This window comes from Rattus norvegicus, chromosome 2 (genome assembly GCF_036323735.1).
Source record: "Rattus norvegicus strain BN/NHsdMcwi chromosome 2, GRCr8, whole genome shotgun sequence".
NCBI lineage: Eukaryota > Metazoa > Chordata > Mammalia > Rodentia > Muridae > Rattus > Rattus norvegicus.
The window spans coordinates 180,156,997-180,229,085 of NC_086020.1; the positions used below are offsets into that span (position 1 = coordinate 180,156,997).

General features: G+C 40.0%; 1 protein-coding gene and 2 pseudogenes across 1 annotated transcript; 2 read left to right on the forward strand and 1 right to left on the reverse strand.

The window, feature by feature from the left end:
• The first annotated feature begins 17,934 nt into the window (after positions 1–17,934).
• On the forward strand, positions 17,935–29,011 carry Pglyrp3 (peptidoglycan recognition protein 3). Its single transcript, NM_001191961.2, has 8 exons — positions 17,935–18,138; positions 19,974–20,175; positions 22,286–22,404; positions 23,049–23,201; positions 24,431–24,629; positions 26,861–26,979; positions 27,640–27,840; positions 28,883–29,011. Exons 1-7 carry the CDS (start codon positions 18,090–18,092, stop codon positions 27,816–27,818), a joined length of 1,020 nt encoding a protein of 339 aa, NP_001178890.1. The 5' UTR covers positions 17,935–18,089; the 3' UTR covers positions 27,819–27,840; positions 28,883–29,011.
• An 8,050-nt stretch (positions 29,012–37,061) lies between these two features.
• Pcyt1a-ps3 (phosphate cytidylyltransferase 1A, choline, pseudogene 3) lies at positions 37,062–49,671 on the forward strand (annotated as a pseudogene).
• Positions 49,672–60,091: 10,420 nt separating this feature from the next.
• LOC134485792 (14-3-3 protein theta-like) lies at positions 60,092–70,253 on the reverse strand (annotated as a pseudogene).
• Positions 70,254–72,089: the final 1,836 nt, after the last annotated feature.

The window sequence follows — 72,089 nt, forward strand, 5'->3', positions numbered from 1 at the left end:
AATGCCATACCAGGCTACTATATCCAGCAAAAGTCTCCATTAACATAGATGGAGAAACTAAGATATTCCATGACAAAAACAAATTTACACAAGATCTTTCCACATATCTAGCCCTAAAAGGATAATAAATGGAAAACTCAAAAAAAAAAAAAAGGATGGGAAACTACAACCTAGGAAAAACAAGAAAGTAATCTTCCTGCAAGCAACCCAAAAGAAGAGTGCCACTTGAATATAATTCCATCTCTAACAACAAAAATAACAGGAAACAACAATCACAATACCTTAATATCTCTTAACATCGATGAAGTCAACTCCTCATCAAAAAGACATAGACTAACAGATGGGATATATAAAGAGGACCCAGCATTTTGCTGCATACAGGAAACACATTTCAGAGACAAAGACAGATACTACCTCAAAGTAAAAGGCCGGAAAACAATTTTCCAAGCAAATGGTCCCAAGAAACAAGCTGGAGCAGCCATTTAAATATCCAATAAGATCAACGTTCAACCTAAAGTTATCAATAAATATATGGAAGCACACTTCATATTCATCACAGGAAAAATTCACCAAGATTAATTCTCATGCCTGAATATCTATGCTCAAAATACAAGAGCACCTACATTCATAAAAGAAACCTTATTAAAGCTCAAAGCACACACTGCAACTCATACAATAATAGTGGGAGACTTTAGCACCCTACTCTCAGCAATGGCCAGATCACAGAAACATAAACTAAACAGAGACACAGAGAAATTAACAGAAGTTATGAACCAAATGATTTAACAGACATCTATAGAACATTTCATCCTAAAACAAAATAAAATACCTTCTATTCAGGACTTTACAGTACCTCCTCTAAAATCAACCATATAATCAGTCACAGAACAAACATCAACAGATACAGGAAGATTGAAAGAATCCCATGCATCCTATCAGATCACCACAAACTAAAGCTGGTCTTCAATAACAATGTAAACCACAGAAATCCCACATACACATGGAAGTTGAAAAAGCTCTACTAAATGACAACTTGATCAAGGAAGAAATAAAGAGAGAAATTAAAGACATTTTAGAATTCAATGTAAATGAAGGTACAATATACTCTAACTTATGGGACACAATGAAAACAGTGCTAAGAGGAAAACTCATATCTCTGGGTGCCTCCAGAAAGAAACTAATGATAGAATACACTAGAAGCTTGACAAGACAACTAAAAGCTCTAGAATGAAATGAAGCAAATACACCCAAGAAGAGTAGACAGCAGGAAATACTCAAAGTCAAGGCTGAAAAAAAGCATGGAGAAACAAAAAGAACTATACAAAGAATCAATGAAAGCAGGAGATGGTTCTTTGCGAAAATCAACAACATAAGTAAACCCTTAGCCAGACTAACCAGAGGTCAAAGAGGCAGTATACAAATAAACAAAATCAGAAATGAAAAGAGAGACATAACAACAGAATCTGAAGAAATTTGAAAATCATCAGGTCCTACTACAAAAGCATACATGGTTTTCTAGACAGATACCAGTTATTAAAGTTAAGTCAGAATGAGATAAACTATCTAAACAGTCCCATAACTCCTAAAGAAATAGAAGCAGTAATTAAAAGTCTCCCAAAAAATAAAAGCCCAAGAACAGTTGGGTTTAGTGAAGAATTCTATCATACCTTTATAGAAGACCTAATAACCATTCTGTATGAACTCTTCCACAAAATAGAAACAGAAGAATGACTACCCAATTCCTTCTGTGAAGACACAATTATGCTTATACCTGAACCACACAAAGACCCAACAAAAAAGGAGAACTTCAGACCAATTGCCCTTATGAATATAAATGAAAAAAATACTCAATAAAATTCTCGCAAAATGAATCCAAGAACATATCAAAAAGATCATCCATCATGATCAAGAAGGCTATATCCCAGGGATGCAGGGATGGTGCAATATATGAAAATCCATCAATGTAATGCAAACAAACTCAAAGAAAAATAACCATATGATCTCCTCATTAGTTGCTGAGAAAACATTTAACAAAATTCAACACCACTTCATGTTAAGTCTCGGAAAGATCAGGAATTCAAGACCCATACCTAAACATAGTAAAAGCAATATACAGCAAACCAGTAGCCAACGTTAAACTAAATGGAGAGAAAATTGAAGCAATCCCACTAAATTCTGGGACTAGACGATGCTGCCCACTCCCTCCCTAACTATTCAATACTGTACTCAAAGTCCTGGCCAGAGCACTCAGACAACAAAAGGAGGACAAACAGATTCAAATTGGAGAGGAAGAAGTCCAAATACCACTATTTGCAGATGAGATGATAATATACATAAGTGACCCCAAATGTTCACCACAGAACTCTAAGTCTGATAAATGACTTCAGCCAAGTGGCTGGATATAAAATTAACTCAAACAAATCAGGAGCCTTGCTCTCCTCAAAGGAAAAACAGGCTGAGAAAAAATTAGGGATATGACACCCTTCACAATAGTCACAGATAACATAAAATACCTCGATGTGACTCTAACCAAACAAGTAAATCTGTATGAGAAGAACTTCAAGCCTCTGAAGAAAGAAATTGAAGAATAGCTCAGAAAATGGAAAGATCACTCATGCTAATGGATCGGCCAGATTAACATATAGAAAAATGTGCATATTGCCAATAGCAATCTATAAATTCAATGCATCCCCATCAAAATTCCAACTCAAATCTTCATAGATTTAGAAAGAGCAAATTGCAAATTCATTTGGAATAACAATAAATAAATAAATAAATAAATAAATAAATAAATAAATAAATAAATACAGGATAGCAAAAACTATCCTTTTCAAAAAAATAAAAATAAAATAAAAAACTTCTGGGAGATTCACCATCCCTGACCTCAAGCTGTATTTAAAGAGCAATAGCGATAAAAAAAACAAAAACAGATCCCGGCCCGCAGCAGCTCTCTGCTCCCAGACCCCATGAGAGAGAGACCCAACTGCCTGGTCAGGTGGGCACTCCTGAGGCTGCAGAGCGGAAGAGACCACCAACACTGCTCACCCCTGCCCACATCCCTGGCCCAAGAGGAAACTGTATAAGGCCTCTGGGCTCCCGTGGGGGAGGGCCCAGGAGCCGCAGGACCCCTGCCTGAGACACCACCGGAACCTGAAGGAAACAGACCAGATAAACAGTTCTCTGCACCCAAATCCCGTGGGAGGGAGAGCTAAACCTTCAGAGAGGCAGACAAGCCTGGGAAACCAGAAGAGACTGCTCCCTGCACACACATCTCTGACGCCAGAGGAAAAAGCCAAAGACCATCTGGAACCCTGGTGCACTGAAGCTCCCGGAAGGGTGGCACAGGTCTTCCTGGTCGCTGCTCCTGCAGAGAGCCCGTGGGCAGCACCCCACGAGCGAACTTGAGCCTCAGGACCACAGGTAAGACCAAATTTTCTGCTGCAAGAAAGCTGCCTGGGGGGCTGGGGATTTGGCTCAGTGGTAGAGCGCTTACCTAGGAAGCGCAAGGCCCAGGGTTCGGTCCCCAGCTCTGAAAAAAAAAAAGAAAAAAAAAAAGAACCAAAAAAAAAAAAAAAAAAAAAGAAAGCTGCCTGGAGAACTCAAGACACAGGCCCACAGGAACAGCTGAAGACCTGTAGAGAGGAAAAACTACACGACCGAAAGCAGAACACTCAGTCCCCATAACTGACTGAAAGAGAGGAAAACAGGTCTACAGCACTCCTGACACACAGGCTTATAGGACAGTCTAGCCACTGTCAGAAATAGCAGAACAAAGTAACACTAGAGATAATCTGATGGCGAGAGGCAAGCACAGGAACCCAAGCAACAGAAACCAAGACTACATGGCACCATCGGAGCCCAATTCTCCCATCAAAACAAACATGGAATATCCAAACACACCAGAAAAGCAAGATCTAGTTTCAAAATCATTTTTGATCATGATGCTGGAGGACTTCAAGAAAGACATGAAGAACTCCCTTAGAGAACAAGTAGAAGCCTACAGAGAGGAATCGCAAAAATGCCTGAAAGAATTCCAGGAAAATATAAATAAACAAGTAGAAGCCCATAGAGAGGAGACACAAAAATCCCTGAAAGAATTCCAGGAAAACACAATCAAACAGTTGAAGGAATTAAAAATGGAAATAGAAGCAATCAAGAAAGAACACATGGAAACAACCCTGGATATAGAAAACCAAAAGAAGAGACAAGGAGCTGTAGATACAAGCTTCACCAACAGAATACAAGAGATGGAAGAGAGAATCTCAGGAGCAGAAGATTCCATAGAAATCATTGACTCAACTGTCAAAGATAATGTAAAGCGGAAAAAGTACTGGTCCAAAACATACAGGAAATCCAGGACTCAATGAGAAGATCAAACCTAAGGATAATAGGTATAGAAGAGAGTGAAGACTCCCAGCTCAAAGGACCAGTAAATATCTTCAACAAAATCATAGAAGAAAACTTCCCTAACCTAAAAAAAGAGATACCCATAGACATACAAGAAGCCTACAGAACTCCAAATAGATTGGACCAGAAAAGAAACACCTCCCGTCACATAATTGTCAAAACACCAAACGCACAAAATAAAGAAAGAATATTAAAAGCAGTAAGGGAAAAAGGTGAAGTAACATATAAAGGCAGACCTATCAGAATCACACCAGACTTCTCGCCAGAAACTATGAAGGCCAGAAGATCCTGGACTGATGTCATACAGACCCTAAGAGAACACAAATGCCAGCCCAGGTTACTGTATCCAGCAAAACTCTCAATTAATATTGATGGAGAAACCAAGATATTCCATGACAAAACCAAATTTACACAATATCTTTCTACAAATCCAGCACTACAAAGGATAATAAATGGTAAAGCCCAACATAAGGAGGCAAGCTATACCCTAGAAGAAGCAAGAAACTAATCGTCTTGGCAACAAAACAAAGAGAATGAAAGCACACAAACATAACCTCACATCCAAATATGAATATAACGGGAAGCAATAATCACTATTCCTTAATATCTCTCAATATCAATGGCCTCAACTCCCCAATAAAAAGACATAGATTAACAAACTGGATACGCAACGAGGACCCTGCATTCTGCTGCCTACAGGAAACACACCTCAGAGACAAAGACAGACACTACCTCAGAGTGAAAGGCTGGAAAACAACTTTCCAAGCAAATGGTCAGAAGAAGCAAGCTGGAGTAGCCATTCTAATATCAAATAAAATCAATTTCCAACTAAAAGTCATCAAAAAAGATAAAGAAGGACACTTCATATTCATCAAAGGAAAAATCCACCAAGATGAACTCTCAATCCTAAATATAAATGCCCCAAATACAAGGGCACCTACATACGTAAAAGAAACCTTACTAAAGCTCAAAACACACATTGCACCTCACACAATAATAGTGGGAGATTTCAACACCCCACTCTCATCAATGGACAGATCATGGAAACAGAAATTAAACAATGATGTCAACAGACTAAGAGAAGTCATGAGCCAAATGGACTTAACGGATATTTATAGAACATTCTATCCTAAAGCAAAAGGATATACCTTCTTCTCAGCTCCTCATGGTACTTTCTCCAAAATTGACCATATAATTGGTCAAAAAACGGGCCTCAACAGGTACAGAAAGATAGAAATAATCCCATGCGTGCTATCGGACCACCACGGCTTAAAACTGGTCTTCAATAACAATAAGGGAAGAATGCCCACATATACGTGGAAATTGAACAATGCTCTACTCAATGATAACCTGGTCAAGGAAGAAATAAAGAAAGAAATTAAAAACTTTTTAGAATTTAATGAAAATTAAGGTACAACATACCCAAACTTATGGGACACAATGAAAGCTGTGCTAAGAGGAAAACTCATAGCGCTGAGTGCCTGCAGAAAGAAACAGGAAAGAGCATATGTCAGCAGCTTGACAGCACACCTAAAAGCTCTAGAACAAAAAGAAGCAAATACACTAAGGAGGAGTAGAAGGCAGGAAATAATCAAACTCAGAGCTGAAATCAACCAAGTAGAAACAAAAAGAACCATAGAAAGAATCAACAGAACCAAAAGTTGGTTCTTTGAGAAAATCAACAAGATAGATAAACCCTTAGCCAGACTAACGAGAGGACACAGAGAGTGCGTCCAAATTAACAAAATCAGAAATGAAAAGGGAGACATAACTACAGATTCAGAGGAAATTCAAAAAATCATCAGATCTTACTATAAAAACCTATATTCAACAAAACTTGAAAATCTTCAGGAAATGGACAATTTCCTAGACAGATACCAGGTATCGAAGTTAAATCAGGAACAGATAAACCAGTTAAACAACCCCATAACTCCTAAGGAAATAGAAGCAGTCATTAAAGGTCTCCCAACCAAAAAGAGCCCAGGTCCAGTCGGGTTTAGTGCAGAATTCTATCAAACCTTCATAGAAGACCTCATACCAATATTATCCAAACTATTCCACAAAATTGAAACAGATGGAGCACTACCGAATTCCTTCTACGAAGCCACAATTACACTTATACCTAAACCACACAAAGACACAACAAAGAAAGAGAACTTCAGACCAATTTCCCTTATGAATATCGACGCAAAAATACTCAATAAAATTCTGGCAAACCGAATTCAAGAGCACATCAAAACAATCATCCACCATGATCAAGTAGGCTTCATCCCAGGCATGCAGGGATGGTTTAATAAACGGAAAACCATCAACGTGATCCATTATATAAACAAACTGAAAGAACAGAACCACATGATTATTTCATTAGATGCTGAGAAAGCATTTGACAAAATTCAACACGCCTTCATGATAAAAGTCCTGGAAAGAATAGGAATTCAAGGCCCATACCTAAACATAGTAAAAGCCATATACAGCAAACCAGTTGCTAACATTAAACTAAATGGAGAGAAACTTGAAGCAATCCCACTAAAATCATGGACTAGGCAAGGCTGCCCACTCTCTCCCTACTTATTCAATATAGTTCTTGAAGTTCTAGCCAGAGCAATCAGACAACAAAAGGAGATCAAGGGGATACAGATCGGAAAAGAAGAGGTCAAAATATCACTATTTGCAGATGACATGATAGTATATTTAAGTGATCCCAAAAGTTCCACCAGAGAACTACTAAAGCTGATAAACAACTTCAGCAAAGTGGCTGGGTATAAAATTAACTCAAATAAATCAGTTGCCTTCCTCTATACAAAAGAGAAACAAGCCGAGAAAGAAATTAGGGAAACGACACCCTTCATAATAGACCCAAATAATATAAAGTACCTCGGTGTGACTTTAACCAAGCAAGTAAAAGATCTGTACAATAAGAACTTCAAGACACTGAGGAAAGAAATTGAAGAAGACCTCAGAAGATGGAAAGATCTCCCATGCTCATGGTTTGGGAGGATTAATATAGTAAAAATGGCCATTTTACCAAAAGCAATCTACAGATTCAATGCAATCCCCATCAAAATACCAATCCAATTCTTCAAAGAGTTAGACAGAACAATTTGCAAATTCATCTGGAATAACAAAAAACCCAGGATAGCTAAAGCTATCCTCAACAATAAAAAGACTTCAGGGGGAATCACTATCCCTGAACTCAAGCAGTATTACAGAGCAATAGTGATAAAAACTGCATGGTATTGGTACAGAGACAGACAGATAGACCAATGGAATAGAATTGAAGACCCAGAAATGAACCCACACACCTATGGTCACTTGATTTTTGACAAAGGAGCCAAAACCATCCAATGGAAAAAAGATAGCATTTTCAGCAAATGGTGCTGGTTCAACTGGAGGGCAACATGTAGAAGAATGCAGATCGATCCATCCTTATCACCCTGTACAAAGCTTAAGTCCAAGTGGATCAAGGACCTCCACATCAAACCAGACATACTCAAACTAATAGAAGAAAAACTAGGGAAGCATCTGGAACACATGGGCACTGGAAAAAATTTCCTGAACAAAACACCAATGGCTTATGCTCTAAGATCAAGAATCAACAAATGGGATCTCATAAAACTGCAAAGCTTCTGTAAGGCAAAGGACACTGTGGTTAGGACAAAACGGCAACCAACAGATTGGGAAAAGATCTTTACCAATCCTACAACAGATAGAGGCCTTATATCCAAAATATACAAAGAACTCAAGAAGTTAGACCGCAGGGAAACAAATAACCCTATTAAAAAACGGGGTTCAGAGCTAAACAAAGAATTCACAGCTGAGGAATGCCGAATGGCTGAGAAACACCTAAAGAAATGTTCAACATCTTTAGTCATAAGGGAAATGCAAATCAAAACAACCCTGAGATTTCACCTCACACCAGTGAGAATGGCTAAGATCAAAAACTCAGGTGACAGCAGATGCTGGTGAGGATGTGGAGAAAGAGGAACACTCCTCCATTGTTGGTGGGATTGCAGACTGGTAAAACCATTCTGGAAATCAGTCTGGAGGCTCCTCAGAAAATTGGACATTGAACTGCCTGAGGATCCAGCTATACCTCTCTTGGGCATATACCGAAAAGATTCCTCAACATACAAAAGAGACACGTGCTCCACTATGTTCATCGCAGCCTTATTTATAATAGCCAGAAACTGGAAAGAACCCAGATGCCCTTCAACAGAGGAATGGATACAGAAAATATGGTACATCTACACAATGGAATATTACTCAGCTATCAAAAACAACGAGTTTATGAAATTCGTAGGCAAATGGTTGGAACTGGAAAATATCATCCTGAGTGAGCTAACCCATTCACAGAAAGACATACATGGTATGCACTCATTGATAAGTGGCTATTAGCCCAAATGCTTGAATTACCCTAGATCCCTAGAACAAATGAAACTCAAGACGGATGATCAAAATGTGAATGCTTCACTCCTTCTTTAAATGAGGAAAAAGAGTACCCTTGGCAGGGAAGGGAGAGGCAAAGATTAAAACAGAGACTGAACGAACCCCCATTCAGAGCCTGCACCACATGTGGCCCATACATATACAGCCACCCAATTAGACAAGATGGATGAAGCAAAGAAGTGCAGGCCGACAGGAGCCGGATGTAGATCACTCCTGAGAGACACAGCCAGAATACAGCAAATACAGAGGCGAATGCCAGCAGCAAACCACTGAACTGAGAATAGGTCCCCCATTGAAGGAATCAGAGAAAGAACTGGAAGAGCTTGAAGGGGCTCGAGACCCCAAAAGTACAACAATGTCAAGCAACCAGAGCTTCCAGGGACTAAGCCACTACCTAAAGACTATACATGGACTGACCCTGGACTCTGACCCCATAGGTAGCAATGAATATCCTAGTAAGAGCACCAGTGGAAGGGGAAGCCCTGGGTCCTGCTAAGACTGAACCCCCAGTGAACTAGACTATGGGGGGAGGGCGGCAATGGGGGGAGGGCTGGGAGGGGAACACCCATAAGGAAGGGGAGGGGGGAGGGTATGTTTGCCCGGAAACCGGGAAAGGGAATAACACTTGAAATGTATATAAGAAATACTCAAGTTAATAAAAAAAAACAAAAACAAAAAAAAAAACAAAAACAAAAACAAAACTATACGGTGTTGGTACAGAGACAGATAGATAGATCAATGGAATAAAACTGAAAACCAGAAATGAACCCACATATCTACGATCATTTGATCTTTGACATATGATCTAAAATCATCCAATGGAAAAAAGATAGCATTTTCAACAAATAGTGCTGGTTCAACTGGAAGTCAGCATGTAGAAGAATGCAAATCGATACATGCTTATAGCCCTCTACAAAGCTCAAGTTCAAGTGGATCAAGGCCCTCCACATGAAACCAGATACACTCAAACTAATAAAAGAAAAATTGGGGAAGAGCCTAGAGCACAAGGGCATTGGGGAAAACTTCCTCAAAACAACACCAATGGCTTATGTTCTAAGATGAAGAATCAACAAATGGGACTTCATAAAACTGCAAACCTTCTGTAAGGCAAAGGACATTGTCATTAGGACAAAATGGCAACCATCAGAGTGGGAAATGATCTTTACCAATTCTACATCTGATACAGGGCTAATATCCAATATATACAAACAAGTTAGACTCCAAAGAACCAAATAGCCCTATTTAAAAATGGGGTACAGATCTAAACAAAGTATTCTCAATTGAGAAATATCGAATGGCTGAGAAGTACCTAAAGAAATGGTCGATACCCTTAGTCATCAGGGTAATGCAAATCAAAACAACACTTAGATTCCTGGTCTCAAGGACTTTCAGGTGGGTCCAGTCAGGACACATCCTGCTACAGCATTTGCTTCATTCTTCCTACCCCCTACCCCTAAGGATATCTCAACGCCCATGTACAGCTTGAAGAAGTTATGGAGAAGTCGTTGCCCAATTCCCTGGACTTTGGGATGCTGGAAGTGGTTATTCTAAAGTTGTTTTATGAGAAATTTAGAAATGATTGTAATTTAACAGGGAGGAATTAGGTAGATTGAGTTATAGAGTCGTAATCTTATTTGTTAACTAAGCTAAATTCATATCTTTGTTTTGATATAGAATTTATTTGTTAAAAGAGATTGAAAGTACAAGGTTTAGAGCCAGTCCTTCTATTGATGTCATTACAAACTTATGAATTGATTACCCATGTGAGTTAAGGGCCAAATAGCAAGCATAATACTGACTTTGTGAGAGAACTTTCAAGATATTATTCAGATATAAAGACAACAGACCAGATTGTCTTATATAGATAGATGGTTTTCAAAAACGTCAGAAATCCACAAAATTTGAGATTTAAAGTTATTTATCTTTTGTTGAGACATATCTCCTCCTAACAGTTACGCTTTGGTGGATTTAATGAAGAATGTGAACATCTCTACCTTCAGGTGAGGCAATACTTTGTGACTAGGCAGCCACTAGACAAAACTGTCTGTTTCATCTGCAGACTATACTGTCCAGAAAAGGACAAATTATGCAGAATAGTTGACTGATAAACCCTGCCAAGACAGGGTGATCAGCCCTTCAATATCTGCATTTCTAGAGTCTGTCAGTTGATTTTGGGCCAGAAGGCTGAAGACTTGAACTCACATGTTGCTAACTGGGGACTGTGCTAGTGGAGATTTGTCTCTATAACCTCTCAGTTCTAGAAGTCATGTTTGGCTTCTTATGTGTGTAGATATTTGGGCATTCTCAGATTTCTGACGGGGTTGAAGACTGATTATAGTCTCATAGCCTATCAGGCTGTTTAACTCTGAAAATACATATTTATTGGACAGTTATCAGGTAGTATACAAGCTAGCCAAGATATAATACAGATTTTAAGCCTTTCTTAAGCTGGAATGGATAACTAAATGTTCTGTTTAACTGATATAGTGTTGGACTGGGTGTTAGATATATTTTATGCTCTTAATTACGAAATGATAGTAGTTGTGCTCAGCTTATATTGAGAGAAAAGTTTTTTTTAATTATACAAAAAGGGTGAAATGTAGGATGATGTCACAGGTGAGGATAGAAGGAGGCCTGTCATTGGAAGAGAAGGAAGGATGGGCGGGAGAGAAGTTTGAAGGAAGAGGAGGAGAGTAGGGAAGAAAGGAGGAGACAGGGCAGAGGAAAGGTGCTGAGAAGCCATGGCAGTACAAGATGGCAGGTGATGTTAAGATTCTGCTCTGTGTATTTACAGGTTGTTATTAATGTTCTCAAGGGATGGATAGTACCAGGCATTGTATGTTTAAGTGGGCAATTATATCTTACCAATTGGATCTAAGATTATTGTGTTGTGTGTTCTTTTATGTGAGGGTTTGAGTGTAGGAACGTGTGCGGCTGGGATGTGTACGCCAAGATAATCTAGCAGATATCTGGGCAACGCATTACAGAGCTAGCAGGGTAAAAGACACTGTTACTCTTTATTATTTTTATATTTTTACAACAACAGATTCCACCTCATACCAGTCAGAATGGCTAAGATTAAAAACTCAGGTGACAACAGGTGCTGGTGAGGATGTAGAGAAAGAAAAACACTTCTCCACTGCTCGTGGAATGGTAGACTGGTACAACTCTGGAAATCAGTCTGACGGTTCCTCATGAAATTGGACATAGGACTGACTACCTGAGGATCCAGCTATAGCACTCCTGGGCATACATTCAAAAGATGCTCCAACATATAATGAAGATAAATGTTCCACTATGTTCATAGCAGCCTTATTTATAATAGCCATAAGATGGAAACAACCCCGTTGACCTTCAACAGAGGAATGTATACAGAAAATGTGCTACATCTACACAATCGAGTATTACTCAGCTATTAAAAACAATGACTTCATGAAATTCATAAACAAAAGGATATAACTAGAAAATATCATCCTGAGTGATGCAATCCAATAACAATATATATACATATACATATATATACATATATATATATATACATGGTATGCACTCACTGATAAGTGGCTATTAGCCCAAAAGCTCAGATTATCCAAGATACAATCCACAGATACATGAAGCTCAAGAAGAAGAATGACCAAAGTTCGATACCTCAGTCATTCTAAAAGGGGGATCAAAAATATTCATAAGAGATGTTTAGACAATTTTGGATCAGAGACTGAAGGAATGGCCATTCAGGGCCTGCCCCACCTGAGGATCCAGCCCATACACATAGAGCCACCAAACGCATTCAACATTGCTGTTGCCAAGAAGTGCATGCAGACAGGAGCCTTATATACCTGTCTCCTGAAAGCCTCTGCCAGAGCATGGCAAATATGGTGCCGAATGCTAGAAGCCAACTTTTGAACGAGAATGGAGTCCATTGGAGGAGTTAGAAAGGATTGAAGGAATTGAGGGGGTTTGCAACCCCATACGAACAACAATAACAACCAACTAGAGCTCCTAGTAAACCACCACCCAAAGATTACTCATGGACAAACCCATGACTCCTGCTGCATACATAGTAGAGGATAGCCTTGTTGGGCACCAATGTGAGGAGAAGACCTTGGTCCTGCCAAGTCTGGAATCCCCCAGGGTAGGGGAATGTCAGGGCAAGGTGTGAATGGGTCGGTGGGTGGGGGGAACACCCTCGTAGAAGAACGGGGAAGGTATTGCATAGGGCAGTTATTGGTGGGAAACCTGGAAATGGGATGACATTTGAATTGTAAATAAAAATATCCATCAAACAAACAAATATTAAAAAAAAAACTGGCTTGGGCGATTAACACCAGTAGTTTAAGAGCATAAAATTAAGTAAAGAGATACTATTGTTTCTTCCATTTTTGTTTTTTATTTGCTTTTTTTTCTAGAAATCAGCAGCTTCAGCATTCAGCATAGTTAGAATGTTTAATGGCCAGAGATTATCAGTCTTCTGAACTACTTTCAACTCTGAGTCCTGCTTTAACTCATTCCAAGTTTTCCCAAAGCCAACAAAAGAAAGGGGAGCAATATATACCTTTCAAAAGTAAGTGTGAATATAAATCGTCTCAGCCCACTCACCAAAAATCTTAAACCAATAGAGTGACTAGAAAACAGAATTCTGTCTGACAGTGCAATCCTCACATGCCCTGCCCTCTCTCTGAATTCTTTCTCTCTCAGTGTTCTAACCTGATGAATTTCCTGCTGTCTTGCCTATGCCAAGTCCATACTCCTACCTGGAATCCTGTGCCAACCCAGCACATCATCCCCACATTTCTAGAGCAGTAAGACAAGTCAAACTAAGTTTTAATTTTATTCCTTTAAAAATTATATTAAACCCATTAACCTTATATAATAATGCAAGACAAAAGAATTGAAAAACTGCACAAAATGTAAGTCTTAAAATGTTATTTAAAGATTTTCTTTTTACCCAAATTGAATATTTCATATTGATGTGTCTAGAGCATCCTCAATATCAAATAAACATTATTACCAAAATTGTGATCATGGTGGTACCTTCAAGTAAAAAAAAAAAATCAATGTTTCTTTGAGAAACAGACAATTTCAAGAGTGGAGAAGTTACCATAGGAAGAGAAATATTTTATATATCAGGGAGCAATAAGGGCCTTATTGTGATTCTCAATCTTCCTAATGCTGCTATCCTTCAATACAGTTCTCATGATGTGGTGACCCTAACTATAAAATTATTTTTGTTGCTACTTCAAATCTAATTTTGCTATTATTATGAATCATAATGCAAATACATTTAAGACAGAGTTTTCCCATAAGGGGCATGACTCACAAGTTGAGAACTGCTGAATATAGCTGTCAAATATTTATCAAATTGTATTAAAAAGCAATTGGGAGATTTGTACTGTCTAGTTTGAGAACTTCAACACCTAATTTGAATGGAACAAGTCTCACATCAACAACAACATCTGTAAGTCTAAACTCATTAATTATAAAACATTTTGTTCATGATGACATAAAAACTAAAAGTGGACTCATTCAGAAAATGCTGGGAGACATTTGAATCCACTCCTTGAATTAAAGGCTTGAAAGTTAACAAGGAGGAAAACCCTGTTCTGCCTTTCCTATAAAAAGAATATAATCAAAAAAATGCTAGAGACACTTCCTCTAATAGAGTATTAAAATAAGTGCATTAAAAAGTAATGGTAACACTGATATATCACCACTCTGAAAGTGCTAATGAATGAAGGGATTGAGACTGCAGTAACACCACCACACCCAGCCCTGTAAAGTACTCTTTGCAGTTTCAGGGAACTTACCTGTTTTTCTATTGCAGAGTATTCATCTTCTGTGCAGTAGTTGCTCACTAACTATATGTTAGACAGATGAATATTGAATCCCAGGAGTCTAAGGAATGTAGTCCTTAGTATTTTGTATTTCCTTATTAGCATATCTAAAATGTCCTTTTGATTGGATGGGTTTCCCCTAAAAACCCCAAATTTTAACAGGCAAGTTGGTGCTAGGGAGGATGGAGTGGAGGTAGGGAAATGGCAGAAGGAAGCATACCTGTGAAATCAACAAGAGGCAGCATCCAACTACAAGCCCCTGCCATGGGTGAAACAGCTTTGTGAAACCCTCTCTACATGCACACACTTTCAGAGTTCTTGAAACTTCATGACAATTATGTAAATGTTGCCATTTCCATCTGGCAGCTGAGGAAACAGACCAGAAAAGAAAATAAGAGTGTCAAACATCATGTATCCTGTGAGTTCAGTGCCATGATGAGACCTTCACCTTTGCATATGTGATTTCAATTTTTTTTAAATATTATGCCATGACAAGCTTCCTCTAGATTTCAGATACCTTAAATGTGACCAGAAGTTAACACAGTTATTCATGGTACCCCTTATGCAAGTAAAGCTCAGAGTCATTCTGACAGAGGTAACAGTATACTCTAGTGACATCCAGTGTCAGTGGAAATGCTTTGTAAATGATATATTTCTTAACTGATGATGTACTTATAAGGATGAAGGGTATATAATTAATTTTAATTAACAGTCTTCTACTCAGATCCAAAATTGTGGAAAAACTATTGCCTTTCAAGTATAAGGTCTATAATTTCAGGCCACCCAAAGGGAGGGCTTCTTTTAAATGAAATATTTTTTGGTAAGGACTCATTTCTGCAAGTGCATACATTGAAACAACTGTCTTGATGTGTTTGTAGGCTAATTTGTGGTCACAAGAGAGGAAACATTTAAGCATAGAAGAAAGAAAAGCAAAAATAGAACATGCATATTATTACCTGATCAAATTAGGACCTGGTCCTAATTCCTGGACAGTAAGTATACATTTCATCTGTTTCAATCTCTATACCTAGAATATGCCATAGAGAACTAGTCTCTGTCTAGTTAGCAGTTTGTGGTCCTTCAAATCTATTTTCCTTTCTTTGTGGCAGACCCAGTTTGACAGGTCTTATTGAATGATGCTATTGGGCAGACACTCTAAAGGATGTGGCAATCCAGGTCTTCCCTAGGGAGGAGGAAACTCAGTTTATTTACAGGGTTTTCCCCAGGTTCTTACTGTAGGTCCCAGTCTTATTTCATTTGAATTCATCTCAGTGTATTTCAGCATCACTGAGCCTTAAACCCCCGTCTCTTTCATTAGGAAACCTCTCCCTGTCAGCTTCTCTTTGGGAAGCAGAGACTGAGAACCAGGGAAGGTGTGCCTTCTAGAGCTACAGAAAGCAAAGGCTGGAGGAGGAGACACCTGGTAGAGAAGAAGCAGGGACTGGAGGACAAGACTAAAGAAGAAAATCTGCACACAATCAGGGGAGAAAGGACTACAATCTACCCTGTTGGATTGGGACATCACAAAGTACTCAGGTATTTCTGAATGAGAATGTTTCCAAATACCCTTTTTTTTAAGAGGCTAAAGCCATACAGAACCACTTAAATGTGGTGAATGAATTTATCTTTATCCATCTTGTTTAAGCTGTCCTCCAAACTGAAAAGTTTTCCATCTGTCTAGATAAATTAGGAACTAGCACTCCTTTATCTTCTTTAATAGGCTGTTGGTTTTGGATTTGCCTCAACAGAACTTCTTCCTTGTCTTTCAAGCCTTGAAACATTCCCTACATTTTATTTTATGCATAGAGGATGCACAGCAATGCAAGCCAGGCTTCAGCCTGTGCTGTCAACTTGAAATTGGAAGTTGGGTAGTAGCAAGAAAGGCCACAAGTTCAGTGGCCTGCAAGATCTGGCCTATTTTCATCATTCACAGTTCAAGTATGTGATTTGACAAGGTCAAGGTATGGCTTGTGGCATTAATACTTACAGTTAGAGAAGCAGAAAAGTTACATGACCAGGATCCAAGTTTCCTCTTAAGCATGACTGACAATGTTTTAAAGTAGTTTTCAGAAGGCAGATCCTTTTCTGGGAGATGAGTTGGCAGGGCTCCCATCATGGGCAAGTTGGTTCTTGCCTTTCATTTTGCTAATGAAGAGGTTGAATTTCTCTCAGGTGTATATGAGTTGCATGACCCACTGTGATGTGCTCCTCTGGGGAAGGTTAGCTAAGGGAAAGTTTGCTGAATGAATGGGATCTTGTGTGTTATTTGATTATGTGTGTGCTTATTGATCTAGAAGCCTTTGCTCAGTTCTTAAGCTGTAATGTTAAAAATTTCTATCTGTTGGAATCAAGTGTAGTGTTCAAACAGCAGGTGATGACTATACCATTTCACTTCAACATTTCCTGCATTGTTTCTCAACTGAGGAAAGTTGGTGACTAAGTTCACACCCAAGGGAGTAGATATTTTATACTAAGTGTGAGTAAGTACTGCCTACAAAAGTAGAAAAGATTCTTGGAGCTGGGGAGAATCAAAATAACCCTGTACTTTACAGCTTAGTCCCTGCTGAGAATATCTACCAACAGAAGCAAAGGCAGAAATTCGGGTTTCTAGTAGAGGCTTTAGAATGTGACAGGTCTGGCTAAGAGGGGCAGTCTCTGACCACACTCATTGGGAATTTCGAATATATGAATTAATGCTTTCACAGGTCATGTTGAGGCTTCGTGAAGTGAATAAAGAGTCTTCACACATTATTTGAACCACAGAATGTGATCAGTGAATGGAAAGAACTGGTTGTTATCTTCACATTAGAGTAGTGGTTGATTGATCGTTCCTCAGTGATTTAGAATGCGGAACTTGAATCTATGGCTTTCTATACTTCTGATTGTCCAGTGGTGCCAGTGATAGAGCCCAAACCTGTCCCTCTTTATCATTTAGTGCTTCTTAGTATTTTCTCAGAAAAAAGAAGAGTCTTACAGGAATTTTGTCTTATAGGGAATTTTGTAAGAGATAAATATAAACTGTAGTATGAGAAATGAATTTATACAGAAAGAATTTATACAAAGCCGTTACTACTACTACTGAAGGACTTTAGACATAGTTTCCTTTGCCCACTGTGAAAGGCTCAGTATCAGCTACCTCCACTGCAAAGAACCTGCAGAATGTGGGTGTGGAGGGGGCCTGCTAGATACAGATAATAGGATCTGCACATTATGGAACTGTCATCTCCAGATACCTGTGGGAAGCCTGGGCCATGTGCTGGTCCTCAGAAGTGAACCAGGCAATAGAGAAACAAACAGGGTGCTATGCAGTTAGCATAGTCATTTTAACTGTCAGTGTTCTCCAAGGCCAGCTCCCTCCAGGACTGACTACCAGACTCCACGCTGGTGTCCTGGGACCATTTGAAGATGCTGTGCAGGCTTCTTGCCTTCTCTGCTCTGAGTCTTGTGGCCTGTGGTAAGTTTTTTTCTTCTTATCAAAAGTGCTTTTTTTGAGGTACACACAACTTTTTTCATTTAGCAAAAATGTTACCAATACTGTCTTTACTACAACATGTATAGATCTGAAACTTGTGGCACTGCTCGGGAATTGACCAATTTCCAGTACTGCCAGCTGTAGTGATCTTTTCAATCATGCACAAGTTAATATATGATTCTTATTTGATTTCATAAAATAAAGAATATACCAACCAACCACTTCTTGATATTGATATTAGACTAATTGATATTAGTGAATCAATTAGTTAATGTATTGATTACTTTTCTATAACAAAATATTGGAAAAAAGGTTTATTTTGGCTTGTAGTTCCATGATGTATGTTTGTGTATATATATATATATATATATATATATATATATATATATATATATATGCATGTGTGTACGTATACCAAAATGTTCAGAAAACGTGGTGGCAGAAACTTAAGGTATTTGGTCACTTTTTTCCACATCTGTAATGCAAAGAGTAGTGAATGCTGGTGCTCTACTTCCTCTTATTCATTCTGGTCCCCCAGCTAATGGAATGTGCTACCTAAATTAAGGGCAGATTTTTCCCAGTTTAACTAACCCAATCTGGATAATCCCTTATAGACAAGCTTAGAGCTTTGTCTCTTCAATGATTCTATATCTAGTCAGTTTGACTATAAAGGTTTAACACACTGTTCAAATAATGAACATGAGGTAATTTATATCTCTAATTATCTCACCATCTTGTCTTTGTCATTATTGTCACCATCACCACCACTACTATCATCATCATCATAGTTACACCCAGTACAAAGTTAACATTTATGAATAATAATCGTTAGTGAAATGCTGCTGCCTGTACAGTATCTCAATGTGTCTTATTATTTTACAAAGTGATTCAACAAGAAGAAAATATAAGTGAATTCTGTTGAATTAAATGGATTAGAGTTTGGTCATTCTGATGCTGAGCATATTTTCACATTTCTGTGATAACGTAATTATTTCTTGGCCTTCTACTCTTAAGTAGACATGCTACTAGATTGCATGAAATTAGTGCTGGAGAAACTCACAAATCAAAGAGTACGTAGTTAATCTTTTCATTTTGTGGATAAGGATACAAGGGACTGATGAGGAAGTAACTTGCCTATATGTGGAAATGAGTTGATACTAGGCCTCAGTCAGTTGGCTAGTTCTGCTTTGTATATGACTACTTTCTGGATGATGACTGTTCTTTATTTCCCAGGGTGCTGTGGGAAATATTGTCCCAGTATCCTGCACTAGTGAAACCTTAATTATATCCACTTTTGTTCAACCTACCCCCTAGCAGCACCGAAGCCTTCCCTCACCCATAATTAGAACAGCATTGCTTTCCCTGAGTTACATGCATAACTACCAACAGAAACGTGCATACCCATTAAGTAGCACAAACTAAGAAGATTGCCATTATCTGAACCAAACTTAACAGATGTATGAAACACATATTGTTCCTGGAGACAGAAATATATGAATCACTGTGCCTTCCACAGGACTCCATAGTTTAAATAAGATAATTTTCTCTAGGCTCTTTCTTGAGTCCTTCTATCCCATATTTCTTATGCTCCATTCCTAAAGATACAAAGAGGTTCATAATTTCAGCAGTTGCTCCTACAAAACAGGCAATTTAACAGAGAGAAGAGATTTGGATGAGTTCTGGTCCAGACTGAGCTATAGAGATGAAAATAGAAGGTTTTGGGTGGAAGCTCCTTTTAGGACTTCCATACACCATAGATAGGGGGTTAGTGATTTCAGTAGGGTCTTTTACATGCTGTTCTGTGGTCTCTCTTACAGGCAGTCCTACCATAGTTTCCCGAAAAGTGTGGGGAGCAAGTTCACTCACCTGCAGAGTCCCACTGAGCCTGCCTGTGCCCTACCTCATCATAGAGCAGGTTACCAGGATGCAATGCCAAGATCAGACCTCGTGCAGCCAGGTTTTGCGGGTTCTACACTCCCATTATGTCCACAACAAAGGCTGGTGTGATGTGGCTTTCAAGTAAGAGACTGGTGAGATCTCCAAAGCAAATGCTTAATGTTACTTCTTGAAGCATTCTCCTTGTTTTTCTTATTCCATAGCTTCTATTTTCAGAGCTTCATTTGTGCTGTGTTTGTGACAAAAGAGTGTTAGAAAAAAAGAACTAAAAAACAAATCCAGAACAATTTGGAGGCACAACTCTAAGCTCGGTATTCAAAGTTCTTTTACTCTGGAAGATCATGAAAGGACACACAGAAAGTTATGTACCAAGTGCTGCCAGGCCTGGAAACACCCAGCACGATAGATCACAAGGGTCTTCATTGCTATTACCCAACTGGTAGCAGTGTGGAAGAGAAGGGTTACTCTCTTCATTAACTAAAGGAAAATGCTACAGTCTATGGAATCCGAAAGTAGCACATGGCAAAGGGCATGGATTCAGAATTATGTCAAAACTGTGTGTTGATATAGCCCACTCTTATTTGCTTCTAGTCAGGGCTCAGTTGCATGAAGCATTTTCCCATATACTACCCTGAATGACCACTGGATATGACAAGGGGATGAGTGGGCATGGGGAATGATAAAGAAGAATCCCTGTGTTGATATGAGTGTGAGGCATAAAAGATTTTTACATTGTACAGTGAGTATATATTTAAGGGGTCTATTGAAGGTTTTTCTCATTAACCTCAAGAATAAGAAAGCTCACCATTATATGAAGAAGAAAGAGTAGACATGGGGAATTTAAAATGCAAATAGAAATAAGTTCTGAAATATCCAATCAAGGTCTCTGAAGAAATAACAGATGTACTACGGGGAACATCAAAAAGCAGAACAGTGATGGGCATGCTTCCAAAGGATCTCAGAAAAAAGGAAAAAGCCTGCCTTGGAGCAGGGGCATTACTTAACCTTGGAAATTGTTCTTTCTTTGTTGAGTTTTCTCTGAAATTCACGATCTAGTAGAAGGTTCTATATAGCAAGAGTCATGAAACATCATTTTCAAGGTTGGATTAAAAACTAGAGAGAGAGGCAGAATGGACAGAAATTTTTAAAAATAGTAGAATAAAAGAATTTAGACATGATTTGAAATTAAACAAAAATGAACAAAAAAACCTTTTGTGATTAAGAACCTGTGTGAATCTGTGTGAATAAACTCTTTATTTCAGGTTGCTTGTTTTAGAGAATACTCAAGTACTTGGTCTTATAGTTAAAGACAGAAACAAAAAATATGATATATTCAGCTGGGTGTAGGGATGAATAACTGTAATCACAACTCTTATGAATCTATAGCAGGAGGATTGCCATGACTTAAAGGCCAGCTTTATGCTCTGCAGTAAGTTCCAGGCAAGCCTCTTTAAAAGGCCAAGAAAATGTTTCAAAGCCTGCCCATCCCAAATAATAATAACAACATAATGAATTAACTAGCAGGCACTTGAAAAGATGGAATTAATTGTCCTTAGACACTGGAAAGTCACACATTCAAATTCCACTTTAAATAAAATGAGTACTTCTTAACTGAGAAACACATGTAATCTAAGGGGAATTTCATGTGAAAAACATAATCTAAGTCAAAACCAAAATTTACATATATTCCTATTTCTTTAGAAGGTCTAAAATTACCTGTTCCCCATTGTTATGTTATTCAAAGTTCATTCTTTTATGAGTCTCTAGGACCGCTTTAGGGAAATGAATTTTCTATTTTTATTAGATATTTTTTATTTATATTTCTAAGATTATCCCCCTTTCCATGTTTCCCATCCATAAACACCCTGTCCTATCTCCCCCTCCTCTTCTCCTATGAGGGTGCTCCCCCCCAACCACCCACCCCTTCCTGCATCACTGATCTGAAATTCCCTTATACTAGGGGTTCCAGCTTTGGCAGGACCAAGGGCTTGTTCTCCCATTGGTGCCCAAAAAGCTACATATGCAGCTGGAGCCATGGGTCTGTCCATGTGTACTCTTTGGGTGGAGCTCTGGCTTTTCGATATTGTTGTCCTTATGGGGTCGCTCTTCAGCTCCTCTAGTCCTTTATCTAACTTCTCCAATGGGAACCCCTTTCAATGGTTCAATGGTTGACTGCTTGTTGAATTTTCTTCATACAAAGGTTTACCACTAAATCTTTATTTTTCCTTGGCAGCTTCCTGGTTGGGAATGATGGCAAGGTGTATGAAGGTGTCGGTTGGCATGTCCAAGGTTTGCACACTCAAGGCTACAATAATGTTTCCCTGGGCATTGCCTTCTTTGGCAGTAAGATAGGTAATGCTAATTTCCTCCAGACTCAGAAAGTGGCCCATCTGCTTCCTCTACTTGCTTTTGCCAATGCTTATATCTTTGTAACCTACACTGTATTTGTCATCCCTGATAATCACTGGTTCTGGAAATCCTTTCTGCTGTTGCACTCTATGACCTGCAGATTTTTCCTCCTCTATGGTCTATACTTGTTGATATGTTGCTGAAGCTGCCCCTTATATGGAGTTGATAGTTATGGCCAATGAAATCTGAAGTCATCTGCTACTAATCTATTAGTTGACAGAGGCACTTAAGCATGGATTATTTCTTCCTTTAGTATCTTTTATTGATAAAGACAGAGACTAGTAGGCAAAGCAAGGAATTTGAAGTAGTTTATATGCTCCTCCACCACCAATCAGAGCATAATAGAGGGCAGGGATGATGTTGAAGGTTAATTGGTCAATAACAAGGAAAAAATTAGTCCGGGTTTGGCACTTTGAAGAGATCCTAATTGTGGTTGCTTAGATTTCTGACCAAGCATTCTTTCTGCCTATCTTTTTGTTTCCTCTCTACTAGTCACTCAGGTTTGCTAGAGATTTGCCCTCACTGTGGGTGCTGTCCAGCATGCAGTTTCTTACTAACAGTTTTTATTTCATATTACTCCCATGAAGGAAGCAGCCCCAGTCCTGCTGCTCTATCAGCTACAGAGGACCTGATCTTCTTTGCCATCCTGAATGGCTACCTGTCACCCAAGTACATTCAGCCATTTCTTTTAAAAGAAGAAACCTGTTTGGTTCCTCAACACTCAGAGATACCCAAAAAAGGTCAGATTCTCAACCTAACATACCCAGCATTGCATTACCCCCCAAATATATTTGGGAGTGTTCTCCTGTTAGATTTCCAAGGGTTTCTTGGACCTGGAACATCTCACATGTGTCATAACTATGAAATTGGGAAAGTTAGAAAAGTATTTAATACTGGACAATGTCCCTATTAATTGGAGAAGTTAAGGAGACAGGTTTTCCCAGGGCTATCCAACTCACCAAAATGTTATTATCATTAGCCCATTCTTGCCATAAATAAGTGTACACTCATATTTTTACTGAGTCTACAAGAAACACTAAATCTTCAGACTTGCCATGTATCAGTTAAAAAAAAGACAAAACTCCTACCATCAAGGAACAGTCACTTCAGTGAGGAAAGTCAAAACATGAACAATATACAAGATACAAATGAAGTGTGTTAGACAGCATAGGTGAAAGACAGGAAAGTAAGAGGGAAAATGAGTAGATATATTTATATACTATGGGAAAACACACACACACACACACACACATACACACACACACACACACACACACACACACACACACACACCTACCTTTCCAAAGCCAGCCAACCTTTTCCATGGTGCTAAGAAATTTGGAATTTATACTTAATACTGACATTATAATGGTTATGCTAAGGAATAGTGAAAATGGTGTGCTACTTTGGGAAAATGACCATTAAATTGAAACCAATAAAATGAATAATCACTTTCAGTATGTTGTTAGCTTTCTGCTAACACAGCCTTTTTCTCAGATCCAGTGATATTTTAAATTTCATTTTTTAATGTTATAAATTTCTACAAAAATGATTTTGCATTTGGGCTGGTATTTCATCAATAATGATAATTCTGTAACATTATGAGTTCTCTGTAGAATTCATATTTTCACACAAACTTGATAAGTTTAAAGAGTAAGCTGTTTTGTACATATTACCTTATTATGTGGCACACATACAAGCATATATCTATCTTGTATTTTGAAGAATATACAGCTGTGACTTTGCTTAGCCAGTCTGCTCCTTTCAGCTTTCATATTGGTTTCTGTGCCATTAAAACCCTCTGATCCAGGCAACTACCCTTTCCAGATTCCTGCTAGAAGTTCACATTAGAAGACATTAATATTGGCAGGACACAAGCATTTTGTGTGAACCAGCCTCTGGCTGTATGTTGTTTTCATGACAGTCCAAAGCAAATTCTCATCCACTTTGGTTTTTCACTTTGTTATAGCATGCCCCAATATCATACCACGGACTGCTTGGGAAGCCAGAGAGACACATTGCTCTCAGATGAACCTTCCAGCCAAATTTGTCATCATCATCCACACTGCTGGAGAAAGCTGCAATGAATCTGCAGACTGCTTGATTCGTGTGAGAGACACACAGTCCTTTCACATGGACAAACAAGATTTCTGTGACATTGCATATCAGTAAGTGGAAAATGACATGTTTCTTCAGAGCCATGGAGAGCAGAGCTGGTGGTGTTTTTACACAGGTGTCATACATTATTCTTGAAAGAATATGGATTGAGTAGAATTCAGGCCATAGCTTGGGCTACCTAACCACTCAGGCATGTTATGTTCTCCATTGTGAATGGGAACATTGCCATAATGAAATAATGAATAAGAAGCAACAAGAAAGCAAAACTATGAAACACAAGGAAGAGGTGTGCCTTCTTAGATAGCTTGTTCAAGTGAAAAGGGAAGAAGGTCCTACTTGTTTTCTCTGATGTTAGAATCTTGTTAGTCTTCTACTACACACCAAGCAGGGAATTTAATCTCTCTGCACTCTTTTGACTCATCTCTATAGTAGGGAAAACATTTTCTGTTTGAAGACAGGGAGTTAGATACAATATTCTCTTCTGGTTGCTTTCGTGCCAGGATTATATTCAAGAAACATTTTTAGTTTAGTTAAACAGAAAAAGATATGTAGAGGATTCCTTGTGTTTTTCACAGGTAGGACTTGGAGTTAGAAAGCAATAAACTTCAGTTGTTTATTAGGGATGTAACAAATGAACGTTGTGTCTAGTTTTGGATGCTTCTTCAATGTGCCACTAATGCTTTACCTGACTTTCCAGACCACTTAACATGTAGAAGAGAACCTGCTTCATTTTTCAGGACTTTTCATAGACTATTCTATAATCACAAGAGATAATAGGGACGTGTGTACAAATTTGGATAATACAAACTGGCAAACAGCAGCTGAGTTGATTCTAATTCCTCAACTTTTAAACCTGCCATTGAATTGTAGAGTTAGAAAAACAATAAGCAATAACAATGCAGAATGTTAAGCACAGTGATAGAATATCTGAGCGCAGATAAAATGAGTCCAGAAATCTTTTGAGAGGAGATAGGTGTCAGAGAAGTGTTAATGAAGAGGACTATCTTTCATGGCACATGATTAATGTATGTGTGGGTTGGGGGGGGAGTATTTGGCAAAAGGAAGTGTTATAGTTAAAGAACTACACATTCAAAACCTTGAAATATGAACAGAGCATGAATCCTTGAGGAAATGAAACACAGCATACTCAAACCTAAAAGTGGATTTACAAAAGAAGGGTAATGAGAGTACAGGCTGCAAGAGCCTGACTACTATGTAGAATTAAGTAAAGCTAATGAAAACTAACTTTATGTGAAGGGGAACTGGGCACTGTGGAAAGCCACACCCTTTTAAAAGTTTTTTTTTACATCATTTATTTTATTTTATTTGTGTGAGTATTTTGCCAGCAAGTGTATATGTATGCTACAAGCATACCTGATACCTGAGGAGGTCAGAAGAGGATGTTAGAGTCTTTGTAACTGGAGTTACAAATGGTTGTAAACTGATATGTGGGTGCTGGGAACTAAATCCATGTCCAATGTAAAAGCCCGAAATGTTCTCAAGAGTGGAGCCATCTCTCCAGCCTCCTGGGTATGATTTTAAGAGTGGATTGTAAGGAAGGAAGACCCCGGGCAGAGTACTGTTACAATGATCAAGTTGGAGTTGGACAGTGGCTGTTGGATGGAAGTAATAGAAGAATTTAAAAGCAATATGGGAGACACAATGGATGACTGGTGGGTAGTCATTGATTAGGGTTCTGATAGGGAAAATGGGGAATTTAAGATGCCTTATTTTCTACCTACAGAAAATGTAAGAATTTTTTTCCTAGACCTACTGTATTTTACAGAAAATAGTTGAAGTCGTGGGAGCTGATGATTGTTTAGCCTGGGTGAATATACTCAGTGGAAAGACAACAGCTAGACCAGGGTCCTAAGGATGAAGCATAGGGTTTTAAGAAGCACAGTAGTTCAGGGAAAGCAGGTGAGATGGCAATCACCTGAAAAAGAAAACTGTAAAGGAGAGAGACTGAGGAGGGCATTCTCTATGCAGCCTATGGAGGAGAACATTTCAGGACCAGAGTATCAATATTCAAAATACGCATTGCTCAGAAGGTTGAGGAGCTCCACAGTCATCTTGGCTGAGTTAGATTCAGTACTGGGGATGAATGCAAAGTGCAAAGCTGTGTTTTGGCTTTTCATTTCTGCATTTCTATACACTGGGACATGTGGGATACCTGGACAGTATGTGATAAATGGATGAAAGAATGGTTTTAGGATTAGAGTGGTTGAAGCAAATTGTGCTCCTCAAACTTACTTCTCTGTTTTCCTTTACTAAACCCTAGCTTCCTAGTGGGTCAAGATGGTGTAGTATATGAAGGAGTTGGCTGGACTATTGAAGGCTCTCACACCTATGGATACAATGATATTGCTCTTGGAATTGCCTTTATGGGAAACTTTGTAGGTAAGACATCAGTAGGGCAGAGAATTCTGTCTAATGAAGAACCATGTGGAATACTCAGGAAGCATAGGAAAAATGGAGGCAGTATTGTGACATTGGAAGTACATGGTAGGTCAGCAGAATATTTTAGATTTAAAGAAAATTCTCAGTAAAGAATGACTGCTACTAGGAGCATATCCCAAATAGAATATTTGCCCCCAATTCATCTACATCAGTCCAAAACTCCATTTCACCTTCTGTCTATATTCAAGGTAAGCATGGAGCAACAAAGAAAAAAAGGAGTGCATTTGAAAACTTGATATTCTATTTGAGAAATATATGCCCTTCCTTACTAACAATAGCGATAATGTAGGAATGTATCATTGCCTGTGATGACATAGCATAAAAAAATCCAGTGTACTATACATTCTGCATACACTGAGAATTTATGCTATGTTAAATGTTCTATTCCAGGGCAGTTTTTAATTTTCTAAAGAAATTTTGGCCAGATGGAATCAGAAAACACAGCTGTTTGGGCTTTATTTTGTGCCTAATTAATTGTTGGCTATGGTGATTGTGGCAAAGCATAAGATGAGAGATGGGAAGAATGGAATCTAGGTACTTGTCACTGTTATAGCCAAGCAGCTTTGAGATCTTAATGGAATCAGTAAATGTGTTTTACAGAAAAGCCTCCAAATGAAGCTTCACTGGAGGCAGCCCAGAGCCTGATCCAGTGTGCTGTGGCCATGGGGTACCTGGCCTCCAACTACCTGCTAATGGGCCACAGTGATGTGTCCAACATCCTGTCCCCTGGACAAGCACTATACAACATCATCAAGACATGGCCTCACTTCAAGCACTGAAAAAGACCCCAGTGCCATCTAAGTATGCTCTTTCTCCTGGTGGGAATCTGTCTTTATCTCTCATCTTGGCTCGCACCTCTGTTCCCTCCTTTATTTAATGTTTCACTTAGTTACCCTCTCTTGTGCAGCAATTACAGAGTCTTCTCTTATCGATATCCTTCACGGTCTCCTGGGAGACAATATCAGTAACCTACTCAGAGACTCAATCTGACTGTGGTGACTTATCTGTAATGGATTCTCTGTCTCCAGTCATCTGTGCCTTGTCCAAGAGTGCACTGAGGACCAACCATGCATGGCAGACCTGTGTTCGCAGGTACTGTACAGTGTCTATGGTCCACCTGTGCATGGCTGGGCCTTGCTGAGCTGAGAGAAAGAGAATCCAAAGCCCTTCTGTTCTTTTGACCCCCATCTCCACCAGCTTCTCCTTATCAGAGGGAAGAACGTTTTATCATTATACAGGAGACAGAACTCCCCAACACCTGCCTTTGGTGATGCTGTGATTGGGTTTTTGCCTTTAGAGTTTTTTTATATCTCTTACAACCTCACATTTCTTTTCACAGACAACTTCCTTTGAATGTCATTAGATTGACTCTGTTCATTTGTAACTTTCCCTAATGCATCACAAAAATGTAATCAGGAGAAAATTGTCTAGTGGGTAAGACATAGAGATGTATCAGCCACTCCTGATTTACACAGCAGGGATAGATAGAATGCAAACCTCTTAGACCTTTCTGTCAGAGATTCTGTTTTTCTGTGTGGAGAGAGGCTGAGTACAGACTCCCCAGCAAAGGTGAATTTAACACCTCTCATACAGGAAGTAGTCACAGTAGTAGTCATAAACCACTAAGAAATAGTCTCACCCAAAGACACCTGTCAGGTTTTGAATGAACCTCTTGATAGTCATGTATTAGAAACATTAGTCCCTGATAATCAGTAGTGTTGAAAGATGGACCTTTTTAGATGTAATTAATCATTAACGTTGTTGCTGTAAGAGTGAGTTTGTTAACAAAATGCGTGTGCTCCCCCATATGAATACTCTCTTGTGCTTTCCCACTCTGCCACAGGATGATACAGCAAGAAGGCCTTGGCCTGATGATGACCTTGAACTTCCCAGAGTTCAGACTACAGAAAATAAATCTTTGTTCACTATGAATAACCCAGTCTCAAGTATCTGTTAATGTCTCAAATATTCTGTTAAAGAAGCATGCCTCAAGGAGAGAGGGTATGCTTAATCCTGATGGAATTTGATGCTCCAGGGCAGGCTGAAACCTAATGGGGGTTTCCTCTTCTTTCAACAAGTAGGGAGGGATATGGTGAGGACAGGACTGGGAGGAGAAGAGGGAGGGGGTCTGCTACCAGGATATAAAGTGAATAAATTAATTAATGAAAAAAGAAGCATATGACTAAGTCATCAATATTGATTTATTGGTTTTTCTTACTATCCGTCAAAGTAGAGCTCCCTTCTCTTTCAGTTAGTCACCACTTCCAGGCCTCAGAGAGTCATTGGCTTTGGAGGTGAATTAGTGAGTCCCCCGTCTCTGACAGCTCTCACAGAGGCTCCTTCCGTAGGCTTGCATGGTCTAGATTGCTGTTTACTCCAAACTATCCACCTTTAAGGATATATAATTTATGCTTTAACTAAACTCAGAGCACTCAGCTGGCAAGTGCTTTTTAAAGGACAGTTCTGAGGCAGCCTATTGCAAGCAATTTGGCTCTTTTGTCTTTTTATTGAGAAATACTTCCTTGTGCCCCATCCATCACTTAGGGGTATAGTAGCATTGGCCTCCAATGTCTGATATGAGAGCTAAATGAGTGAATGTGAGCAGGGATTTTAGAACTTACTCTTGCCATTTAATCTGTGTTCAGCTGAGACCCACACCGTCCTGTCATCATTGTCTGTAGTGTGCTTGCCCCTATTACTCCTGTTTGACTCTCAGAGGAAGGATGGTACTTTCTTTTTGTTGTTGTTGTTGTTTTGTTTTGTTTTGTTTTTTCCATCTTTATTAAATTGGGTATTTCTTATTTACATTTCAAATGTTATTCCCTTTCACGGTTTCCAGGCAAACATCCCCCTAACCCCTCTACCTCCCCTTCTATATGGGTGTTCCCTTCCCCATCCTCCCACCATACTGCCCTAAGTGCCAACTTCAGCCACATGGGGGAATACTACGTTGGCTTCAAAGTTTGGGGCGAGCAAGAAGGAGCCAGGTACACCCACAGAATGCTGGTCTGAAGGAGCTTATGGTGAAGGAGTGCTGACATATCCCTCCAGACTGTAGGCCTCTGGGAGGACCTGGTTCCTGAGCTCATTGACATGGTTATTTTCTACAGTTTAAACTAGAAGTAGAGGGAAGGCTAGGTTTCTTTAAGTTACAGAAAAGGGAACAATACAAGGGCAAAGTGCCTATTTTATGTAAGATTGAACAAGCAGGTTTATGGCTTGTTTTTCATCTTCCAGTGAATTCATAAAAGAAGTACTCTGGTTTTGGGGTGAGGCATGATTCTCATCCCCTGGTGCAAAGTCTACTGTGGCCTCTTTCTGACTGAGTAAAACCCCACAGCCCCATCTTCTCATCCCTACTGCCTGCCTCTGTTCTCATCCACCATCGTGATGCCTCCAGTTCCTCTTGCTTTTAAAGGTACTTTCTGAAGGTTAGCTTTTCAAGAACGTTCCCTTCCTGGTGCTTTCACAGGCCTCTTGGTGGCTTATCCCTCTTCTGTTCCCCTCACAATCCTGGCCTCCCTGGGAGCTGTACCTGCTCTTTGTAGAAATATCTTCAGAGCTCCACCCAGGACCAGGTGCATTATTGTCACCAACTAAGCATCTGTGGAATGAAGAATGGTTGGGGCTATCAGGAGGAGGGTGGTAGATTCCCAATCATCTAGGCTTATATGCTTGCTGCAGAGTGGAAAATCCCAGCATTTTTTCTGACTCAGCCCATCCCACTTGCTGTGATTTCCAGATTCATTACAAGTTAACTCTCATTCCTAGGCCACTCATTATCTCCACCTTGTGGTAGCATTCTCACCGATTGTGAGATCTGGGAAGTTATTCTCCAGGATCTATATTGTATCCCACCCTGAAGTCTGTGGCCTTACTATGAGGAGGGTGTCAAGCCTGGAGAGCACATGACCTGCTGCTGCTGTCTTGTGTGAAGCCCCTTCCTCCTGATGTGCCTCCCCTCAGGCTTCCATGCTCCTCCTTGTCCCTTGGTCTGTCCTATCTACACTTCTGCATCTTTCCCTCCACTGTTTCTATCTTTGCTCATCTCCCTCCCACATCTTCACCACATCTCTGCCTCTCAGTGCATCTCATTTTCTATCTCCGTGTGCCCTTCTGCTCACTGCCTTTGCCTTTTCTCTAGAATTATTCTAGAATGAGCAAGGAACAATACGGTGGGAATGCATGATGGCATCAAATTTTAGTTAGAGATATTCAGAGATCATTTCCATTCTGAAAAATCACCTGTGCTGTTGCCCTGAGGCTACCACAGACCACAGATAGTGGGAGGAGAAGGGCAGAAGGCCAGGTGTGTGGTGATTCTAAAGAAGCTGTATGTTTTTCAGGAGCTTAGAGGCAGGCATAGCTGGTCTAGGTGTGTTTCTAGTCCAGCAGGTTCTGCAAGGCAGATCTGAAAAGGGCTGGGACTTCCAGTTGGTCTTTGAAAGGAGAGAAGGCAATAATTACATGAAAGGAGTGGTGGGAGGGAGAGCAATTCCTAGGAGGTGTGGTATGATCTTTTGGAGGTCTTTTTACAGTAGACTGAGGTAAGAAGTTTCCCCTAGGCTGGGAGCTGGGGGCTCTCATCAGGGAAGCTGGGATCCTGTTGACCTAAGTGATAAAGCTATTTTAGGAAGAATGCTTACTACTGACCTTCACAGGCTCAGCTTGCATCCAATTCTACAAGTCTCAATGTTAAGGTCACCAAATTAAGATTGACTCCCATTGTCCTTCATTGGCACAATGTTTTTTATTCCTTCCCTCTTTTCCTGTGCCCATCACTTCCCCACTAGATTATAAACTTCTGGGACCATGTTAAGCCATGTTCTTTCCCTAGTCTGCCCCACAGTAGGGCTTACTTCAGACTTGCTACATCAGATCTTGTTAACGAGCTGCTATTCTTCCTTGATCTGCCTTGAAATCAGGTGGCAAAGTACAGTTGTTTTCTCTGAGTCTGTATTTGTTAAGGCCTTTTGGGCAGATGTAAAGAAGGGCCCTCCTGTGAAAGAATAAAAAGATTCAAGGGAACTTGAGCCAGGGTTAAAGTGAAGTGTAGATATCTACAAAAGAGAATTACCTGGGAGTGACTGAGGGCCTTCTGTCATTTGATTGTCCCCTCCATGAGCATGCTCTGTACTGGGTGCATGCCATATGTGATTTTGTTTAATCCCCAGATCTGCAGAGAAGTAGTTAGCTTCCTGTTACACTGGAGGAAATAGAATAGGTTTGGTGGGATCAAGTCACTTTCTTAAGGTCACACAACAAATACATGTAAATGTTGAATTGGGTCACTATTCGTTTCCTATACCAACTGTCTTCTGGATGCTCTCAAGCCTTTATAGCCAGTGACAAATAGTAGTGGTGCCTGCCAGAGTTAACTAAATTCTAATTTTCCCTTGAACAAACAATGTGCTTCAGTTGATGTTACATGTGAAACCCTAAGTCAGTGGTGTAGCTTTGGGTTCATCTCCTACTTCTTCTTCTCCTCCTCCACCTCTTCCTCTGACTCTGACTCTTCCTCAACTTTTGCAATGCCTCCCAGGACTGCCTTACTTGTCTAACCACTATATCATACCATCAGCCCCCACTTTATCAAAGATGCTATTATCCCACCTCTCACCCCATCATGCCTGACAGGCCTATTTGTCAGCCTCACTGAAGGACTCTGGTTTGTCTTGATTTAGAGTCCACTCAAATCTGTTGAAATCCTTTTGAATTCTGGCTCTGTAATTCTTCTGTCATTGCTCACTTCTTTATCCTTAGATCATCATCCACCCATCAAATGTTTGTGTGTATTAGACAACCTGCCCAGGGCACTTTTATGCAGCTTGCCCAATCTGACCTACAGAAGAATACTACTATGAACAGGAGGATAATATTGTCTCCATTTTACAGTCAAAAAACCGATTCAACTGGAGTCCAGTGATATTTCTTTGCTATTATTTTTGGGGGCTGCAGAGATCTACTTCCAACAGTCCATAATTCCTAAAAGCATCTCATATATTCCAGGTAGGCTTCAAATTCACTGTATAACCAAAGATGCCCTTGAATTCTGGATTCCTCTGCCTCTATCCACTTAGTATGCCACCATGCCTGTCTTGATTCTATTTCTTCTGTCAGTCATAAAGGTACTGAATAAGTACTACCCATCTTCCAAGCTTTGTAAGTCTATGACTGCTGGGTGGAAAGGATTTGGGGTTAAAATCCAAGTGCATGAAATGTGCTGAGTGCTAAGCTATTGCTATTTAGCAGTCCACTTCTGTTAGTGAGAACCCCTAGTCATCAGTAGTATTCTGATGATGGTAAAAAATTATATTTATTTTTGGCTAGTAGGCAAGGATATCCCTTAACTCTCATCCTTTTTCAAAGAATTTACTTTATTCTTGTGAGTGCTTTGCTGGCTTCTATAGTTATGCACCACATCTATTCATGATATCAGTAGAAGCTGGAAGAGGGTATTAGGTCTGCTGGAACTGGATTAACGCCATTCACCATGCCCCCTTGTTCTTAGATAGTTTTCATGCGCGGTGAATTTCACATTTCCAGAGTTATTTTTCTGGTATTATGGCAAGTTCACCCAGTGGTGCTTTCCTTATCCCTTTACTTCATAATCCATGGACTTCTGGTGATTTAGGAAATGTAATGTTTGATATTATTCACAGTCACAGAAGTTTTTGGTTTATATTGTAGATGTAGGGGCTGAAGAGCTGGCTGTATCTATTCTACAAACACAGCCTTCTGAGACTTGTCCTTATCACACACATAAAAATCAGCACAGGATTTCTGTAAAATCAGTGCAATGGCATAGGGACAGGTAGATACCTTGTCACTGACCAACCACCCAAGCAATCTATGAATTCCACATTTAGTAAGAGTTCAAGTATCAAATAATAAAGTAGATAATTATGAAGAAAGACTCTTGACATCAACCTCTGACCTCTGAAACCACACATGTGCACATATACCTGCACACATATATAGAAACACCCACGTGAACATGAAGACACACTACACACACAAAAGATTTTATTTACAATGAAGTCAAGGGTGTTTACCATCTTAATTTGTTACCTTGTCAAATTTGGGATATAATGAATCTCTCTGGATTGATATTTAAAAGAAATAGAGAAACTTAAAACATAACAAAGGAGTTTAAGAATAAAATATTTATATATTCTTGAGGTGGGTAACTAAGGAGGACAACATTGCCTTCCCTAGAGAAACAATGAACTGGGGTGGAGGGTCTCAGGAGTCCTCTTCTCTCAGGAGACCTATTCATGGACTGTGGACATTAAGACCTTTACAATATTGACTGGATTTTACTGTCTGCAATATTCTTGCACTCTCATTTACTCGCATGGCTGATTTATACTCATCCTTCAATGTTTAATACGAATTTCATGTCCAAGCTTTTCCCCATATGTTTATTCGGAAACTTGTTCCTTTTCAGTAGAGGTTCACATTGAATTGTATCTTTAATTCTGTGGGGTTTATATCTGACATCATTACTAGAAATTTAGAAATTTCCCAAAGTTTCCAGGAAACTCAGTAGAGACTTGTGGAGTAAGTGAATTTTTCAGCATCTTCTATAATAGAGATAATTTCCCCTGACTGAGAAGCTTTGGAGTTTAGAGTTCTTGTCCTGGCTCACTAACAGTGGTGCTAAAGAACTGAGCTGGCTCAGTGGGGTTTGGAGGATGGAAGCGGAGAAGGAGAACCTTGGCAGATGTCACCTCTAACTACCAGTAGGTGACTTCCTGCCTTTGATGGATGAAAAGGCTATATCCAAATGGGACAAGATGAACCATAGCAGGTACAGACCTGAAGGTCAATTACTACAGGTATAGGTGTGGTGCTGGCATCCTGGAGCTTACAGCTTGTGGTGCTCTGACATTAGTACACTGTAGTGCTGGTACCATGGCAGCGGATTCTGAGATTTCATAGTCAGAGATTCCAAACCAGGTTTCCTGCCAGCTCCATTGATGCCTTTGAACAAGTTGCTTTCTCTGGGTCACTATTCCAGCCTCTGCCTTTACGTAGCTCTCTCAGTGAGTCACCTTTGTTTTGTTCCCAAACCTCCTGTTTAGCCTCCTCTTGCAAGCAGTGATAAGGAATCAGGCCTCCACAAGTTAAGCTCAGCAATACAATGAAAGGTAAACCAATACATGAATGTTGTCAGCAAAGACTAGCAAGGGGGAGCAAGGGAAACCAATCCTCTAGCTCCCCCTGTCTATGATGTCATATTTACATTCCTTCTAAACATTACACATCTTTTCATGTGTTATATGTCCTTTCACCTGTGTCTGCTTTAGCAAAACTTGCTTTCATGGGTTTGCTTTAGCAAAACATTCTTTCACGTGTGTGACCAGTGAAATACATTTGAAAAAGCTGACTTACCAAAGGAACCAGAATTTTCCACTTTATGTTTGTTTGCTTTTAATCTTACATCCTTTTTCTGTTCTGGAGTCCCATTATGAATACCATATTATATGTAATTGTGGTGTCTCTAGAGGCTCTTCTATCTATTAAAGTTCTCTCAGAGAGCCTATGTATTTGACAACCTTAACAATGTGTCACAAGTACTTGCCAGGTATTTTGCAAAATGACGAATCATGTGACTTGTCTGATTTAGTTCTAGCATGTGCAGCAGTATTAGAATCATCCACCTGAGGCAAACTGACTTAAAGAAGGCAACATGCTCACATTCAATATGCATTGCCTCAATTTTAGAGACTGCTAATGGTTGAATTATTAGACTACCACCTTTCCCTTCAACGTTTTCAATTAATTTGCTGTACACATGTGCAATATAACTAACATTTTAAAATCATATTTAGATATGGGAAGATGCCTCCATGATTAAGAGCACTAGCTGCTTTGCCAAAGGATCCAGTTCAATTTCCAGCACCCACATGGCAGCTTAAACTGTAAGTTCAGTTCCAGAGTTCTTATGTTCTCTGGCCTCTGTGGGAACAAACCACATACATACGCAGACTAATATGCAAACAAAATACTCATATGCATTAAAAATCATGCCCTACATTCCATCTTCAAATTATTCCTTCATTCTAAATAATATTAAAATGTGCATGCACTAAAGGCCACTTGAAGTTTTGTGCAGGTCAATGGCCTTTGGTAAATCCAGTGGCATGCATTCACAACTCTAATATCATGCACAGCAGTTTCATTTCCTGAGAACCTCCCCTGCTTTACCTATTCAAACCTGGCCACACATTGAAACCAGGAAATTTTTTATTATTACAATATTATTATTTTGCTATCATATAGTTTTTCCTTTTCAGGAATGTCATATTATTGGAATTAAACAGTTATTAGCCCTTTAAGATTTACTTCTTTTACTGGCAAGACCAGCAAGTGCTCTTAACTATTCAGTCATTCTCTAGCCCTACATCGAGGTTCTCACAATTATAAATAAAACTGTTCTAAATATTATATGAGTTTTCCGTATGCACATAGCATTCAATTTTTATCTGGGTCCCTAGGAACATAAGTGCTGAATTATATGCATAATGCTTTACTTCTATAAGGAATTGCCATCTGACTTCCTGAAGACACATTTTGTTTCTACCAACAATGGGTGAAGGATTTCATTTTTTTTTCATCTCCATCAGCAGTTGGTATTGTCAGTCTTTTGAGTTTAGCTGTTCTAAAAGATGAATAGTGGGATGTCACTGCTGCTTTAGTTTGAAATTTTTTAATGATAAATGTTTAATGTGTTTTAGTCTGTATATGTATGTGTATGCTTGTTGAGCTTTGGTCTATTGCTATATATTGTAATGCTAAATTCTGTACCAGAAGGTCTAGGTCTACAAGTGAATTTTTATGTTTACAAACTTTTGTTGTGCAAACCTTGCTTCTTATCTTAAAACTATTGATTAAATAAAAGTGGCTACAGCCAATTACTGGAAGGATTAGAGGTATATAGATTTTTGAGTTACCTGGTTGGGGTGGAGAAGAAAAGGGGACGAGGAACACGGAAAAGAGAGATGTGTCATGAGACCATGGGCCAGAGAAACAGCAAGTATTTGGGAAATGCCACTGAGGAGTTACGTCAGAAGTTAGAAAAGTAGATTAGGGAGTACCCACCAGTAATTGTCAAAACCAAATAAAATAACCAAAGTCTGAGTCTCATTTACATGTAAGCTAGTCAGAGATAAGCTTAAACTGGTTGTACTACATGTGCTCATGTGTGTATATGAAATATGTTTTTAGATATTTTATAAATTTTCTACTTAGATTGTTTACTTTTTTTAGTGACATTTTTTATTTTATTCTTTGTAAATCTCTCACATTTATACCATGTAGTTTGCTCATACTCACACACATTCTATTCCTCCAATTCCCTGTGGGTCCTCTCAACATACTCCCATCTTAATTCCACACTTTCTACTCTTTTACAGAATTCACTGAGTACTAATTTTGCAGCTTATATGTGAATGGATGTGGAGTCATCCACTGAGACATGGGCAACCTACTAATGGCTACCTGCCCTAAAGGAAATAGTTCTTCCCTCAACTTCCATCAACTGTCAATAGCTCCTCAGCTAAGAATGCATTGAGATTCCCCCCCCCCCTTACTTATACTGGAAATTTTAACTGGCTTGTGTTTTGCAGGTCTTGTACAGGTAAGCACAGCCGCGATGACTTCAAAAAGTCATGTCATGTCATGTTAGGGGTTAGCTTCTCACTGCAGCACTCCTTATCTTCTGGCTCCTATATTCTTGCTGCCCCTTCTTATTTGATGTACCTTGAGCCTTGGGCTGCTGTTATAAATGTTCTCTATGTGACTGGGCACCCATAGTCAATTGTTCTCATGATGTTGAACACTTTTGATCTCCTACATTAACTAGATCCTCTGTAATAAGAACCTTCTTGACCAAAGTTGAGAGCTGAACAAACCTCTTGGCACCAGAGCTAGGGAGATTGTAGGATGTCATACAGGTGAAGGCAGGTACAAGATAGAACGAGGCCTGTCATTGGACAAGAAAGAAGGGTGGGCGGGAGAAAAGTTTGAAGGAAGAGGAAGAGACTGGAAAGGAAGTAAACAGGAATAGAAACCACCAAGAGAACATGGAGCCCAATGTTAAAATTACACTCTGCACTTTTACAGGTTGTTATGAATGTTCTTAATGGATGGATGTGTATAGGGCTTTGTATGTTTAGGTAGGCAATTATATCTTACCAATTGGATCAGAGGTTATTGTGTTGTGTGTACTTTCTTGTGGCAAATTAAGTTTAAGAGAGTATGTGGCGGCTGTAACAGTAAGCCACCAGGGAATTGAGATGTATATTTCTGGCCTGGTGGCAGCCTGCTATGGGAACTGGATGGGTAGAGAGATTATTGCCAGACTCAGAGAAAGGCCATCGGCAGTGTTATATGGGATGGAGCAAAGCAGGTATGAGGCTTTGCTGACTGAGATTAAGGTATCTATCAGATATCTTGGGGTACTGCAGTGCTGGATCTAGTGCGGGATAAAAGACAGCCTTTTTATAATTTTTACAGCAACAGGGAATAGCACTTATCATTGATCTCTAAGAGCTATTTACATATTTTATATGTTGGACATTTATTAAATAAATATTACACAAAGCTTTTCTCCCAGTCTCTTAGCGTTTCATCTCTAAAACATAATTTATGGTGTAAAATCATAAATTTCAATTAAGTTCAACTGGCCAGTGTTTATGTGTTTTGGTTTTTGGTCCTGTATCTCAGAGCTTGTTACCATTCTCAGCAGGGGCACCTAGATTCTCTCTTGTTTTTTTTTTCCTAAAAAGACTTTATTTAGTATTCAAAGCTATGATTCATTTTTAATTTATGGAAAATGTGCATATGTCTAGGCTCATATTTTGTGTATAAAGCATCTCATGATTCCGACACAAATTTTTTAAAGGACTACTATCTTTTCTTATTTGAATTGCTTTTTTCTTTCTTAGGACAGTCTGGCTTTGCCTGTGGTATAATGGGCTACATGTCTCTTCTTTCACCCATACCACACAGTTTTGATTACTGTAGCTTTCTAACATGTTTCAAAATTAAACAATGTTAATAATTAAACCTAGTTTTTTTTTCCTCCTGAAGTATTACATTGTCTTTTCTAGGTCTTTTGCTTCTCCATATATAGTTTAAAATCCATTTCTCAAGCTTTCTGATCCTGATTGGGTTTGCCTCAAACCTAAAAATCAAGTTGGGAGGACTGATACCTTAGAGCCTTTTAATTTATGAATCTAAACTATCACTCTATGAGATTATTTTTTAATTAATTAGTTCTGTCATAGTCTGAAATAAATTTTATACATGTTTAATTTGTACTCAAGGATCTTACTGATTTTGTCATTGTTATAAATTATACTGCTTTTACTTTCAATTTTTGATTTTTCATGACTGGTATACAGCAAAGCATACCATTAGCCTCATAGCCTGTGATACGACTTTACTTTCAGGGTTTGATTCACACAGGCCAGCTTAGATGTGTGATCAGTGATTGTCATGGCTTCAGGAATTGGGTTTCAGGGACAGACCATTTCTGTCTCATGTATCAAGACATTATGAAACTGTAAGTACAGAATCATTTCCCACTTTGACTTCAAATGACACCTAAGCACAAAACTGAATGCTCTTGCATGAGGGGAAATCTGAAGGAAGAGTGGTTCTCCTCGGAAATAGCTCTAGACTTCAATGTTGATGTTTTCAGTGATATTTTTATCCAGAGAGTAGTAGAGAAGCACCATCAGCCTGACAACATTTATGTGGTTTTATGTGTGTAAATGTGTTTATGTTTGTGGTATTTGCATGAGTGAACAAATATGTGCATATGGTAGCCAAAGGAGGATATCAAGTGCCCTGTTTTATCACTCTGCACCTTACTTCTCTGAAATGGGGGTCTCTCCATGAACCTGGAGTCCTACTTATGCACCTGCCTCTGTAGTCCATAGCATTGGTGTTACAGGTAAAAGCATACCCTTGTCTTCTCCAAAAGAATTGGAGATTTGAACTCAGGTCTTCATGCTTGTGTTCGAATCTGCTGAGACATTTCTCCATAATTCTGTTGATTTTATTAATCCAGAAATACAAGGTCACCAACAATACTAAGTTTTTCTTAGCTGAGCCAGTGAGCCCTAGAGAAGAACATGCTGTTCCCCTTGCTTCCGTGACTACCTTTTATCAAGTTCTTCTACAGTGTCTTTCTTCTGGCTATATGTAATATCAAAATTCTCTGTTCTTTTCTGTTTCTCTTCTACAATTCTACAGATTATTTTACCCATAGTCACAGTTTTACCTGGACTGGCAATGCTTTATTCTGTGATTTCAACCAAGATCCGTCTTTCAGTGCCAAGTCTCTTTATACAATGGATTTTGCAATAGAAATTTCCAGCTCTTACAATAATAACAATAAGCATGTTTTCTTTTTCCTCCAGAAACCTTATCTAAGCTAGAAAATTCCATAGTACTCTTTCTCTCTTCTTCATCCACACTGAAAGTTAGGAAGCTGCAGTGTTGCTGGTTCAGCAGCCATCTGGATCCAAATGAAACTGGGAGCAAATCTAAGCTTCTGTTTCCAGATCTACAGAATGAAATGTACAGGTTCTTCACCTAGAAGACCACTCTGAATAGTGGATGAGACAATGTAGATCAAGTGATAAAGAGCAACTGAGAACATAACAGGCATCAATACACATTGACCAAGGTTCACATCTGCTAGTTGCAAGCCTTAGGATTTTGAGCTTAGAAATCACTCCTGACTGTAGCCTCTGACTTATTTCCTGGGCTGTGGCCAGAGTTATGTTCCCATTATGTTTATTACGTTATCAGTTTTTCACATTATCTATGCAGCAATTTCTTTTTTAAAAAGCAATAAAAAAGAATATCAAACAAACCATGAAACAAATTGCACAAAACTAACAAGCTATAACACAAGCATCAGAGAATGAAATCAGAACTTGGGTTGGTGTAGCAGGCTCTTCACAATCTTCTCTGAGCCCTCATTTTCAGCACACACTCCCTTCTTTGTCTTTGTTCTCCTCTGACTCAGCCTGTGTCACATATTTTCTGGATATAGAAGACCTCATAGGTCACTGCCTCTGAATGAGCTTTGATGGATAGCTGCATCATAAAGGACACCATCCACCCTTCATCCTCAGGATAGAGATCCCTAATTAAGGACCCTGAGAACTCTTGCTTTTCCTGATGGACTGGGATGTTGCCTCATGTCTCTCAGTCATCAGTTTGAGAGTTTTAGGGAACTTGGAATTCAGTCTTAATGTGCTCTAAGATGTTCTCTTAGCCCCTAGGTGACAAATAAGCATTTGTCAAATGGTGTCATTCCTTTATCTGTTGGCCTACCACTAGAGCTTGAACTCTTGAAGGGCTAGCACCTGTGGTATGACATCCACCACATTTGTATCTTCAGAGTGTATCTTAGTTATAGTATATGATCATTTCTCAAGCTTCTGTTAGTTGCTTCATAGCTTGAGAAAGTTGACTAATTTCACAATAGAAATAGACAACAGGAAGCCCTCTGGTGAAAACTGCTTGAAGCTTGCTCCTCTCACCCTCTATCAACTCAGCCAAAAACTGGGAAGTCTCTGCTGGGGGTCTTTGTCTGAGAGCTGCCTTTTCACATCAAAACTGGCCTCCAAAGAAGGGCTTTTTCCCCTACTCACCCTTACCCTGCACCCCTGTATTCTACTGTTACTGGTTTGATTTAAAGTTAACGTGATGACTATTGATAATCAACAATTAAAAAATGAGAACATAGAATCGCTAACTTTGTATAGATTAACCTCACTGAACTTGAATATTATCATCTGTACCTTTAATACAGTTGCTGAGAAAAGTCCATTATTTCTCACAGTGATGGATTTAGCAAAATAATTTGTTTTGCATCTCAATATTTTCTTAAAAGAACATATGCTCAAAAAAGGCTATGTCTAGATAACTCTCAATACATCCCTGCATGGAGCTGAGGTTCCCTCTGCATAGAATCTCAGTTCCAAGTCAATGTCCATTTTTTTGTCTGTGCTATTTTGTACTCCCAATGTCACTAAGTGATCCAGGAACATGCTATTAACTCACTCCATAAAACATATCCTGGCTTTCTTTTTTATAGAACATGTCATTGGTGCTATGAGACTTCGATTTGAAACTCACAGGTTTACATCTGCCACATTCCAGTCATATCGGATCACTTGCTAGACCTACCCTTCCAAATACTGGCAAACTGGTAAGTCCCCCTCCCCCAACTCCACAGATCAGGGTAAATGTCCCATGGTTCCATGGGACAGCAACCACCCTAAAGTTCTTGAGGATGGAGGCATTCACAGTCTTTATGACTGATCTTCTCACTGATCCTTCATTCTAGGATATTTTCCCTTGGGTGAGACCTTTCTCTCTTCTCTGAGTTGATTCCTTTTCTCACTGCTGTGAAACCCCAGGCCTGGCTGAACCTTTACTCTGCCATTGCTCAGGGCACTGCCCCTGAACTCAGCCCCAAGTTCACCACTTGATGGCCTGGCGATCTGGCTTGGCTGTTGTTTCTAGCTACTGCATTTGTCTTCGGGACACTTGAACAGCACGGGCAAGTTGCTAGCTCCTACTCTTACCCAGAAGGGGATGTCTTCACAGAAACCTCTCCAGGCCTAATTCACAAGCTAAATTTGGCCCAATAACCCACAAACGAATAACTCTATATGGCTGTTTAAAGGCACTTTTACAATTTGCCAGTGGGCTTTTCCTCTCCCCACTCCGATGTTCCCTTTGCTTGCTCTCTGATCCCAGTTCCCTGCCCTCTGACTCTGCAGCACACTTTTTATTAATTAATTGTAAAAATTTTTTATTTTATTTTTTTATTAACTTGAGTATTTCTTATATACATTTCGAGTGTTATTCCCTTTCCCGGTATCCGGGCAAACATCCCCCTCCCCCCTCCCCTTCCTTATGGGTGTTCCCCTCCCAACCCTCCCCCCATTGCCGCCTCCCCCCACCAGTCTAGTTCACTGGGGGTTCAGTCTTAGCAGGACCCTTTTGATCTGACCCTCACTCTCTTGAAACCACAGAGCCATGGACTGCAGCTTTTCCTTGCCTCAGAGACCTGGCCCCTACATTCCTACCTCCTCCTCCTGTCTCCCAGGGTCAGCCATTGAAGCTTCTTGCCAACACTGCTATGAGACTTGTTATTGACTTTGAGAAAAACTCCTGACATCAGGGGCTGGATCTCTGAGACTGGCAGGAATGACTTCCCAGTTCCCTGGCCCTGCTGACAGCCTCAGCTCTGTCCCCAAGCTGTATGCTCATCCTCGGGCTACTCTGAGTCCTTCATACTGCACCACTTAGAATCACCTTTTGTCTCTGTCATGCTTCTTCAGTTCTGTTCTAAGACATAACAAACACAGATTGCCTAACTCAGATCATTGCCATAAGCTAAGGATCACTGCCTTAAATATACATTTACCCTTTTTTTTGCTACTGCCATTAAATTATAATATAGTCTCTTTTTTAATAGATACATTCTAGGACAAATAAACACATGTTGTCTAACTCAGATATGCTTAATAGATAATGGCTCTCAATCTTATCAGAAGTCTGCTAAATACAATAGTAAATGTTTAAGCTTATTATAATAGACAGAGACTCTCAAATCCTGACAGTTTACCACCCAAGGTTTCTGCAAAGATTCTAGCTGGATTGTGGTCAGATAACCAATGAAAAACACTGCTCCATTGCCTTGCCTGCTTCCAGGGCTTGGCCTAAACTGTGGATAAACAGAAGATAGCCAGAGAGTTAAATGTCTATGATGCCTAAATCAAGGTGAGTTATTTTCTCCCACATTCCTACTCCACAGGAAAAACTACTTATCTTCTGGGCCTCACAGCCAGACTGATACTGCCCAAGTCGCAATGAAGACTACAGGGACCTGGGAACTGTTTAGGTAGTGGTCTCAGTCATTTTAATTAATGACATCTAGACTATAATTCAGTCTTCCTAGATTTCTGACTACATTGACTGCTAAAGGAAGTTTGACAGCTAGAAAGTAGACCTCTAGCTCCTTACATTTAGGTACTACACCACTTTATTAGCTCATTAGTTGATTTGTTAACAGTTAAGATGACAGAAAACCCGCTCAAATCTATCTCTCCTGTATCAAATAGGCTCCATCCAGATAAGTACACATGCCAATCAGTAACCTGTTTCTACCTGATACCTATTCCAGAGGGTGAGATTCCTCTCCTGTTCCCTAATATTGGGACTCTCCTCACCCCAGCCACCAAGAACTAAGGGTGTCAAATATATACCTAAGAAAAAAGTTTATTTATTTTTATTGGATATTTTATGTATTTATATTTCAAATTTTATACCTTTTCCCATGTCTCCCATCTCCTGTTGCTACTATGAAGATGCTCCCACTCCAACTCACCCACTCCCACTTCAACACCTTGGCAGTCCCCTACACTGGGGAAATGAGTGTTCACAGAACCAAGGACTTCTCCTATTGATGCCAGACAATGCCATCCTCTGCTATATATGTGGCTGGAGCCATGGGTCCCTCCATGTATATTCACTGGTTGGTGGTTTAGTCCCTGGAAGCTCTAGGGGATTCTGGTTGATTGACATTGTTCTTCTCCCTATGGGGTTACAAACCCCTTCAACCCCTTCAGTCCTTTCTTTAACTCCTCCATTGGGGTCCCCATTCTCAAGCCAATGTTTAGCTGCAAGCATTCGCATCTGTATCAGTAAGGCTCCGGCATATCCATATCAGGATCCTGTCAGCAAGCACTTCTTGGCATTAGCAATAGTGACTGGGTTTGGTGGCTGCATATGGGATGGATCCCAAGGTGTGGCAGTCTCTGGATGACCTTTTCCTCAGTCCCTGCTCCACTCTTTGTCCCTGTATTTCCTCCTGTGAGTATTTTGTTCTCCTTCCTAAGATTGACTGAAGCATCTACATTTTGGTCTTTCTCTTTCTTGAGTTTCATATGGTCTATGGATCATTTATTGGGTATTCTGAGTTGGATCCATGTGTCCCTACATGTGTACTTCCTGGTTGGTGGTTTAGTCCCCATGAGTTCGGTGGGGGTGGGGAGTGTCTTGTTGGTTGATATTGTTGTTCTTCCTATGGTGTTGCAAACCCTTTCAGTCTCTTCAGTTCATGCTGAAACTGTTCATGCTATTAACAAACTTTTCTCTTTTATAAACTTATAAGCTCCAGGATACCCATTCAAATCTTTATCTCATGGACCAAATAGACTCCATCCATTTCTCTAACTCCTCCATTGGAGTCCCATGCTCAATCCATACATAGGTGTGACTCTAACCAAGCAAGTGAAGGATCTTTATGACAAGAACTTCAAGTCTCTGAAGAAAGAAATAGAAGATCTCAGAAAATGGAAAGACCTCCAATGTGCCTGGATTGGTAGGATTAATATTGTAAAAATGGCCACCTTTCCAAAAGCAATCTACAGATTCAATGTAATCCCCATCAAAATTCCAACTCAATTCTTCATAGAGTTAAAAAGAGCATTTGCAAATTCATTTGGGATTAAAAAAAACAGGCTAGCAAAACTATCCTCAACAATAAAAGAACCTCTGGGGAATCATCATTCCTGACCTCAAGCTGTATTGTATAGCAATAGTGGGAAAAAAACTGAATAGTATTGGTACAGAGACAGGGAGATAGATCAATGGAATAGAATTGAAGACCCAGAAATGAATCCACATACCTATGGTCACGTGATCATTGACAAAGGAGCTAAAACCATGCAATGGAAAATAGACAGCATTTTCAACAAATAGTTGAACTATTTCAACTGGAGGTCAGCATGTAGAAGAATGCAAATTGACCCATTCTTATCTCCTTGTACAAAGCTCAAGTCCGAGTGAATCAAAGACTGCCACATACACTCAAACTAATAGAAGAGAGAGTGGATAGAGCCCTGAACACATAGGCCCAGGGAACATTTCCTGAACAGAACACCAATGCCTTATGCTCTAAAATCAACATTTGACAAATGGGACCTCATAAAATTGCAAAGATTCTGTAAGACAAAGGGCACTGTCATTAGGACAAAACGTCAACCAATAGATTAGGAAAAGATCTTTATCATTCCTACATCTAATAGAGGGCTAATATCCAATATATACAAAGAACTCAAGAAGTTAGACTCCAGAAAACCAAATAATCCTATTAAAAATTGGGTACAGAGCTAAACAAAGAATTCTCAACCTAGGAATATGGAATGTTCAAGAAGCAACTAAAGAAATTATTTTCTCCCAAATGTATTTAAATTTATTCTTTACCTCTAATGTGTGTGTGTGTTTGTGTGTGTGTGTGTGTGTGTGTGTGTGTGTGTGTGTGTTTTACCATCTTGCCAAGTCCAGTGATTTATTCAAAATCTACATCCAGGACAGCTTCAGAGAAGCAACCCACAGATGCTGCAATCCCTCTCCACAAATGGTTCCACAGACCCTGAACAGAAAGGAAATAGCCAACTCTTCTAAAGACTAGACCATCCCCATACTCATTTTCATCCCAGAGACACATTGCCCCAAGTCAAAATAGCTAAAGATCATGATGACCCCATTCCTGCTTCACAATCACTTCTTTCTAGGCTTTTGTTTTTTTAAATTAAGCCAAAATGAAGTAATATTAACATTCATTTTAGCCTACACCCCACAATTACCTTTCAACAGCCAGGTATACTTGGCTTACTTATAAAAGGGGTTGTCCACCCCCTCTCTTACTCTCTTGCTCTCTGCCCCTTACCTCCCTTTCTCTCCTTCTCCTTCCCCACTCTCTCTCCATGTGTTCCTAGTCTCTCTCTCTCTCTCTCTCTCTCTCTCTCTCTCTCTCTCTCCTCTCTCTCTCTCTCTCCCTCCCTCTTTCCCTCCCTTTCTGTGTGTGTGTGTGTGTGTGTGTGTGTGTGTGAGACTCTACTCCCTTCCCAACTCCACTTCCCATGCCCTAAATAACTCTTTTTCATACCAAATCTGTCATATGAGTGGTACTTCAGGGGGAATATCTGCCTCAGCATGGGCCCCACTAAGGTACCCTTCCTACTCTCACCATACTGCTCCTCTACCAAAACATATCCTTGGCTTTCTTTCTTTTTTTTTTTTTTTTAGATTTATTCATTTATTCTATCTAAGCACACTGTAGCTGTCCTCAGACACACCAGAAGAGGGCATCAGATCTCCCTACAGATGGTTGTGAGCCACCATGTGGTTGCTGGGAATTGAACTCATGACCTCTGGAAGAGCAGTCGGGCGCTCCCAACCACTGAGCCATCTCTCCAGCCCTATCCTTGGCTTTCTATTTGTGTATAAAACACAGTGCATGCTATGCTGTCATTGTGGTGTAAATACTTAACAACTAAAACTCTGGTTTGAAAATAACCTATCAATCACAAGGCTTCCTGCCCTGCAAGACTGCAAGAGAGGAGAGACAGAGAGAAAGACAAAGAGAGGAAACTGGTTTTAAAGACTATCCTGTGAAAGATTGGTGCAATACTTTAAACAACCAGCAGAGGGCAAGCAAGGTCTGTCTGGAATCAGGTTTTAGCCTCTGTGTGTGTGTGTGTGTGTGTGTGTGTGTGTGTGTGTGTGTGTGTGTGTGTGTGTGTGTGAGTGTGTGTGTGTGTGTAAGTGTTCCACAGTGTAGAAATAGGAGTATCATCACTACATGTTACAGGAAGAAAAATAGCAATAAACTTCAAAAAGTAGTAAATTCATTTGTTCCTTGAAATATAGATATGCAACTGATACAAAGCCATAAATAATGTTTTTCTAAAATGTGGTTTTATTTTATGTTACTCTGCTTTACATAGGGCATAACATTTCCTAAAGCTTTTTTGGGACTCCAGTCAATGATTAGTGAACATATTATAGTGATTCATCTCTCTAAAGAACAGCCACTGGACAAACCAGGTACCCTCGCATATGTGAACAAATCTGCATGAAAAAGTACTAAAGTGTAGACTTTGACTTGTGTACTTTATTTCTCCTTTCTAGTGTATTAAGAAAGGACATGAACGTATTTGACTTTGCTAGTCGGTGGTGTGGCGCAGGGAAGGAATCCGCGAAGACCTGAGCTTAGAGGTGTTGAGTTAAAAGAAGATCTGGAAGAGCTTGAAGGAGCTCGAGACCCCTTATGAACAACAATGCCAAGCAACCAGAGCTTCCAGGGACTAAGCCACTACCTAAGGACTATACATGGACTGACCCTGGACTCTGACCTCATAGGTAGCAATGAATATTCTAGTAAGATCACCAGTGGAAGGGGAAGCCCTTGGTCCTGCTAAGACTGAACCCCCAGTGAACGTAATTGTTGGGGGGGTGGCAATGGGGGGAGGATGGGGAGGGGAACACCCATAAAGAAGGTGAGGGGGGTTAGGGGGATGTTTGCCCGGAAACCGGGAAAAGGGAATAGCATTCGAAATGTAAATAAGAAATACTCAAGTTAATAATAAAAAAAGAAGAAGAAGAAGAAGAAGAAGAAGAAGAAGAAGAAGAAGAAGAAGAAGAAGAAGAAGAAGAAGAAGAAGGATGCACAGAGTTCAGCTAAAGCCAATTTGAGGAAGAGGCGGAAAGAGACACCTGGCGTTAATGGAGTGACAGAGGAAGATGATATTCCTTCCAAAGTGCAGCACTGTGCAGTTGGTTTACCACAGCCAGCTCCTTTTTCTGATGAAATTGAAGTTGATTTTTGTAAGCCCTATGTCAGGGTAATTGTGGAAGAAGTCTGCAGGGGAACTCCTTGTGAGCAGCCTGTGAGAGTTTATGTGGATAGGATATTTGACTTATTTCACTCTGGTCATGCCCGGGCTCTGATGCAGGCAAAGAACCTTTTCCCTAATACATATCTAATTGTGGGAGCTAACGCACAGCTTCAAGGACTTCACTGTGACGAACAAAAAGGAGCTTTATAACGCAGTGCAGCACTACGACTATATGGATGAGGTGGTGAGGAATGCCCCCTGGACTCTGACACCTGAATTCCTGGCGAAGCAACGTATTGATTTCATTGCACACGACGATTTCCGATTTCCCCTGTTCTTCTGTAGGGAGTGATAATGTGTATAAGCACATCAAGGGAGCAGGCATGTTTGCTCCCACGCAGAGGACAGAAGATATCTCCAGATCAGACATCATCATCCGCATTGTCCGTGAGTATGGTGTATATGCAAGTCGGAACCTATAGAGGGACTACACTGTCAAAGTTGTTACCTTTATCAACGAGAAGAAATATCACTTGCAATAACAAGTTGATAAAGTAAAGAAGAAAGTGAAAATGTGGAGGAAAAATCAAAAGAGTTTGTGTAGAAGGTGCAAGAGCACAGACCTCATGCAGAAGTGGGAGAAGTCCCGAGAGTTCATTGGATGTTTCCTGGAAATGTTTGGTCCGGAAGAAGCACTGAAGTACATGCTGAAAGAGGGAAAATGTGGGATGATGCAGGCCAGCAGTCCCAAGCAGAGTCCCAGCAGCAGCCCTACACATGAGCTCTCCCCCTCTGCCTCCATTCGGTGGCCCTTCCCTGGCAAGACTTCCCCATCTTCCTCTCAGCAAGTCTCTCTAGGTGCAAGGCTGTGACTTGTGACGTCATCGAGGATGAAGTGGACTAACTTTTCATCCCTGTGCCTATCACCCTCAGAAGCTCTCTGTCAAATTCCATTTTGTGATTCCAGCACTAAACCTAAGGACATCTACGAAGAAAAGACAAATGGGGCAAGAGGACCTGGGAATGGGGGAACCAAAACATCCCTTGTCCTGAGACATTCTCATCTACACAAAGGAGGCTGCCCACACCTTAGAAGCCTGCTCTGTATCCATCTTCCCACCCCAGAACTTTGCTTTACTGTTTATGCTCATGTAATCTTGATAGGGAAATTGTCATTTATGTCATTTTTTTTAAAAAGTAGTCTTTCAAATATAGTAAGTACAACTAATTTTTTGCCCCTGAGGAGTGGGCAGAAAGAGGAAACATGGAATGCCCATTGGCCTTTCTTCCTGAAAACTAGTGCCTGCCTTCTGTTCTGAAGCGAAGTGGCTTTCCAGATCCTTCAAACAGGGAGACATACTGATGTGTCATCAGGGAAGACTATCATAATTTTAAATTCCCTAAAAAAAAATCTCAAAGCTGAATTAGCTCCAGATTCCCTGACTGTCCTGCTGGCCTATGTGTCAGCATGGCTATGGGAGGGAAAAAATCTGAACCTAACTTTTCTTACTCCCTGAGGAGTTTCGTGTTGGACCCAATGGGGTCCATGAAAACACTGATGGGGTTGGAACCCAGCCACAGAACATCAAATGCCGTTTTTCTACTGTGTTTATCTTCTCAGAAATTCTGTTGCCCAGTATTTGGGAGTCTCTTTCCTTCATCCTTCCTGTGAAGGAAGGGACACTGTGAGGGCTACTGTGATTGGAGAGAGGAATGGGATAAAATCAGTCTTGTGCAAAAGCAGTAGAGGTTGAGTTCTGCTGTGTGTGAGTCCCTCACCCTGCAGCTGCCTCTCAGCACCGCCCCCAGTTTATAAAAAGGATACTTTGTAAATGTTTGCACCTTGCATTTCACCAATTTTGTTGATCCATGTGGCTTATTGGCATATTCAGAGCTTAGACTTCCACAGAGCATACAGGCAAAAGCACCTGGAAACACTTGGATCTCTGAAACACTCTCCTCAACCTCTGCTCATCATAGAATATTCTTGGATCAAATGAGTACCACATGGAGACTCTTTGCTCCAAGAGCTGCACCTAGCAGAGACTTCCTCCAGTGTTCCTCCAGAAGCAACAGGCATGGGTTAAAACTACTAGCACACAGAGGTCCATAACCTCTTGCCTGCCTATGACTGGTGACCCCAAGAGGAAACAGAACTTGAATTTTAAATCGATGAGTACTGACTCTAAACACTTAGTATTGAGCAGGAGCTCGAGTTTTCAGTCCCCTAGCAGCCCCTGTCACTACATGGCCCAGCAAGTTCATCACTGTCAGTTATCCTGCAGCTGGATTTACAGCGAAGTTGTTTATGTCCATGACCTACTAGTTGTCACTCATAAATACCCCTTGCGGGGTGGAGCGTTCGAGTTTCCAACAAAGAAAACTGCAGTTTCTTTTTCCTTGTACCTCCTCATTGGTCTGTGCTGGGACTATGAGCATTTTACAGTCCTCCTTAGACACTCTCTGGTGGAAGCTGTGGTACTGCCTAAGGGTCTGAGGCTAGCACCACACAGTGCCTGCAGAGCAGGACTACATAGGCTCCTAAACTTACTCTCAGGCAAAGCTGAGAAGAGGAGAGGAGGGAAGAGGCAGCCCCTGGTGTCCCAGTGACCTGTGGAAACACCATTGCTAACTTCTTATGAAGCACTATTTTCACTCAGACCTGATCCAGATGGCCTTGTCCTGGAATCCTCTCTCTGAACCTGTTGAAATTAGTCTTTTCTCACATTATGTACTGCTGTGTGGCTCATTTTAATTTTTCAGCTTTAGTCTTTGGGGATCTGTATAGCTCTGCCTTATTCTCCCAGGTATAGAGAGATAGTGATGTCACTGCTGATGCTCACCTGCTTGTCACCCAGGTGTGCCCTGTGGAAAGGCAAAGGTAGCTGCTTATGTACGATCTTCTTCCATGTAGTCACTCAAGTATACTGTCTGGGTCTCAAACATCAGAGCGTCTCTGTTGACAAGATATGTAACATAGCTTGGACTAGCCTGTGCTCATATCCACCCTTTCCTCTCTCCTAACACTCAGACTCTCAGACAGTTTAGACATAAGCAAAAACGTTGGGGTGTGTGACTGCATGGTAGGCACTTGAGGGTCAGTGTGCTCCTTGGTACTAGGAAAAGGTACTGTTGAGACAGTGAACTGCCAGCCACTTGTACCTAGTTAAATGTGGGTAAGCTGTGTAATGCTGGATATGTGATTGTGATCCACACCTCTTGTGCAACCTGAGTCCTGTCAAAAAGCAACAGCATGGAAGGGCTGGGGAAACCTTAAGTTGTTTGGCCTCACAGCTTCTACGCCATAGGAGGAGGCTGAAGACAGGAGCCCTGTGTAGCTTGGGTTGAGAAGGGACCAATGCAGCTGAGCAGGAGACTGAAAACAGAGTTTGCCACTTAGAGAACTTTGAGATCGATAGCCAGTGCCACAGAGCTGCTCCTGGGAAGAGGTGGAGTTGAGGAGGTCGAAAATCTTTACGAGAAAGAGAAAGATTGAGAAAACTTTTCTGACCACGTTTCTCAGCAGCACCTTAGTTATTCATGAGGCCGCACGTGTGACCATCTGCCTAGGACACCCCAAAACAGTGGCTCTTCCAAGGATTTTGTCACTGTTTCCAGCCCGTGTTCACTTATAGAGTTCACATTCTGGGACCTGTTGTCTTTGAAATCTACCCCTTATCAACTTTTCATTCCTTCCCCAAAGCAATGCTGTTTCTTGCTTTGGTTTAATTCCCCCAAGCCATATTTTCTGGATTTCTGTCAGCATAGGTGCACTGATATTGAACCTAAATGATTCAAAGAAAGCTTCCTTAACAATGTTTTATGACTAATGGTATTTTTTTCTTTTTTTTCATCTTTATTAACTTGAGTATTTCTTATTTACATTTAGATTGTTATTCCCCTTTCCGGTTTCTGGGCCAACATCGCCCTAATCCCTTCCCCTCCCCTTCTCTATCTGTGTTCCCCTCCCCATCCTCCCCCCATTAATCCCCCAACAATCACGTTAACTGGGTGTTCAGTCTTGGCAGAACCAAGGGCTTCCCTTCCACTGGTGCTCTTACTAGGCTATTCATTGCTACCTATGCAGTTGGAGCCCAGGGTCAGTCCATGTATAGTCTTTGGGTAGTGGCATAGTTCCTGGAAGCTCTGGTTGGTTGGCATTGTTGTTCATATGGGGTCTCAAGCCCTTTCAAGCTATTTCAGTCCTTTCTAAGATCCCTTCAAAGGGGGTCCCGTTCTCAATTCAGTGGTTTGCTGCTGGCATTCCCCTATGTATTTGCTGTATTCTGGCTGTGTCTCTCAGAAAAGATCTACATCCCTTTCCTGTCAGCCTGCACTTCTTTGATTCATCCATCTTATCAAGTTTGGTGGCTGTATATGTAAGGGCCACATGTGGGACAGGCTCTGAATTGGTATTCCTTCGGCCTCTGTTCTAAATGTTGCCTCCCTATTCCCTCCTAAGGGTATTCTTGTTCCCATGTTAAAGAAGGAGTGAAGCATTCGCATTTTGGTCATCTTTCTAGAGTTTCATGTGTTCTGTGCATCTAGGGTAATTCAATGAATTGGGCTAATATCCACTTATCAATGAGTGCATACCATGTGTGTTTTTCTGTAATTGGGTTACCTCACTCAGGATGATATTTTCCAGTTCTTTCCATTTGCCTATGCATTTCAAAAAGTCATTATTTTTGATGGCTGAGTAATATTCCATTGTGTAGATGTACCACATTTTCTGTATCCATTCCTCTGTTGAAGGGCATCTGGGTTCTTTCCAGGTTCTGGCTATTATAAATAAGGCTGCTATGAACATAGTGGAGCACGTGTCTTTGTTATATGTTGGGGCATCTTTTGGGTATATGCCCAAGAGAGGTATAACTAGGTCCTCAGGTAGTTCAATGTCCAGTTTTCTGAGGAACCTCCAGAGTGATTTCCAGAATGCTTGTACCAGCCTGCGACCCCACCAACAATAGAGGAGTGTTCCTCTTTCTCCACATCTTCTCAGGCATTTGCTGTCGCCTGAGATTTAGATCTTAGCTTTCTCACTGGTGTGAAGTGAAATCTCAGGGTTGTTTTGATTTGCATTTCCCTTATGACTATAGATGTTGAACATTTCTTTAGGTGTTACTCAACCATTCTGTATTCCTCAGCTGTGAATTCTTTGTTTAGCTCTGAACTTCATTTTTAATAGGGTAATTTGTCTCCCTGCAGTCTAACTTCTTGAATTCCTTATACATTTTGGATATAAGGCCTCTATCAGTTGCAGGATTGGTAAACATCTTTTCCCAATCTGTTGTCATTTTGCTCTAACCACAGTGTCTTTTGCCTTACAGAAGCTTTGCAGTTTTATGAGATCCCATTTGTCTATTCTTGATCTTAGAGCATAAGCCATTGGTTTTCTGTTCAGGAAATTTTCTCCAGTGACCATGTGTTTGAGATGCTTCCCCACTTTTTCTTCTATTAGTTTGAGTGTATGTGGTTTGACGTGGAGGTCCTTGATCCACTTGGACTTAAGCTTTGTACAGGGTGATAAGTATGGATCGATCTTCATTCTTCTACATGTTGACCTCCAGTTGAACCAACACCATTTGCTGAAAATGCTATCTTTTTTCCATAGGATGGTTTTGGCTCGTTTGTCAAAAATCAAGTGACCATAGGTGTGCAGGTTCATTTCTGGGTCTTCAATTCTATTCCACTGATCTCTCTGTCTATCTCTGTACCAATACCATGCAGATGTTATCACTATTGCTCTGTAATACTGCCTGAGTTCAGGGATAGTGATTCCCTCAGAAGTCCTTTTATTCTTGAGGATAGTTTTAGCTACCCTGGGTTTTTGTTATTCCAGATGAATTTGGAAATTGATCTGTCTAACTATCTGAAGAATTGGGTTGGTATTTTGATGGGGATTGCATTGAATCTGTAGATCGCTTTTGGAAAAATGTCCATTTGTACTATATTAATCCTGCCAATCCATGTGCATGGGAGATCTTTCCATCTTACGAGATCTTCTTAAATTTCTTTCTTCAGAGGCTTGAAGTTCTTATCATACAGATCTTTCACTTGCTTGGTTAGAGTCACACTGAGGTATTTTATATTATTTGGGACTATTATGAACAGTGTCGTTTCCCTAATTTCTTTCTCAGCTTATTTCTCTTTTATGTAGAGGAAGGCTACTGATTTATTTGAGTTAATTTTATACCCAGCCACTTTGCTCAAGGTGTTTATCAGATTTAGCAGTTCTCTGGTGGAACTTTTGGGATCACTTAAATATACTATCATATCATCTGCAAATAGTGATATTTTGACTTTTCTTTTCCAATTTGTATCCCGTTGATCTACTTTTGTTGTCTGATTGCTCTGGCTATAATTTAAAGAACTATATTGAATAAGTAGGGAGAGAGTGGGCAGCCTTGACTAGTCCCTGATTTTAGTGGGACTGCTTCAAGTTTCTCTCCATTTAATTTAATATTAGCTACTGGTTTCCTTTATAAGGCTTTTACTATGTTTAGATATGGGCCTTGAATTCCTATTCTTTCCAGGACTTTTATCATGAAGTGGTATTGAATGTTGTCAAATGCTTTCTCAGCATCTAATGAAATGATCATGTGGTTTTTATCTTTCAGTTTGTTTGTATACTGGATAATGTTGATGGTTTTCCATACTGACCATTTTGAACCATCCCTGCATGCCTGGGATGGAACCTACTTGATCATGGTGGATGTTTGATGTGCTCTTGGATTCGGTTTGCCAGAAATTTATTGAGTATTTTTCATCGATATTCATAAGGAAAATTGGTCTGAGTTCTCTTTCTTTGTTAAGTCTTTGTGTGCGTTAGGTATAAGAGTAATTGTGGCTTCATAGAAGGAATTCGGTTGCGTTCCATCTCTTTCAATTTTGTGGAGTAGTTTGGATAGTATTGGTATGAGGTATTCTATGAAGTTTTGATAGAATTCTACACAGGACCCACCTGTACCTGGGCTCTTTTTGGTTGGGAGACCTTTAATGAATGCTTCTATTTCTGTAGGAGTTATGGGGTTGTTTAAAGGTTTATCTGTTCCTGATTTAACTTAGGGACCTGGCATCTGTCTAGGAAATTGTCCATTTCTTGCAGTTTTTCAAGTTTTGTTGAATATAGGCTTTTGTAGTAGGATCTGATGATTTTTTTAATCTCCTCTGAATCTGTAGTTATGTCTCCCTTTTCATTTCTGATATTCTTAATTTAGACACACTCTCTGTGTCCTCCCATTAGTCTGGCTAAGGGTTTATCTATCCTGTTAATTTTCTCAAAGAACCAACTATTGGTTCTGTTGATTCTTTGTATGGTCCTTTTTGGTTTTATATTGGTTGATTTCAGCTCTGAGTTTGATTATTTCCTGCCTTCTACTCCTCCTGGGTGTATTTGCTTCTTTTTGTTAAAGAGCTTTTAGGTGTGCTGTCGAGCTCCTGATATATGCTCTCTCCTATTTCTTCCTCCAGGCTCTCAGAGCTATGAGTTTTCCTCTAGCACAGCTTTCATTGTGTCCCATAAGTTTGCGTATGTTGTACTTTCCTTTACATTAAATTCTAAGAAGTGGTTAATTTCTTTCTTTATTACTTCCTTGACCAGGTTATCACTGAGTAGAGCATTATTCGACTTCCATGTATATGTGAGTGTTCTTCCCTTATTGTTATTGAAGACCAGCTTTAGCCCATGGTGGTCTGATAGGACGCATGGGATTATTTCTATCTTTCTCCATCTATTGAGGCCAGTTTTATGACCAATTATACAGTAAATTTTGGAGAAAGTAACATGAGGTGTTGAGAAGAAGGTATATCCTTTTATTTTAGCATAGAATGTTCTGTAAATAGCTGTTAAGTCCATTTGGTTCATGACTTCTCTTAATCTGTCTATGTTTCTGTTTAATTTCTGTTTCCATGATCTGTCTATTGATGACAGTGGGGTGTTGAAATCTCCCACTATTATTGTGTGAGGTGCAATGTGTGCTTTGAGCTTTAGTAAGGTTTCTTTAATGTATGTAGGTGCCCTTGTATTTGGAGCATAGATATTTAGGATTGAGAGTTCATCTTGGTGGATTTTTCCTTTGATGAATATGAAGTGTCCTTCCTTATCTTTTTGTGATGACTTTTGGTTGAAAATCGATTTTATTCAATATTAGAATGCCTACTCCAGCTTGCTTCTTCAGACCATTTGCTTGGAAAGTTGTTTTCCAGCCTTTTACTCTGAGGCAGTGTCTGTCTTTATCTCTGAGGTGTGTTTCCTGTAGGCAGCAGAATGCAGGGTCCTCATAGTGTATCCAGTTTGTTAATCTATGTCTTTTTATTGAGGAGTTAAGTCCACTGATGTTGAGAGATATTAAGGAATAGTGATTGTTGCTTCCTGTTATATTCATATTTGGATGTGAGATTATGTTTGTGTGCTTTTCTTCTCTTTGTTTTGTTGTGAAGATGATTAGTTTCTTGCTTTTTCTCGGGTGCAGCTTTCCTCCTTATGTTGGGCTTTACCATTTATTTTCCTTTTTGTGACTGGATTTGTAGAAAGATATTGTGTAAATTTGGTTTTTTCATGGAATATCTTGGTTTCTCCATCTATGTTAATTGAGAGTTTTGCTGGATACAGTAACCTGGGCTGGCATTTGTGTTCTCTTAGGGTCTGTATGACATCTGTCCAGGATCTTCTGGCTTTCATAGTCTCTGGCGAGAAGTCTGATGTGAGTCTGATATGTCTGCCTTTATATGTTACTTGACCTTTTTCTCTTACTTCTTTTAATATTCTTTCTTTGTTTTGTGCATTTGGTGTTTTGACTATTATGTGACAGGAGGAGTTTCTTTTCTGGTCCAATCTATTTGGAGTTCTGTAGGCTTCTTGTATATTTATGAGTATCTCTTTCTTTAGGTGAGGGAAGTTTTCTTCTATGATTTTGTTGAAGATATTTACTGGTCCTTTGAGCTGGGAGTCTTCACTCTCTTCTATACCTATTATCCTTAGGTTTGATCTTCTCATTGAGTCCTGGATTTCCTGTATGTTTTGGACCAGTAGCTTTTTCTGTTTTACATTATCTTGGACAGTTGTGTCGATGATTTCTACGGAATCTTCCGCTCCTGAGATTCTCTCTTCTATCTCTTGTATTTTGTTGGTGATCCTTGTATCTAAGGCTCCTTGTGTCTTCCTTTGGTTTTCTATATCCAGGGTAATCTCCCTTTGTGCTTTCTTTATTGCTTCTATTTCCATTTTTAATTCCTTCACCTGTTTGATTGTGTTTTCCTGGATTTTTTTCAGGGAATTTGTGATTCCTCTCTATAGACTTCTACTTGTTTATTTATGTTTTCCTCCATTTCTCTAAGGGTGTTCTTTGTGTCTTTCTTGAAGTCCTCTATCATCATGATCAAATGTGATTTTACATCTAGATCTTGCATTTCTGGTGTGTTTGGATATTCAGTGTTTGCTTTGGTGTGAGAACTGGGCTCCGATGATGCCATGTAGTCTTGGTTTCTGTTGCTTGTGTTCCTGCACTTACCTCTTGCCATCACATTGTCTCTGGTGTTACCTTGTTCTGCTATTTCTGATAGTGGCTAAACCCTCCTATAGGCCTGTGTGTCGGGAGTGCTGTAGACAAGTTTTCTTGTTTTCTTTCAGCCACTTATGGGAACAGAGTGTTCTGCTTTCAGGCGTGTTGTCTTTCCTGTCTACTGGTCTTCAGCTGTTTCTGTGTGCCTGTGTCCTGAGTCCACCAGTCAGATTGCTTGTGGCAGAAAATTTGGTCTTACCTGTGGTCCCCTGGCTGAAGTTGCTCCTGGGGAGGCTGCTTTTGAGCTCTCCGTGAGGGTGGCAACCAGGAGGGTCTGTGTCACCTTTTCCAGGGGACCCCGTGCACCAGGGTCCCAAATGGCGTTAGGTGTTTTCCTCTGGAGTCAAAAATTTGGGCAGAGTGTACTCTCTTCTGGCTTCCCGGGCGTGTGTGCCCCTCTGAAGGTTTAGCTCTCCCTCCCACAGTATTTGGGTGCAGGGACCTTTTGATGGTGTCCCTTCAGATCTGGGCGGTGTCTGGACTGCAGGGGACCTGCCACTTGAGTACCCCTATTTCTGGTTCCCAGAGGCCCTCGACTAATGGTATTTTTAAGCATACCAATGTAAGTATTTTTAAAGGTATTTTTCAGATTATTTTTCAATGATTGTTTTCTCTCACAGAATAGATTATCATGGGATAAAGAAGGGCCCCTTGCTTCTTTTTTCCAAATTAAGCAAGTAGAACATGTTCTTGGTCTTAAACTACCAAAAGTTAACTCTTCTAAAAGAAAAAAAAATATATTCAGTTTGCCAGATCTTTCTCTTGGCATGAAATTGGAGTGGAGAACAGAAATGCCAGGATTAACATTTGGATGGCCCAGGTTGGATTTCAGTAGATTTGAAGTGAGCACCTTCCACCTTGTTGGAGAAACTGAGTGTCCAGAATGGTTAGAGCGGCTTGCTTGTGTGTTTTGCATTGAAGCTTCTGAACAGAAAACACTGTTGGAAAATGTCACCCATGACATCACCAATGTCAATAGGGAGTTACCCTCCAAGTTCAGTGTAGACATTACTCTCATACTTTGTGCAGAATTATTTTGGTTTTTGTCATTTAGCCAAATAACAACCATGTATTTTTAAAAAAAAATAAAAAAGAACATGCATTCTAATTTTCCCAAAGCAATGCTTGTATTCTGGCAGCAACAGGCTTCTTGTAACACAAGGTGAAGTGAATACCAGAGCCACAAAAGCAGGAGGTGTAAGTGAATTTTTATTTGGGAAGGAAGTTATCAACTTAAATAGCAACAAATGAAGGATGCATAAGGAAATGCCCTGTTGTCACAGACAGATGTAACCTCCAGAATATGTGACACAGGAAACATCTGTGATCCCCAAGCCCGGATACATTAAACACTTTCCCATTCAATTTAATTCTGGATGCCTAGTGAAAAAGGATTTGTAGTAAGAGCATGCAAAAGTTACTTCTGAACGGAAACCCCAAGATGGTTCAGAAAATTAATGTAGAAATCAAAAATTTATTATTACTATTACTTTAAATTATATTGATGTGTTACATTTCCATATCTTCACAGTAATAAAACACACAGTCACTTGTAGAAGTGCTTCACATTACTTTCAAACCAAATGTGCTGTCAGTCCTCTACACAAGTGTCTGGAAGTTACTCATGTTTTATGAGATGAAGCTATTGATATTTTTCTACAACAGTAACTGCACAGCAGGAAGGCAGAGACAACACAAACCAATATGTGGAGTTTTCCCAAAGCTGCAATGTGAAAAAACTATAGACAGTTGAACTCCTACTCATGAATGGGCTTCCTTGCTAGAGGAAATCCAAGTGGAATAAGGCATAGAAATGTATAAAACTTCTTGAGGGAAAGGAGGTTGGAACATTGGATGCCTACTCTCAGCCCCTTCTGCTGCATCACACTCTTCTCCTGCACTGTCTAATGTCCATTATGTTAAGTTGTCGCTAAGCAACCGCATGATGAGGGTGCTGTCTTTGTAGGAGTTTTTGTTCAGTATATCCAGTTCTGTGACAGCCTCATCTAAAGCTGTTTTAGCCAGTGTGTGAGTAAGCTTTCGATTATTAAGGCTCTCATAGTAAAACACAGAAAAGTTAAGAGCTAATCCTAGGCAAATTGGATGTGTAGGTTGCATCTCTTTCTTGGTTATATCAAATGCCTCCTGGTAGGCTCCTTGGGAATTTTCTATCATTTGTTTTCAATCATCACCACAAGCTATTTCAGCAAGATACCAGAAATAACCTCCCTTCAATTTCACTTAGATCTTACTCTCTGGATTAAGTACATTGGCTATTAAATAACTATCCGATAATTTCAATTCCAGTAATGGGGTGCAGATGAACCTCAGTTCCAACTCTGTGTTCTTCCAAAAGTCCTTGATCAGTGACAACTTCTTGTCTGAAGTATTGGTCTTCTGCTAAATGCTCGAGATGACACTCCAGACAGATCTGTGGCCCTTGACCGCTCTGCTACCAACAGCAGATTGCACTCCTCCTAGTTGGACAGCTCGGCAATGGCACCCAACTCTGCTTTCATGCAGGTGGCCAAGTTGTTTTAGTGCTCAGCCTGCTCAATCAGTTTGGCCTTCTGGATCAGCTCAGTCTTTTCTTTAGGGAGCAAGGGAGAGTGCTAACCAGGATCTGGAGTCCTCCCTCTAGTCTCCAAAGGATGCAATGTCAGTCCCAGATGAGTTTCTTTTATCTAAACAAACATTATAGCTGTGTCGGATGGTGTTTTGGACTCTTAGTTTTCAGAGCACAGAATGTTGAGTGATTTGGCCAAGGTCAGTTCCTGGAACCCCTGGTCCACAAGGTGTTTACTTCGAATTTTAGTTTTTCACTGTTAGACCACGCAGACTTTTTTTTAGACTTGACAGCAGAATGAAAACATTTTCAATAAAACTATCCCGTCATCCTTTTTTATGCCTTCTATGAAACCAAAGAATTATCCAGCCCCATATGACACTATTAAAGATAGGGATGCCACCACATTTTCCTTCAAAAACTGCTTCAGCAATCCAGAGAAATTCAGGGAACTTTCCAGTGGGCATTGAAATAAAAACAAAAACAAAAACAAGCAAACAAACAAAACTACCTTCCTTTGGGTTTTTTGTACAAACTTTAGCTATATTATATATCCATTTGGATAGCTTCTTCCTGAAAAGCTAACTGGTACTGCCTCCTGGGGTGAAGTCAAGGGTGATAGGAACTCTGCGTGACATTTCATTTTCAATTTACAGAGCATTTTTATGTATATTTTATGACTACACTTCCAACAGGAGAGGCCAGCAACAGAGTCAATGGTGTACCATAAGACAATGACATCAAATAATGAGACCATAGGCACAGGTAGAACCCACAAGAAGCTCTAGAGTACAAATTGCTACTCATAGGCCTGACCCCTTAAGGGAAAGGAACTTAGCTTTGGAGCATCTACACCTTCCAGTCTCAGGTTAGGCAGTCCTGGGAAGTGGTGTACAGCACACTTAAGTACTTCTGACTGTCTATGTGAATGAGAAGCCTCCAGAATCTAACAATGTCTGCTGAAGCATATACAAGCTGTGTTTAGCAAAACACAAAAGTGGGAGTTAGACATGGTTAAAGTGATTATGGATGGCTGGGCAAGACGTCACATCAACAACTCCATTACTCAGAATACTATCAGACTACAAAAATGGTCTTCTCCTTCTTCTCCTTCTTCTCCTTCTTCTCCTTCTTCTCCTTCTTCTCCTTCTCCTTCTTCTCCTCCTCCTCCCCCTCCTCCTCCTTCTCCTCCTCCTCCTCCTCCTCCTCCTCCTCCTCCTCCTCCTCCTCCTCCTCCTCCTCCTCCTTCTTCTTCTTCTTCTTCTTCTTCTTCTTCTTCTTCTTCTTCTTCTTCTTTCTCCTCCTCTTTCTCTTCTGCCTTCTTCTTAATGTGAGTGGTAGGGGATCTGGGTATGTACAGAAGATAAAACAGCTTAAATTGATATAGTACTCTGCCAAATTGAGAGACAGCATTCTAGTTTGTTTGGCAGAGAGAATTTCAAGACAGGAACATATTATAAACATGCAGGCTGATTGATAATTCTTACAAAATGAGTGTCCTTAGGAGAGTATCTTATGTCAGTTAGGTAAGGATATGACTGAATCTTGAAGTGAAATAGGAATTGGGAGAGATGGAGCAACATCACAAGAACAACACAAGGATGAAGGCTTGAAAACGGAGAGCATTTTCTCCTTAACAGATAGAAATTTCATTAGGAGAGATTACTTCAAATGGGAGAGTGGGAACAACAGTTGCCATCTACAACAAAATGGGAAAGGGACAGACAGACTCATACATTTGCAGAAAAAGAAAGAGGTTTTCATGGAGAGATTAGAAGTTCTACCCCATGCCATTTAGTCTGGCCTGGTTCACATGCCAAGACATACTAAGGAAGGAAGTACTTGAAGGATCATAATTTTAGAGGTAACTAGATTTGCTTTCCCCTTCTCACCTCTGGAGCCTACAATAGGGACCATCAGTTCTTCCTACAGGACAAACTCCAGGGTGTGTGGCCTGATTCCTGAGAAAGAGAGAGGCAGATAAACGGGCTGAGACCTAACAGAGAGAATTCAGACTGGTGTAAAGAACATTTAAAATACATAGCACCAAAGATAACCTTAGATAATGCCAACTGAAATAAAATTTATACCATATTTACTTTTAAACCTATTTACTGGGGTTAAATGACATAAAAACTACTAACGTTGGGGACCAGTGAGATAGCTTAGTATGTAAAAGTATTTGCGGTAAAAGTATGACGTATGAACTAAAAGGTATAAAGGTGGAAGGAGAGAACCAAATTCAGAGAACAAACTTCTACATTTGTACCATGGGGTGTATCTCTGTTTGTACACATACTTGAGCATGTGTTGCATGCACATGCACACACAAATATGCAACTAATAAATGACTAAATAAAATGAATATTAAGAACTGTTTTATATATATTGAAGAATTTGAATGTAAATATATATTTATGAAACTATCACCAACATTGAATCCATAAGCACATCCATGAATTTATTACCTCCTGTAGTTTTTTCTATTTCTTTATAATTGCTTTTATTGTCTTGTCTTTTTGTTGTTAGAACATTTATAATGGGAGGAATTCTCTTATTAAAACTTAAATATACAAGAAAATATCGTGTTCCCAGTCTGAAACTCCATGTGGGACAGATGAGGCTCTCCTGGCACCCTCCCCCACCAGAGACAATATGTCACCCAGGATGTCTATTATAACCAGGATCACAGATGAGACTCCCCCCACTCCATACCTGCCCCAGCTGGCATCCCAATAGAGCCCATTGGACATAGGCACTATCTGCCTAGCCAGAGACACATCTTCCTTCTTCTCTGCCACCCCACCGAGGGCAAATCGGGTGCTCCTGCCCCTCTCCTACAACCCAGAGACAGCCTGTCTCCCAGAAGGTCTGCCATAACCAGGATCACAGGAGATTTGCCCTAACTAAGGACACAGGAAGTCCCTCTAAGAAAGACAGCACTCTGCCTCCCAGAAGACCTGGTCTAACCCAGGTCACAGAGCACTACCTGCCTACAAGGAAGGACGATGGGAACCATTCAGAGACAACAAGTCCAGTTAACTCCAGAGATTGTGAGAGGTAGGCACAAGAACATAGACAACAGAACCCAATGCAACTTGGCACAATCAGAATCCAGTCTCACCACAGCAAGTCACAGATACCCCAACACACCCAAAAAGCAAGATTCTGATCTAAAATCCCATCTCATGAAGATGGTAGAGGACCTTGAGGGAAACATTAAGTAACTCCCATAAAGAAATACAGGACAACACAGGTAAACAGGTAGAATCCCTTAAAAAGGAAACAATCCATCCCTTAAAAAAATATTGGAAAACACAGGCAAACAGGTGAAGAAATTGAACAAAACTGTCCAAGACCTAAAAATGGAAACAGCGACAATAAAGGAATCACAAATGGAGGCAACCCTGGAGATGAAAAGCCTAGGAAAAAGATCAAGAGCTGTAGATGGAAGCATCACCAAAAGAATACAAGAGATGGAAGAAAAAAACCCAGCTATAAAAGATACCATAGAAGATATCAACACAACTGTCACAGAAAACACAAAGGGTAAAAAGTTCCTAATGCAAAACATCAGGAAGTTTGGGACACAATGCAAAGACCAAACCTAAGAATGATAGGAATAGAGGAGGATGGAGATTCCCTGTTCAAAGGGCCAGAAAACATCTTCAACAAAATGATAGAAGAAGATTGGACAAAAGTTTTCACTAACCCCACATCCAATACAATGCTAATATCCAAAATATAAAAAGAACTCAAGAAGCTAACCTCCACAAAAAACAAGTATCCCAATTAAAAAATCAGGATAAAGAGCTAAACAGTAAATTCATAACAGAGGAATCTCAAATGATCAAGAAGCACTTATAGAAATGTTAAAAGTCCTTTGTCATCAAGGAAGTGCAAATCAGAGAAACACTGAGATACCACCTCACACGAATCAGAATGGTGAAAATCAAAAACTCAGGTGACAGATGTTGGTGAGGGTGTGGCAAAAGAGGAACATGCCTCCATTGTTGGTGAGATTGCAAGCTGGTACAACCACTCTGGAAATCAGTCTGAAGGTTTCTCAGAAAATTGGACATTGTACTACCTGAGGACTCAGCTATACCACTCCTGTGCATATACTCAAAAAATGTTCCACCATAACCAGGACATGTGCTCAACTATGCTTGTAGCAACCTTATTTATAATAGCCAGAAGCTAGAAACAACCAGATGCCCTTCATGGAAAAATGTGGCACATTTACACAATAGAATAATACTCAGAGAGGGGACGGGGAGGGGAAAGGGAGATACAGGATCAGGTATTTGGGGAAACGGGAGAATCCTAGAGGGCAAGAAGAATGAATAGAAATATGCAGTAGTACAGGGTGGGGACTGGGCAGAGAACCACTAAAATGTCCCAGACACCAGGGATGTGGGAGGCTCTCAGGACCCAATATAGGTGACATTAGACAAATACCCAACAGTGAGGAAGTAGAACCTGAAGGGACCACCTTCAATAGATAGGCATGGCCCCTAGTAGAGGAATGGGGTCACCCACTAATCTCAAAATTTTTGACCTAGAATTGTTCTGTCTAAAGAAAATGCAGGGACAAAAATGGAGCAGAGACTGAAGGAAAGGCCATCCAGAGACTACTCCCCTTTCGATCTATCCCATGCACAGACACCAAACTCTGACACTATTGCTGATACCAAGAAATGCTTGCAGACAGGAGCCTGGCATGACTTTCCTCTGAGAGACTCTGCCAGCATCTGACTAAGACAGATGCAGATACTTACAGCCAACCATTAGACTGAGGCCCGGGACCCCAATGGAAGAGTTAGGGAAAGGACGGGAGAAGCTGAAGGGAACTGTAACATAGAAAGAATAGCAGTATCAACCAACCAGACTCCTCAGAGTTCCCAGGGACTAAGCCATCAACCAAAGAGCATATATAGGAAGGTCCATAGCCCCTGCTACATATATAGCCTTGTCTGGCCTCAGTGTATGTTGTGGGAGGATGTACTTGGTCCCAAGGGATGCTTGATGCCCTAGAGAAGGGGAAGCTAGAGGGATAGGAGGTGAGAGTGGTCAAGTGGGTGAAGGAGCACCCTCTTAGAAGCGAAAAGGAGGGTGGATGGGGTGGGGTGTTCATGGAGGGGAAACCAGAAAGGAGTACAACATTTGAAATGTAAATAAATAAAATAATTAATAATTTTTAATTAATTTTAAAAACAAGAATATTGCTAGCCATGACATCACACTATAGCATAGGTGTCCAGATTTAATCTTTATAACTGAACTTTTCCACCCATTATTCTTCTCATATATATCTAAGCAAAACTACAGATCAACATCAGTTAAAAAAAAAAAACCTTAAGAGTCAATTGAAGAAAAGTCACACATTACATTCAAGAGAATTATGCATGCAGAGGTGACTAAAACATGAAACCTTCAATATCATCTTTAGAGGACAATCCTTACCAAAATGAAATTGCAGAGAAACTGAAAGTTGTAATCTGACAAAATATTATTCAAAAAATAAAACTAAGATGAGAGTACCTTTATTACAATAAGGCACAATGAACTTCAGAGAAAGGAAATACCATGGTATACATTCAGTAACAACTATAGCTGGTGAGTTTTAAGCATCCCTATGTAATTGATAGAACACAAAGGTGAAAGTAAAACTTCCTAAAAACTAAGAAGCATTTCATTATTAATAAATATGCAGCTTATCACAGATAAATTATTAGGCATGCATTCCTTTTATTATACATGAAATACTTTTCTTTCCACAATACATGGTCTCACTGTGTAGACCAAACTGGCCTTGAACTCATGGAGATTTTCTTGGCTCTACCTTCTTGTGCTGATATTAAAGGTCTGCATTACTATATTCAGTTCAAGAAATATTCAATACAGATCATACTTGGCAATAAAATCTACATAACCTTGAAACAACTAAAGCTTTACAGAATTTGTCCCTGTCTGCTATGATTTTGATATGATTTTTTCCTCTCTAAAATTCAAGTTGAGGTTTTTTAAATTTTTTATTTATTTATATTATATATATATACATATATATAATACTATATATACACACACACCGTACCATGTGTGTGACTGGTGCCCAGGGATGCCAGAGGAGGGCATCAGATCATGTAGTGGTGAGCTGCCATGTGGGTTCTAGGAAGTGAACCCTGGTACTCTCTGCACGAGCAGCAAGTGCTTCTAACTCTCAGCCCTGAAGGCTGGTTTTGGATCTCGCAATCTTGATTTGTCTCACAGTCTGGCCACTTACACTTTCTTTGTCAGCCTCCGGAGTGTTGGACTGCAGGAGTGTACAATTGCCCTAGCCAATTAAATTGTGGCTTAATTCAGCAATGTCACGAAGTAGTGAGAAAGGGCCTTCTGAGAAGGGTGAGACCCCATGGGTGGACTGAGAAAAATCTCACACAAAAAAATGTGTCAATCCTTGTTCATGAAGAACTGGTTTGGCCTCCATGAGGGCAGATTATTATAAACCAGTGTGACACCTTTTCTTGCTCTTCTTGCCTTTTCTGCCATGAGTTGAAACAACATACTAGTTAAATAAAAAAAAAAAATAAAACTATCCATGTGTTTATAAGAGCTAAACAAACCAAACAAGTGGTTATAGTACTTAGGTGCAGCATGTAGTGGGAAGGACAGTTTCACATTATCTATGTTCCTCTCTCCAAACCCCAGACAGCATTGTGGAAAAAGGTACCTCTTCTTGTGAATATGAGAAGAAAATGAATATCAGACTTTGCCTGTGACTTCAAAGCCTGGATGTCTCCTTTAAGATCCCTTTGCACACAAGCTCCTACAACTCTAGGCTGGTCCCTACACACTCTAAGCCTACCTGGATACCAAGAGGACTGGTAGTAGGAGCCGGAACAAAATTCTGAGAGCAAGTATCTCATAGGAAAGTAACTGGTATTGTTTGGTTAAATGGCTATGTTCTGCCTTTAAATTTTCTCTTAAACATTTGTGTTTATGAACAGAGATTACTGCTGTTGTCACTGTTGGTTCTCCTCCTCCTCTTCATCTTTTTCCTTCTATAGGTAGTATTTACTGCAAAGACTCATTACTGGTCAATTTCCCAAGTATAAATGACTATCACTGAAGCACGAGAGTGGAATGGTTAACCCCCTTCAAAATCAGAAAACGTTACAGAAGAAGAGATGGAAAGAGTGGAAGAACCAGATGACATAGTGGAATTTTGTATAGCTATTTCTTCCAAATTGAAGTATTCCCTCCTAGAGGGAGAAAGGAGTATCATAAGACTTGGGAATGTAACAAAAGTCACAAGGTAAAATAAGCTATGGAGACTTAGAGGGCTCAAAAAACTTACCAGGCTCAGAAAACTGAGAAAGGTACAAGATTCGCAAGCCCTTAAGACAATTGCTTGCAGAAAATGAAACTTTTTTTAGCAGAGTTCACCATACGTTGTACAGGGAAAGTCCAGGGATATAGCTTTCATGAGCTATCACCTATGCTGGCACAAACTTTTTGATGTTGCTGCTACACTTGAGTCACACACACTTTTTTAGGTAACTCTTATCTATGATCCAGTAAATAACTCCAATAAGCTCATTGGTTCACCTTGGTTGGAAACATTGCTTTGTTCTGTTATTGGCCCCCATCTTGAACAAACAAGTATTTAGTCACTTATTCCCAGAAAACTCACACGAGAGTACTCATGTTTGAAATTAATCTGATTGGAAACGTTTTACATTCCTGTACCTCAGCATTTAAATCTTCAGCCAGCAAGATTGCTCATTTGGTAAAGGCATGTATCTCTGAGCCTGTTGACCTGAATTTAATCTCTGGAAGGAAAAGAATGACTCCTAAAAATTGCCCCATAATCTCCACACATGCAAGTACAGCATACTAAAAAAATCCATAACTTCCTTACATTTGGAATTTTTTATAAATTTCTTTCAAATTCTATTTCAATTCTTCACAAATCCTTGAAAATCATATGCTTACTCTTTTTATGGTGTGGTTGGTTTGAGAAAAGACTCCATAGTCTCATGTATTTGAATGGTTTGTTTCCAATTGGTAGAACAGTTTGGTAAGGAAACAAACCTCCAGTTCCTTTGTATTGGGGTATTCTATCACACCAACAGGATTGAAACCAGGACATGTGTCTACAGAGAACTGAGAGTGACAAGGATGCTCATTTATAGAATACTTCTATGCTTACCCAAGCTTAGGATAATTAGGTCTACTGGTACAATGACCTACTGTAAAATCCCACAGAGGATGAGTTCATTGAATCAAAGAACAAGTTATTAAACAGCAGTTAAAAAGTCCAAAATTTCTCCAAGGATACTTACAGTTCTCTTACATATATAGGAATACACAACTGTAGAATTTTTTAATGATTTTTGTAAGGTTTTGTAAGTGCCTTACCCTAAGACAGTACTTACAGTAATTTTATTCCTGTGTCTGGCCTCTGCATCAACTGCATACTGCGCTCCAATCCTTGTTCCTTTACGTACCACTATGTGCCTTTCAAATGCTTTCTACATTTATAAAACACATAAACATTAGCATTATATCATCTATAACAAAATCTTTCCTCTGAGAATGGGAAGGATAACAAGGCAAGTTCCTATATCACCATACCATGACAGGTAGTGGACCTGGAAATGTGACATTGGTAGAGTACTCAGAAGGTTCACTGCCAACACTACATGTACTTACAACAAGTACATGTAGGCTAGGATAGAAAGCTGAGGGAATACTGAAAATGAGGGACTAACACAGCCTAGTGCAGCCTGAAAAAGTTCTCATTACGTGTATAAAAGGAAGCAGTGTTGAATGCAGCAACATAAATATGGGACTAACTTACTTAGCTCTCTAAAATCTAGTCCAACTGGAGCTGCCTGGCTTGTTCACAGGACACAGTATGATGTTGAAAAGACTTGGGTGGATAAAAAAATGTATACACTTTCTAACTCTTTGCTGATTTCTAACTCCTTGAAGATTTCTTTAATATCATCATAATTCACCCACCTCCAGGGCAGTCTGTAGTGTTCGATATTCATAGTCTTACTTTGGGTTAAGCAACTGTAAAAGTTCCCACCTTGCTCAAGGATAAAATGACTGACTCTTTAAACTCCACACTCTCAGATGAAATTAACTGATATGTAGGGTATGCTGTATCCGTACATCTCACTCAAGAATGTTCTCTTACTACAGAGAAATACAGAAGGAATGTTCCTGTGGTACAGTACAGCCGGAGATCCCTAAGACAGACTTGGTCCCTTATACCTGTACAGTTCTGCCTTCTTCTGACCATTGCTTTTGGTGCTTTAGAAGGATTTTATGTCTGCTGCACATTGTTACGGGATTGTTCAACCAAACCACAGTTCAAAAGAATTGGTAGCGCAAGGCCCTGGGTTCGGTCCCCAGCTCCGAAAAAAAAAAAAAAAAAAAAAAGAACCAAAAAAAAAGAATTGGTAGGGTGAACTAATTCACGCTTTATAACAAAATAGGAAAAACACTTTATGGAATACACTACATTGGGTGTTGAACAGGTTTGTTCAAGAGCACTGGTGGCTGCAACATTAGCCACTGGGCTGTAGGGGAATGGGTCTCCACTTTTGAGAAGTAATTGGGAGTGGGAACTCTCAGGAACCAGGACCAGTGTCATTATCTATAATTTTACAACAACATATTTGTTCTGGTACATGGTTTCTCCACATGAATTTCTTGCCATGTGAATGAGTGTAATCCAGACTGGCTGGTGCAAGTGGGAAATAGCTACTGTGCATTTACTCCCAGCTCTGCAGCCTTTGTCATAGTGATGAAGACTAATAAATAGGGAGTTTCTGGTTCATTGAAACTCTGTGGTCATAGGCTCTGGTTACAGGGTCTGGGCTGAAGCTTTCAGACATTAGTCTACAGAACTGTTTGACTCTCAGATTGGCCAGAAGTAAGATTTTACCAATTGAGATTTCTAGAACAGACTTCCAAAAATTCCCTGATCGGAGCCCATTAATTTTCTCACTTCTTTTTAATGGCTTTCCCTCCACAAAGGAATGACTTCCTATAGCCTCATCTTTCACTCCTGCAGACCCTTGCATGAACTGCAGTCAGGCTGTGAAGCCTTCCAAACACTCAAAAGCCAAGAATTTGGCTTTCTGTCTTCCCAGTATGAGCCTGTAGATTTTGTTACATTTCCTTTGAGGTAGTCAGACAGGACTTTTCTATTTTACCTTGTATTTTTCCATTTCCTCTTGAATACCTTAGCATCTTAAAAAATAAATTTACACACTGGCCCATTAACTTAGTTTTGCTAAACCTTTCCTAGATCATGAAGATCATGTTCCACAACAGAACCTATTAGCACCACTAAAGCTTTACACCAGTCCCAATGCCACTGATGAATCAAATCCTTTCTTAATTGTCTTAGGAACACAGTTCCACATGGCACTCCTCTCTCATACTGAATTCTCTCTGTCACATCCTCTTTCCTCTGTAGTCTTTCCCCGTTGCTGCTATCCATGGAGATCCTGACAAACTGACGATAACCAAGTATTCCTAATCATTTCAATAAGCCAGTTCATTAGAGATTGTTTTCTCATCTATTGGCTGGGATTGCAGCAAGAGTAGACGCCTAGGAAAGCAACATCAAGATTAACATAAGAAAGAAGCCAGGCAGCAGAGAAACACTGAAAGGCCCTTCCCCACTGGGAATACTGTGGCTTGATGTCTACAGTCAGGTGATGGCAGGCACAAGATAAGGCAAGGTCTGTGTTTGAGCAGTGAAAAAGAAAGACAGGGACAGAGTTTTTGTAAGATGGGAGAGATGAGGAAGAAAGAAGAACCAAGATGGAGTAGGAGAAGGATGACCCAGCCCAAGGTATCTTTAAATAGCCACATGTAGTTATGTATATCTTATAAGAGATGAATTATTACAGCACGATTTGTCTCATCAAGGTGCGCAGTTTATATCGATATCAGTTGGCTCTGAGTTTATTGTGTGGACGTTTTGTTGGGTGAGAATTACTGATATACATCTGATTGATAAATTACGAGATTTTTGAGTTTTGATTTTAATGGGCTACTGAGGTTGTGATTATAACCACAGGGGACAGATGCTGGTAATGTGAGCAGAGTTCACAACAGAGAGTCACAAGAGGGTGGCTACTGCTGGGGCCAGAGAGTAACCGG

Coding starts and splice junctions, on each gene's coding strand:
- Pglyrp3 (NM_001191961.2), top strand. CDS start 18,090: ATGCTGTGCAGGCTTCTTGCCTTCTCTGCTCTGAGTCTTGTGGCCTGT. Junction 20,176..22,285: donor TGGTGTGATGTGGCTTTCAA/GTAAGAGACTGG, acceptor TTTCCTTGGCAG/CTTCCTGGTTGGGAATGATG. Junction 26,980..27,639: donor CTTTATGGGAAACTTTGTAG/GTAAGACATCAG, acceptor TGTGTTTTACAG/AAAAGCCTCCAAATGAAGCT.